The sequence below is a fragment of the Lygodium microphyllum genome, chromosome 25 (genome assembly GCF_053477565.2).
Source record: "Lygodium microphyllum isolate KBCC chromosome 25, Lygodium_microphyllum_v1.1.10, whole genome shotgun sequence".
In the NCBI taxonomy this organism is placed as follows: Eukaryota; Viridiplantae; Streptophyta; class Polypodiopsida; order Schizaeales; family Lygodiaceae; genus Lygodium; species Lygodium microphyllum.
The window spans coordinates 93,659,415-93,731,503 of record NC_141159.1 but is presented as its reverse complement, the minus strand read 5'-3'; positions in this window follow the sequence as shown (position 1 = coordinate 93,731,503).

Sequence of the window (72,089 nt, the reverse complement as noted above, 5' to 3'; positions counted from 1 at the left end):
CTACCAAGAGAAAACATGTATCCACTGGTAGATCTTCTATCTACCAGTCCAATCTGCATCTATGTATCCAAACACCTGTACATCTGTACCTACCTCATAGAAAAGTCCATAATGTAATGTGGACTTCACATATCTCAATATACATATGACTGCATCCAAATGTGGCTTTCTAGGTACTTGCATAAACAAACTCACAAGACCAACAGCGTAGCTCAAGTCTGGCCTTGTAATGGTCATGTAGATCAAACTCCCCACTATCCTCCTAAACATAGTAGGGTCTTCTATCTCATCCCCAACATCAGCACTCAACTTTACATTCTACTCCAACAACGTGACTGAAAGTGGTTTGCATGCTTTCATACCATACTTGGACAACATATCCAAGCCATACTGTCTTTGGGACAACCATATACCATCATCACATCTGATCACCTCAATGCCAAGGAAGTATCTTAGCTCACCTAAATCCTTCATCTCAAACTTCTTCTTCAAAAATTCCTTGACTTCAGCAATCCCACTATCACTATCACCTGTAATAATCAAGTCATCCACATAGATGACTATGATGACCAAACCTGCATCTCCCTTTCTCACATAAAGTGAGTGGTCAGCATTAAAAACATAAAAGCCAATATTGACAAGATACTCTCTGATCTTGTCAGACCATGCTCTAGGTGCTTGCTTGAGCCCATAGAGCGTCTTCTTCAACCTGCACACATACATGGGATGCTCTAAATCTTCATAACCTCCTGGCTGATCCATATACACATATTCCTACAAATCACCATGCAAGAAGGCATTCTTCACATCCATTTGCTACAACCTCCAACCTTTGGCTAGTGCCAAAGCAATCACACATTTGACAGTTGCCATCCTAGCAACTGGACTGAAGGTTTCTTCATAATCTATGCCATATGTTTGGGCAAAGCCTTTTGCAACCAGCCTAGCTTTGTACCTACTAATAGAACCATATGCATTGTGCTTAATTTTATAAACCCACTTACATCTAATAGCTTTCTTGCCCTTCAGCAACGATACTAGATCCCAAGTCTTATTGGCCTCTAATGCAGCCATCTCCTCATCCATTGTTGCATCCCAATGAGCATGACCAATAGCCTTCTCAAAACATGTGGGCTCAACATCCTCATTCACTTTCACCATATAAGCATAATGGTGAGCTACATAACTTTCAAAACCAAATCTGTTAACATGGTATCTCACCTTACTAGACCTGCGTACCACTAGATCACTCAATGGAGTCTTTGCATTGACGCGTGCTCTCTGCACACTTGGAGTCCTCATTGAAGAAATGCCAAGCTCATCATCAAAGCTCTCTGAGCCACTGGAGACTCCATCAAGAACTGCATCAATGCCATCTGATACTTTATTCTTTTCTTTGTCTTTACCTATAGTGCTACTAGATGCACCTGAAGATGTAGAGATACTCCTTAGTCTCCCAGACCAAGGACTACCAGATAATGTCTCTGGTCCACTAAGAATCCGTGATTCTTGCTTTTCAACCTGCACATGAGTGTGGCACACTATCTCTCTAATGAATGTGAGAGAGAGAGAGAGAGAGAGAGAAAGAGAGAGTCATAAGCTGAAAGTATAGCTCCAAAATGAAGGATGACACGCACCAACAGTAATCCTGGATCCAACAATAGAGCCACCAGCTAGGGCATTGCAATTAATACAACTACAACATTTGGTAAAGATAATTCATCTTCAAATACCCAGGTACTAATTGCCATCTCCTCTATTCATTAAGACATAGATAATGTCTCTTTGGCTTGCATATGAATCCATTTAAATGAGTAGCTTGAATTTATTTTTCAATGGTTAATGAGCTCGTTGGGGATCATAGGACAATTTATTCCACATCAGGTTCACCATAACCATAAATGACCTTGCATAGATTTATGCACATAGCGCATTGAGGTTCGCACAAATCCTTGTACCCAAATACAATCATTGCATCCCGGTGCTATGCAGCAAAATCATACGTAGCATGAAAAGCATATAAGGTTACCTTGATGGTTATATACATAGACAATACATGCATTGGAAAGATTATATGAAACATACATTGATGATACATGAGATGATCTTGCATTAAAAGTCCTACATCCATCCTATGAAGGTTTCGCATTAAATAACAGTTGAAGAGTTTAACTTGTGCTACCAAACCATGAATTGATTACAAGTTGCACAATAATTTGAGAATTATTTTACATTTCGAAGTCCCACACTATCGAGCATCTCCAGAAGTCTCGTCTGTCACGTCGAAAAATTATGAAATTTTCCCAAACATCGCTCGATGGGTCTTTAAAGCACTTTTGGGCATTGCCACTTAAAATCATATTGATTGCAGCTGCCGCCTTCGACAAAGTCTATTTTTCCCTAAAATTTAGATTTTTTGGCTATTTTTAAGCACTTTCTCGGCGTAAAAAATCATCTATCAATTATCATCATCTAATACATCACCAGCAGGTGTATACCAACTACTCATCTCATAAAAAATAACGTCCCTGCTCACTTTGAACTCACCTATGACAGGGTTATAAACAAGATACCCTTTTTGCTCTAAACAATATCCAATAAAAATACATTTTTAAGCCTTTGGATCAAGCTTCTTTCATAGCTCATCTGGCACATGAACATATGCAACGCAACCAAATACCTTTTTTAGCCTTTGGATTAAGCTTCTTTCATAGCTCATCTAGCACATGAACATATGCAACACAACCAAATACCTTCAAGTGTGATACATCAGGCTTCTTGCCAGTAAAGCATTCTTTGGGAGTCATTCCATGAGCTGCAGCTGTGGGGTTCTATTAATAATATAGACAGTAGTATGGACAACTTCAGACCAAAAATGTTTTGACATATTCTTTTCAGCCATTAATGCCAGTGCAACTTCTGCAATATTTTTTTTCTTTCTAAAACCCCATTTTGCTGTGGGGTATACATGCAAGTAAATTGTCTCTTTATCCCATGAGTCCTCAAGAAGAGACTAAACTCATTAGAGAGGTACTCTTCCCCTCCACCTAATCTCAAGCACTTCACTTTCAAGCCTACTTCTGTTTCAACAATTGCCTTGAAAGATTTGAAGAAAGATTTGAAGTGCTCAAATACATCACTCTTTTCCTTCTTGAAATATACCCATAGCTTCCTTGAACAGTTCAATAAATGTGACAAAGTATTTGCTACCACCAAGAGATACATTCTGTGTAGGCCCCCAAACATTTGTATGCACTACATCAAGTATATTTCTACTCACTTCTCTATCATGCGAGAAGGCTTGTCTCACCTGCTTACCAAAAATGGCATGCTTCACAGACTTTATGAAATTTTGCAACTCTAAAAGAAGGCAACCCTGTAACTAATCCTATGGACTGCATTAATTTCAACCTTTGTGCATTTGCATGTCCAATATGTTTATGCCATATTTCAATGTCTGCAAGTACTCCTTTTCCTTTAGCATACATAGCAGTATCCATTGCAGGAATTCCAACATCTAAAGTGAACATGCGGCCTTTTGCAACCAACCTACACTTATCATTAAAATCTTCTACAAAATAACTTTTGCATTGAATCAAACATGCAACCCTTGCTCTACCATTTGGCCAACAGACACTAGATTCTTTGTGATTGATGGCACATGTAATACATTTGTCAGACTCTTTGTCTAGCCATCATACAAGGACAAGGGAACCTTTCCAATGTGTGAAATTGGGTGGCATGAATCATCACCCATCTGCACATAACCTAGATTTTGTAAGTCTAGCATCTCTCCAAACCATTCAACATGACTGGTCATATGATTGGATGCACTTGAATTGACACACCATACATCATCATGTGTCCTCTTTCCTATAATTGCATTCATCATATGTTGCATAACAAACAGATACTCATTTTTACCTTCATTCTGTCGTGAAGATGATGCATAGTTTCTTGCTGCAATTTACCACTGCGAATATCATCCTTATTAGCATAACAATGGGCTGCAATATAACCTGTCTTGCCACAATAATGGCAAACAATAGCAAAATTTCCAGAACCTCTATTCTTCCATCCACCTCTTCCTCTAGAGCTCCCCCTGCCTCTAAAGTTTCCTCGGACTCTTGAAACCTACATTTCACCAAATTGTTGATTGAAGCTGTTTTGCTGGTTATCGCTAGCACATCCCATACCATGACCTCTCAAAGAGGATCTACCACATCCCCTTTCTAAACTTGAGTAAAATGCTTGGATCTGTTCAGCATTTTTTTCATATGAATCACCCACATATCGATCTCTTCAGTAATCGTGAGAGAGATCAGCTCATCAAAATCTGGAAATGGCTTCCGTACATATACTGAAGTAGCAAATGATTTCCATGCCTTCTCATTATTAAGGCCACTCAAAGTGAATGAAACAAAATCATCATCATCAAGCATTGCATCAATTGCTGCTAAAGCATCTGCAATGCTTCTCACCTTCAAAACATACTCATTTACAGACATTTTCTCTTTCTTCAAGGTATTCAACTCTTGCTTGAGTTGAATCTTCCGTGCCTTTGTATTTACTGAAAACATGTTCTTAAAATTTGTCCAAGATACATGTGAAGTTTCTACATTCCTAATATATCCCAACATCGTATTATCAATGACTATAGATAGCCAGTACATCACCTTTTTGCCTTTTGCATTCCATTCTTTCCATGCTTTTAATTCATCTGCAGTTGGAGGGATACCCAGCTCTGTCTCTTTTTCTTCACCTGAAATAAACTCATAAAGGCCCTTTCCAATGAGTAAGTTCGTCAGAAGGAACTTCCATGAATGGTAGTTGTTCTTGTCAAGCTTCTCAATAATGGGATTTCCCCTATTCTCTACCATTATCACAAAAAAGGATACAACATAGCAAGCTAGTCTTCTGCAGCCTTTCACAACAAGTGCACACCAATACACCAAGCAATCTTTTTCACTGATTGCTCAATAGTATATGTAATCTGCAACCTGTTTGTAGATGAACCTTATGTTTGATTCGTGGCAAACACCTCAAAATTTACAGATTCGAAATTTGTAACTTGTGCACCAACTTTCAGTCAATATAGCCAAAATCACAGTGTACCCTAAAATTGTTGTTTGCAACTTTGCAGCTCTAAAATGGGGCCTGAAATGGCCTCATATGCCAAAAAGAACTACAAGAAGGGCTTGTTTGCAGAATATACAATGCTCTACTTGCACATCAAATCTCACATCAATATGAGATTTTCACTCTACCTTGCTTCCAGTGCCTCCAAATGCATTATCCAAGAGAGAGTGTGGAAGAATGGGAGAGCTTCTTACCCGTTGCTTGCTTACTTAAACCTTGCTTCTTATCCTTCACTTTAGCCTTCAAAATCAAACTCTCTTAGTGGCACGACTCTGATACCATGTCAAGAATCGTGTTGTGGGGGGACTTGCTTGAGTTGCTATACCAAACACACACTGTATACACAAGAGGAAGCTCACTCAAGAACATAAGAAGAGAGATGGAGGCCAAAATATTTTCTTGCTTTTTTTTTCTTCTTCCACACACTACACAATGTACACAAAGTATAGATAAGATATAACATAAAGAAAAGTGGCCTACTAAGTCAAACAGTGCATAACAGACTACACTAATCAACTAGTGTTATATCTTTGCTAGTTGTAGGTGTTGAGATATCGAGCTCCACTCGTGATATGCCAGGGTGACCATTGTGCCTTTATGTCACCGACTTGTTAGTTGCAAATGCGGTTGGTACACCGCCTATGGATAATAGCTAGATGACAGCTATCCTTATCTACTCTAGTTCGTAGCTCAGTTAGTATGCCACCTTAGTTAGTTGAGTTTGGTTTGAGACCCATATATAGGGTTCTTCTATTTCTTTGTACAAGAGTTCTTTTTGGCTTACACAACTAAGAAGAGGAAAACTGTTTTCAGCCTCCACCTCTGTGTGTATTCCCCCATTGTGCAAGCAAGAAAGCTACAAGTGAGACTCCTTCCTTCTCTCCCACAATCTTGACATGGTATCAGAGCCTTGTTCGTGGTAAGGAGCTCAAGAAAGCAAGCCATGCTCGCGGTGTTCTGGTAAGAGGAGCAGTGTTGCTTTCATTTTCTGTTTTGGGAGCAGATCTCTGCAGGTAGCACAATTGGAAATTGCAAGAGTGCATTGTCTCAGGTTGAGACGCCCTTCGCGGTGAAGTAAGAGGGCAGTATATGCTGCGGGCAAGGGCTTTAGCCCTTGGCAACCCTGTTTTTTTTATTTGAGGCCATTTCGGGGCCTGTTTTGAAGGCGGAAGTTTTCTGCATGCACTCAGGAAAAGGCCCTGTTTTATGCTGTGCGACCACTGTTCTACAGGTCGGTGAAAAGTTACCACAGAGATTGCATCGTATGCTTGTGTGCAGAGACATTGGGAGTTACAAAATCATCCTTGGTTCCTATTTATGCAAAATCGTCACTAGGAAGTGACTATGTGGTCAAATACCACTTTCACCAGTTTTGCAGATTTGCCCTTGTGAGGGTGAAGCTGTGTTTTTTGCAGTGACATAATTTTTTGCAGTGTTCTATAATGGCGTCTGATTCTCTTTCACAGATTGTCACTGAAAAGCTTGACAAGAACAACTTCCAAGCATAGAAGTTTAGAATGACGAATTTCCTTATGGAAAAAGGATATTGGAAATTTGTTGCAGGAAATGAAGAAGAACCAGTTCTTCTTGATGTTCCCAATCAACAGCAAATGCAGGCATTTAAAGCATGGCATGAGAGAGCCAGGAAAGTTATGTATTGGTTGTCTATCAGCATTTCAGACTCTATGATTGTGCATATTCAGGATGCAAGTACGCCAAAGGAGGCATAGGATACTTTGTCAAAAATGTATAGCACAAATATGCAAGCCAGGAAAATGCAGCTCAAGCAAGAGTTTCATAATGTGCAAAGAGAAAGTATGAGCATCAATGACTACCACATGAAGGTGAAGAAGATTGCAGATGTACTTGCTTCCATTGGGTCGCCAGTGGAAGATGATGATTTAGTTTCTGTGACCTTGAATGGTCTAGGAAAGGATTATGCACAGTTTCGGACATCCATTTCAGTTCGTGAAAGATTTCCTGATTTTGAGGAGTTGATTGCTCTTCTCATTTCTGAGGAGCAAAGAAATATTGGTGCATCTTCTTCAGGAGGAACTTCAAAAGAAACTGTCTTCTACTCAAATGCTGGAAGAGGTAGAGGCAGAGGTAGAGGAGGCCGATTTGGAGGCCGTGGTAGAAATCAAAATATGCAGCAGACTCAAGAAAACCAGTCCTATGGAGGAGGATGTGGTAACTCTAGAGGCAGGGGGAGCCAAAGAGGTCGTGGTGGATGGCAAAGAGGCCAAAATGCAAACAGTAATGTTGAATGCTACTACTATGGTAAAATGGGTCATATGGCTAAAGACTGCTATAAAAAGCAGAATGACATCATGAATGGAAAACTGCAACAAGGGAATTATGCATCTTCTAGTAGACAGGGTGATGACAGAAATGAGCATTTGTTTATGGTGCAGCACATGAACAATTCTGTGACAAGTGCAGAAGAAAGTAACGATGTGTGGTATGTTGACTCAGGTGCATCAAACCACATGACAGGTCATGCAAAATGGATGGAGGATGCAAGGAAAATGGAAAAACCAGGATTTGTGGAGACTGGTGATGATACTGCACATCCTATTGTGCAGATTGGGAAAATTCCTTTGTCTATGCAGGATGGGAAAAAGAAATACCTGTCCGATGTATTTCACATCCCGAATATCACCAAGAATCTGGTTTCTGTTGGTCAAATGGTTGAGCAAGGCTTGCAGGTCAGATTTAATCCTCATGGATGCTTTGTTGAGGATATGAAAAATAAAGGTCGCTTGATAGCAAAAGGAAAAAAGAAGGGCAGAATGTTTACGTTGGATGCAGACATGTCTGAATTGAGTGCAGCAATGTTTGCACATGGGACCGGTGTAGTTGCAGATATTGATATCTGGCATAAACGCATTGGTCATGTTAATGTACAGCGACTTAAATCAATGTAGGCCCAAAATATTATTGCAGGATTGCCAAAAACAGGCAAGGAAACCATTTCCTAGAAATGTTCAAGAAAGTAAAAAGCCATTGGAATTAATCCACTCTGATGTGTGGACTACTAAAGCTGCATCTCTTGGACGCTGTCATTATTTTGTCACTTTTATTGATAACTATAGCAGAAAAGTTTGGGTGTATTTTATGAAAAAGAAAAGTGAAGTTTTTGGGCATTTCAAAACTCTTAAAGCTATGGTTGAAAAAGAAAAAGGCCTGCAAATAAAATGCCTAAGGTCAGATGGAGGGGGAGAGTACCTCTCAAATGAGTTTGCAAGGTTCCTGCAGGAGCATGGCATAGAGCAGCAATATTCATGCAGTCATATCCCACAACAAAATGGAATTGCAGAAAGGAAAAACAGGCATATTGGAGAGGTATCTCGTGCCATGCTCAATGAAAAAGATCTGCTAGATTTTTATTGGGCTGAAGCAATTGCTACAGCAGTCTACATAATGAATAGGACTCCCACTGCAGCAATACATGGAATGACTCCAGAGGAGAGGTATACTAGTAGGAAACCAGATATTTCTTATTTGAAAATTTTTGGTTGCATTGCCTATGTTCATGTGCCAAATGAGTTGAGATCCAAGTTGGATCCAAAAGCTGAGAAGTGCATCTTTATTGGTTACTCTTTGCAGTAGAAAGGGTATAGATGCTATAACCCTTCTACTCGTAAGTTTACAGTAAGCAGAGATGTTATTTTTTATGAGATGAGTAGCTGGTATAAACCAGTTAATGTGATTGATGATGTAGATGCACAAAATGGTAATGCTGCACAGAATTCACAGCAGCTGTCACAAAATATTAGTGGACCTGGAGCGTCCTCTAGCAGTGATTCACATTCTTCGCCATGGATAGGCAGATTGAGATCAGGAGAATCTTCTCAAAGCAATGTAGATAGTGGTATGCAAGTATCACGAAAAGGAAAAGAGAAGGTAGATCATCCCATGTTTGATGTGAATGCAGGTCACTCTTATGTGGATGGTGAATCCAATGGCTCAGAACAAAGCATTGATGATGAGCTGGGTATTCCTTCTATTGTTACACCTGGATTAAGGAAGACCAGGGATGTTTTGAGAGCACCTAGGAGTGAACCTACTTTGCGCAGGTCTACCAGAGCTAGGTATCCTGTGGATAGGCTGAAATATGATGGATTTACAGCCATTCACTATGCCTATATGGTCAAAGTGATACAGGAACCAGAACCCACTTCTTTTGAGCAAGCCATGGGAAAAGAAAAATGGAAGAAAGCCATGGATGAAGAAATGGATGCCTTGGAAGCAAATGCTACATGGGAATTGGTACCTTTGCCTAAAGGTAAGAATGCAATTGGCTGTAAGTGGGTTTATAAGGTAAAGTACAATGCAGATGGTTCTGTGAACAGATACAAGGCAAGATTAGTAGTAAAGGGGTATGCACAAACATATGGCATTGACTATGAAGAAACATTCAGTCCGGGTGCAAGGATGGCAACCGTAAGAGCAGTCATTGCTATGGCTACATCAAAGGGATGGTCTTTACATCAGATGGATGTAAAGAATGCCTTCTTGCATGGTGATTTGCAAGAAGAGGTCTATATGGAGCAACCACCAGGTTATGTGCATGCTGTTCATCCTGAGTTTGTTTGCAGGTTGAAGAAAGCCTTGTATGGCTTGAAGCAAGCACCTAGAGCATGGTCTGACAAGATAGGACAGTATCTTGTCACTATTGGCTTTCAGATTTCCAAGGCAGATTTCTCACTTTATGTGAGAAAAACAGAGAAAGGTATTATGCTACTTGTCATTTATGTTGATGATTTGATTATGACAGGTGACAGTGATGAAGATATCCTTCATGTGAAAATGCTATTGAAGCAGAAGTTTGAGATGAAGGATTTGGGAGAGCTGCGTTATTTCTTGGGCATTGAGGTGATTAGATCACCAAGTGGAATACAGCTCTTGCAGAGACAGTATGGATTGGACATGCTATCCAAATATGGGATGACAATCTGTAAGCCTATTTCAGTTCCTTTGGAGCAGAATGTGAAGCTGAGCGCAGATGCAGGTGAGCGTCTGGAAGACCCTACTATGTACAGACGCATAGTAGGAAGTTTGATTTATATGACTATTACCAGGCCAGATTTGAGCTATGCTGTTGGATTGGTAAGTCAGTTTATGTAGGCTCCAAGGAAACCACATTTGGATGCGGCTAGACGCATACTCAGATATGTGAAGTCCACATTGCAGTATGGGCTATTTTATGAGACTGGGGTTCAGATACAGTTGCATGGATACACTGATGCTGATTGGGTTGGTAGTATTTCTGATAAATGATCTACCAGTGGATATGTGTTCTCTTTTGGGAGTGCTGCGATCACTTGGAGGAGCAAGAAACGGCCTATAGTTGCCTTGTCGAGCACAGAGGCTGAGTACAGGGGTGCAGCAATGGCTGCATGTGAGGTAGCTTGGTTGCATAAGCTACTTTATGATATGCATCAGCCTACAGATGGGCCAGTTGTCATTTATTGTGACAACATGAGTAGTATACACTTGGCAAATAACCCATTCTATCATGCTAGAACAAAGCACATTGAGGTGCATTATCACTATGTGCGGGAGAGGGTTTTACTAGGTCTTATTGATCTAGTTTATGTCAGCACAGAGGATCAGGTAGCCGACATATTCATGAAGGCATTGGACGCAGAGAAGCTGCGCAAGTTCGAAGACCTGCTTGGTGTGCAGGAATTGGGATTGAGCTCGAGGGGGAGTGTTGAGATATCGAGCTCCACTCGTGATATGCCAGGGTGACCGTTGTGCATTTATGTCACCGACTTGTTAGTTGCAGATGCGGTTGGTACACCGCCTATGGATAATACCTAGATGACAGCTATCCTTATCTACTCTAGTTCTAGCTCAGTTAGTATGCCACCTTAGTTAGTTGAGTTTGGTTTGAGACCCATATATAGGGTTCTTCTATTTCTTTGTACAAGAGTTCTTTTTGGCTTACACAACTAAGAAGAGGAAAACTGTTTTCAGCCTCCACCTCTGTATGTATTCCCCCATTGTGCAAGCAAGAAAGCTACAAGTGAGACTCCTTCCTTCTCTCCCACAATCTTGATAGTAGGTAGGTGTAACAAACTAAGTATAATAAGTGATAAGTCAGTGGCCATGTGAGTATCATAATGACCACCAACGTGCTAAGTGTAGATGTGCAGACCCATCTAACCAAGCAGTCCATCAATGTCTCCACGTGTTGAGCTTGCCATCCCAATATATCACTAGTGCTTCCATAGCTACCTCTCGTGAAAGTGTTGCAAGCTCCAATGGGACTTGCTTGGCTTGAAGTCTTTTTACCAAGAGGCACACTATCACTACTCATAGGACTTCCATTTCTTACTTGGAGGTTTTAGCTACCAAGACTCCCTATAGAGGTTTTCTAGGTATCAGCAAATAAACTATCTCCTTGTAGAAATAGTTGGATACTAGGACGCACTTGCAATGAGCAGGGAAAACTCCAAAAGTTTTGCCAACATCTTTCAATATATTTATCATAGTCAATTGCATGCATCTTAGCCTCCGTTTTAACAACTTAGGATCTCGCATCCTCACTTGGATTTGTGTGTCAAGCAATAGACCACTCATAAAGAGCTCACATAGCACATCCTCTAGCAACATAGTGGTTTTTCTTGGCCAAAGCCTAAGAATAACAACAAAGGCTCTAGCATATTCTTTAGTAGATGTAGATGACTATTTTTTAATCTCCATAATTTGCCCTAAGACCTCAGTCATGGGCACCTTCTTTTCATATTCATCTAAGAATTTATCACATAGCTCCTTGAAGGATTTAATCGACCCTCTTGGGAGGGTCCAATACCATTTCCTAGCCTCTCCCTTCAAGGTTCTTGAGAATACAAGCATCCGATGTATATCACTAAACCCACTTGTAAGGCAAGTTAGGCCATATTATTTTAATTGCAACATTGGATCCTCCTTTACTAGCCCATGAAACATAGGGAGATCCCTATAAGGAGGAGGGCACTTAGTCCTCTCCTTCGGGATCATCACTGGGTCATTAAAATATTCATATTCATCATGACCTAGTTCCAGACTTTTAGGGTACCTGGCCTCTTCCATTTCCACCTTTTCTAGTGTAGGAAGGTTAATGTTATCCTTGTTTTCCCTTTCTATCAATTCAAAAAATGGTTTGGGGAGGCCTATGCTATGCAATAGGGAGTCTACCCCATCACCTAACTGATGATGTTTTAATAATGAGATTGAGAATGTGACTATGTATAGACAAATGGTTGATAGCTTGATTTATCTTACCATCAATATATCGGCTCTTAGTCATTCAGTTGGGTTGATCAACCAGTTCATGCAATAGACAAGGAAACCTCATTTAGATGCAATGAAAGGATTATGAGGCATGTGAAGGCTAATTACATTATGGGCTATTCTATGAGCATGGTAAGTCTCTTGAACAGACATGTTACAATGATACAAATTGGGTTGGATGTGCCTACGATAGAAGATCGACAAGTGGATATGCATTTGGTCTTGGCAACAACATGATTAGCTAGAGTAGTAAAAAGTAACCCACGGTGGCTCTCTTGATTATTGAAGCAGAATACAAAGGTGCAACCTTAGCTACATGCAAAGCTATATGGTTGGTTAAGATGTTGGATGACTTGAGCATATGTGTGGATAAACCAATCAAGCTATACTATGATAATATGAGTAGTGTGCTTCTCGCTCGTAATCCTCCATGAAAAATCAAAGCACATAGAAGTGCATTACTATTTCATTAGGGAAATGGTACTTGGAGGTAAGATAGATCTTATCCATGTGAAGTGACATCTTTACCAAATCACTTAGTTAGGATAAGTTTACTCACTTTAGATCGCTACTTAGAATACATGCTGTGACTTGAGCTTGAGGGGGAGTGTGAAGAATCAATCTTTGAGGATGTGCCAACTCTCTCCAGCTATAGGTTAGCTAGATGATAGGTGTGCCATAATAACATTAGGCAGAACTAGATGTACTAGGTAGTTAGTGACTAAGTCCCTTTACACTATTATGTAGACTTAGGTCTTACTTGATATTAGGTGTGTAAGTTAGTAGAAAGATGAATAATGAAAATGAAGAAGACTAAAGAGAGTGCTACACTCTATGTGCTCCTCATCTCTCTCTCTCTCTCTCTCTCTCTCTCTCTCTCTCTCTCTCTCTCTCTCTCTCTCTCTCTCTCTCTCTCTCTCTCTCTCTCTCTCTCTCTCTCTCTCTCTCTCTCTCTCTCTCTCTCTCTCTCTCTCTCTACATATTGAACATAGTCTATGGTAGTCGATATAGAGACGAAGGGATCCATCCTTCTTCTTTTGGAGTAGCATCGGGTCTCCCCATTGAATTACTTGGCCTAATGTATCCTTGGTCCAATATTTGTTTGTGTTTTTCTTTCAACTCAATGGCTTCTAGAATAGACATATGATAGGGTTTCTTTGCTATTGGAGCAGCTCCTAGTGTTAGCTTAATCTCATAATCAACTTCTATTAGAGGGGGAAGTTCTGTCAACTCTTTTGAAAACACATATATGTATTTCTATAACTAGGAGGATTCTTCTTCAGCTTCCTTTCCTTGCTCAATCCTATTAAGTTTGATTAGGTAGATTGACAACCCTTTTCTTAGCCCCTTCACAATTCAAGAAGCTTCTACTAGTCAAATTTTAGGGTTTTTGGCTTCTCCCTGAGTGTTACTAACTCTCATTTTAAATCTTGGAACATGTTTTGGCCCTTCCCACAATGAATATAAGTGTCATTGGGGATTAGCCAATCCATCCCTAGTAAGCACTCGTAAGCTCCTAGATTCATAACTCTCAACCCTATGTTGGAAAGATTGCCTCCCAAGTTAAATTCCACTCTTCTATTATGTTGAGCAAAAATTGTATCCTTCCCATTTGCTAAATCTATTAACAAGTTAGATACAAGTGCAATGTCTATTCCTAGTCTTTTTGCGCACTTCAATAAGATAAATGAGTGGGCGCTTCCATAGTCAATCAAAATCTTAAAGGCTTTACCTTGATATATTGTGTGGTTCTGGATCATTAAGAATTGGAAATTAGGGCCGCTCTTATTGAGAGTACTACATCCTATTGCTCTTTTCATGTCCGCTTCTAAAGTGGGGTTTTCACCTTCATTTATTCCTTTGTCTCTTTCCTTGAAGGTTAATCCAGTAACCTTTTAGTTGTTAAAAGTGCTCAATTTTGTCCATGAAATTATCTTTGGTAGATTGATTGGCCTAACTTTGGGTATTATCTTTTGAAATCACTGGGTTCATTTCAATAAAAATACCTTGGTACCTCATTGTTGTCAACCGTAGGTATAAAGTTTCCTACTACACCTATCTTGACTCCTTCACTTGATTGATCTTGTATTGGCCTTGGATCCTTTTAGCATATCTACTTGGTCCTTTGTATGGATAGTCATGCCCTCAAAATTTACCATTCTTGGATATTATCTATAGCTCATGGATAATGGGTCTTGCTTGAATTAATACATCTTGTAAGTTAGATGGGTATATTTCTTCAAGACAAGTATTCAATGGAGGGTTTAGTTCGTGGCAAAACTTTAACACTGAAGCCTACTATTCTAGATTTGTATCCCTTTTGAACTATGACCCGCCATGGATATCACCTACTTCAAACTAAAGAATTCATTCATCTTTAAGGTTGCGATATGCCAGTGGGAAGTATCGCCCATATATAACTTCCTTCATCTTTTCCCAAGTAATGGTTGCTTCCAAAGCCCCTTGGTCCTTGCACCATTGCTTCCACCAAAGTTGAGCTTCACCTGTCAACTTTACCTTAGATATCATTGCTTGATTAGGAGGAGTTGTGCCTATAGAAGCAAACTAATCCTCCATATCTCATAAAGAATTTGATACTGTTTTATTATTCATGGTTGCAATAGCATGAGCCAGATTTCTTTATCACATCAAGTAGCAAAAATTGAGATCAAGAGGAAATTGTTTTGTTATAATTGTTCTAATTGTGAAATTCATATACATAAATAATTTTGTAGATTAGAGGCTTATCAAATATATTTAGTACTTTGTATTTTTGTGGGGAAAAACCATCTTTACAATAATTATTACGGCATAAGCACCCTAAAATGGCAATACACTTAGCTAGAAGAATGCAAAGCACTTGATCATAAAGATAATAGTTTTGGTGAATCTGTTCTCTGCTTATGTTGATAATGGGATCTAGGTGAGACTCTTGAAAGATGAATAGCTTGACCAACTTAAGGTCTTCCATCCACTTGATTCTTTTGAGGTTGTTTTGACGATAGGAAAGTCAATCAACATTGATGAATAAGTAGACTCTGCTTCCCGTCCACCAATGCTCTCGATAGAGTGATGAAGGGTTATATATATACTCCAAGATTCTCGTGAAGTGATCCTATTGATCAAAATCAAGGGAATGCATTGCGGATAATAAATATTACTCAAAATAACAACAATTTTTTCCAATCTTTATTATTCTAAAAGAGATTCCATGATCGTTAGAGGATGATTCATATTTGTAGTAAACTTTTCCTTGAACAAGGTTGCAAACAAATCTTTCTATGCATTAATTCAATTTTCACTTTGATACCATATGTGACATGCCCACTCTGAGACATCCTCAATGGCATGATTTAGTGGTCCATCAATGTGATTCTAGGAGATGTCACTTGGTACTCTTTTGAATAGCATGAGATTTGATGCCTAAACTCTCTTGAGTCCATTTTGTAATGGAAGGTCTTGGTCATCCCCATGAAAAGCGATCTAGATTTCAAGTTCTAAGTAAATGAGAGCGGATTTTAAAGACCCTTGTTCAAGCAAAAAAAAGAGCCTAAGAGGCCGTAAAAGACCAATTTTTCATGCAAAATGAAACGGTTGCAGATCAATGAGCTGGAATTTTCCTAGATGGAGTTCAATGCCAGGAACCTCATGCAAGTCTCAGCTCGTCGATCGGAGTCCATTTGACCCCCCATGTAATCCTTGCAAGGTTTAGCGCTATAAAGCAGCTATGTGATTTGAGAGCCAAAAATTACGCGACGGGGCCTAGATTTATAGATTTCAACATCATCAATCATCTGGCCGAACAAATCTCAAATTCGAGCTCGTTTACCCCTCCAAAAGTGAAAAACCACTTCCGTTTACAATGTGAAAACAAAGAGATGAACTAGATAATTTAAACATTAAAACCTTAACCTTAATTAATGAAAGAAAACCCAAAAAAAGTGATCATGAGGAGAGAGGGGGTGCAAAATTTTTTGAGCCCCATTTTTCTTGAGAATTGTGCCTCTCCGATGTTGGGCATCATCAAGAACCGAATGCACATTCCTGATCTACTCTTTGAGGGCTTCGTTTTGATCATAAGTATACTGATTTTCATGAAGGGAATCAAAATTCTGATTTTTAGTATTTCTCTCTCCTCTCTCCTCTTGCTACCTCTTCACATATGTGATTCTATGAGAGAAGGGGACGGGGTTTAATGGATGTTTTTGATGGATTAATGGTATCGAAGCGGAGGTGATCGTAGATCAGAGTTGGAGAGAGAGTCAATGGCAGAAAATAAGCGTCAATGGCCTCCCAATCATTAATTACGCACCTCCAAAACCGGGTTATTCATTTTATGAAAGATGTTTGATGAAATTGTTTGTAAATGGGTTCCTTTGATTGGAAATGCTAAACTTTATCAAAAATCGTGAAGAAAAAAAGAAAATTGGGTTGTTTAATAATTTAAAACATAACACACAAAACTCGCAATTAAGCAATTTTCATGAAAATGACAAAATTTAGGGGTTTTGTTGTGATTTTGGGATTCCTATGGGGTGAAAATGAATATAAAATCAATGCTTGATAATTGTGATTAGTCCCAACTCATAAATCAAAAATATCATAATTTTTATTTAAATAAATAAAGAAAAATAGTGAAAATTGGAAAATTTTAGATTTTTACGCTTAAAAATAGAGAAAAATATACTTTATGTTCGTGAACATATAACAAGGCTAGAGCATGGGGGATTGGCCTTGTTTCTATGTTAGAGTATTGGTTTTATCGATTTTTACATGAAAAACTACACAAAAATGAACGATACACTTATCCAACAAATACAAAACCTAAACGATAGAAGGAAAGAGGGATTGTAAAAGTAAGTGTTCGTTGGAAATGTTTTAAATTCTAATTTTTTTGATTATGCATAGCATACAAGCCGATCACCATTTAAATTTAAGAGAGACTAGTAGCATGAGGAAACTCGGTGCTAGTCTCTAGCAACACCGCAATTACGAGTAGCTTGAAAATGATTAAAGGATTGTCTTTGCACCTCACATTGCTAGTTTTTTATCACAAAATATTTGAGCACGAGGTGTGTCATGCACAATTTCATTGTGCATATCACATGGTAACTCCTAGATGCATTACAATTGGTTTGTGATATACTTGACCCACGCTGAGCAGTGAGGAAACCCAAGCTGTAGGCTAGATGGATCAAATCTCTGGGGTTGAGATTGGTAAGGGACACAAAATATCCTAGAACGTTTGAAATATATAAGAGTGGAGTGTGTTTGTATGTGCTTTATGTTACAGCAGCACATCTTGGGGCCAATCCCCGAGGTGTAGGTGGGTTGCAGTCTTAGCGAAGTTATTATATGTATATCCTCTACATCACATGCATTCAAGGCCTATTTATAAATATATTTATCTGTGAATTTTTCCTAAATAAAACATAACTCTTTTCTCTTCAATATGGAAATAACCCTTTTATATTACACCCTTGTGTATATAAAAAATGTATTAAAATGGTATTTTAAAAATACCTTATTTTGAACCCACATGATGCATACATATATTTATGAGTAACTTACCTAAGGCTGTAGTGTGGCCACGACATTTAGCCAGAGGGGCACCCCCTTTATATTTGTATCACATTGGTGTACTACACTAAGATGTGTGGGATCTCCCTCTGAGGAGTAAGGAAGGGCAATCATTGGACTACATTCCACTACAAATGCAATATCTACATTAGCAATTAGGGCAGTGTGTCCCTTGGACGCTCTTGGCCGCGAGGCCATGTGGGGTTGTCTTGTGAGTGTTAGAGGCCTGGCTAGTGCCTATAGCCAGTATCAAGCCCATTTTAGGTCCCAATAGGTGGTGTGTTTGCTAGGAGCTACCTACAAGTGGCGGTTTTTGAAGCTTGGTCATATAAGGGACCTATTAGCATTATTCTATAATTGAGAGCCGCTTTGAAGTGGTGGATGTTAAAATGGGTTGATTACAATTACGGTAATTAGCATGACGACCAATCCAAGGAATCCTCGTAACCCAAAAATACTTTGTCCATTCTAAATGGTTTGGAAGCACCCATGGAGTGACCTTGAGTAATAATCCATAGGAGTTAGAGGAAAGATTAGGGAGCAAAAGTGAGGCTAGGAAGGCACAATCATCTATGATCCTCAATAATGGTAAGTTTTTAGAGGAAAATATTGTGATGCCATTGGTTGGAGCAATACATGTCGATGAGTGAGATATACTAAAGTGCAATTTCACTAATCCATATATCATTGGATGATATCTATATATGTGGGAAACCCTTGTCAGAGAGGAAGGTTCTGTTGGGACCTATCTTTGATTCTAAGAAAATGGTAATGCCAAGAAAGCTCCAACCACTTGTTGACATCCTGTAGATGAAGTGGGAATTTATCACTATGGATTTTGTAGTTGGCTTACCTTGTGTCCAAGGAGGATACACTTCAATCTTGGTGATTGTGGACATGCTAACTAAGGTTTCTCATCTTATACTAGTTAAAACCAACTACAAGGCTTCAAATATTGCAAAAATCTTTGTGAAGGAGATCTTTAGACTCTACAGATTTCCTAAAAGGATCATCAGCAATTGTGATTCTCTTTTCAATTCTCACTTCTGGAAAAGCTTATTTGGGGCCATTAGTATCAAACTTTGTTTTAGTACCACCTATCATCCACAAATTGATGGGCATGTTGAATAGGTCAACCAAGTCATTGAAGACATACTTAGAGCTTACTGCGATAAGGAACCCATATGGTGGATACAATACCTACCTTGGTGGAGTTTTCCCACATTGCATCCTATCATCAAAGCATCTAGATGACCCCATTCCAAGCTTTGTATGCACAAGAATGCCTAACTCCACTAAACTTCTTTGACTGTGTCCTAAAGATAAGATCTTCCAAGAAGATATTGCAAGAGATGGATGAACACTTAAGGCTATCAAACAAGATATCCATGCTATGAAGGATTGATAGAAAGCATATGCTAATCTAGGAAGACAAGAATTGATCTTCAAGGAAGGAGACATGTTCTTTGTTTGTATCTGTGTCCTAAGAAGAGTTCTTTATACTTGGGGCAATTCAAGAAGCTAAGCCCAAGATATTGTGGAACATATAAGATTCTCAAGTGTTTGGGACTCAATGCTTACAAGTTATAGTTTCCTATACACTTGAAAGTTTATGATGTATTTCATGTTAGCCTACTAAAAAGTTATGTACCCAATCTTGATCATGTTCTTAATTATCAACAAGCTATAATGCCAGGCCACCAAGGAGTCCTTGAGCTTCAACATGATAGAATCATTAATGTAAGGGAACACATCCTTAGAAGAAGAACTATTAATGATTATCTCATCCAATTGAAAGATATCCTGAAGAGGATGCCATTTGGATGGATAAAGATATCTAATGTAAGAAACATCCCCAATTTCTTTCATGATGAAGGACAAGAATCCATTAAGAATCTTTGAGGATGATTATAAGTCCTAAAAAACTCTTCATGAGATGTAATAAGATTTACACTTGTAATGATCTCTTGTTATTGCTATAATAGTTGCATTATGATACATTGTAGTCAATTTTTCTTTGATTTTATTAATTTATCTTGGAGTTTGGGTACTCACGTATGATCAGAGTATTGCCACCAATTGCCTCATCATTATCTTTACCAAATTTGTTTGATAGCAATCATCCTTGACATCATTTATATACTCTACAATGCCATCAAAAGCACCATAGCATCTTGTAGTCCAACCATGAGTCTTAAGGCTAAACAAATAATAACCACAAGATGCTATGGTGCCATCAAAGGTACCATACTATCTCATAGTACAATGAATGATAATCATGAGTCTTAAGGCTAAACAAATGATAACCATGAGTCTTAAGGCTAGTTGGCTTTAAGATTAAGGCTATAAAGCCTTAGCCAAGGCACATACATAGGTTGATTTTTTTATTTGGTAGCTAGCTCTACTAACAAATTGAGAGAGAGAGAGAGAGAGAGAGAGAGAGAGAGAGAGAGAGAGAGAGAGAGAGAGAGAGAGAGAGAGAGAGAGAGAGAGAGAGAGAGAGAGAGAGAAGAAGAAGAAGAGAAGAGCAGAGAAGAGAAGAGAAGAATATTTGAGTGTGAGGAAGAAGAAGAGCAAGCAGAAGGTAGGAGGAAAGAGAAGAGGAAGGAGAAAGTAGGAGGAAAGGGGAGTGAGAGGAAGAGAAGAAAAAGGAGAAGGTAGGAGGGTAGAAGAAGAAGTATAAGGAAGGAGAATAGAAAAAAAAAAGAGAAGAAGGAGGAGGTAGAAAGGAAGAGAAAAGGGGGGGGGGGGAGAGGAAGAGAAGAATAATTGAGGGAAGAGAGTAGGAGAAGAAGGGAGATGGAAGAGAAAGAGAGGGAGTGTAAGGAAAGAGAAGAGTAAGAAGAGACCATCATCATTGACAACCACCGGGTGTAGAATTAGAAGCACCACTTATAGCTTGTATAAACTTTGTCCACCCTCTTGTCCTTGACATTTGTGGAATGGCTCCTTTTCCTCTTTACCAGGTCCCCATTTTGCAAGGAAACCACCTAGCTACTCAAGTATTCCAATCATATTTTCAAGTCTGAGAAAGCTTGAAAGGTTAGCGTACAAGGATCTTATTCGGATGGTCCCAAAGAGATGATACTCTAGAGTGGGGAGCACGGGAGTTAAAAATATAGTTGAGAACGTGGACAACATACCATCTAATGCAAGACAATCCCATGTTCCTTTCATTTATTAACTTATCGAATGTTATTCAAAATCAAAATGAAAATTTTAGGCAAATTAAAAGTTTTGACAATAAAAAAATGTTAGATTAAAATAGAAACTATTATCTTAAAAGGTAGGATAAATTGCATGACATCACAATGCATTGAATTAAATCTTACCTTAGCTCCATAGTTTATCTTGACTAGAATGAGATGTGCAACCTTGGTGAGCATATCTACTATAACCATAATTGAATTGTATCATCCTTGAACTGAAGCTAATCCAACAACAAAGTCCATGCTGATAAATTCCCACTTCATTTGGGGAATGTCAAGAGGTTGCACCTTCCCAGGCATCTTGACATGCTCTGCCTTAATGCACTTGCAAGACAAACATTCTGTGACATATTTGTGTACATCTCCCTTAAGCCTTTCCAATGGTAGCTCTTCATAACTATGTTGAGGGTCTTGACATATCCAAGATGGCCTGAAAATGGGGAGTCATGTACTTCCCAGAGTACTCTTTGTTTGAGTTTCTTGCTTGAGGGTATGCATAATCTTGTTCTAAAATAGGCAAGTCCCCCATTGATAGAAAATTCTTGATACTTGACCTTAAGTATGGGGTTTTGGTCCTTTTCCAAAATCTCCTTTATCATCTTTAGATATTCTAAGTTATGGCTAGCTTCCTCCTTAGCTAATTTAAGGATAGGGTTGCTAGGCATTGACACCATAGTTGCTAATGATTCCACCATTGAGGGTTCCTCCATAATAAGACAGTTGAGGAATGCCTTGCGACTTAAGGCATCAGTGACCACATTCTCTTTACCAGGTCAATATCTATCTCAAAGTCATATTCCTACAGAACTTTAATTCAATGACGTTGCCTAATATTGAGGTCGGCGATTTGGGTGAAGATTCATTTGAGGATCTTATGGTCTATGACCAAAGAGAACTTGTTACCAAGAAAATAGTGTCGCCAAAGTTTGAGAGTATGGATAATTGCTAGTAGCTCCAGGTCATGAGTAGCATAATTCCTTTCATGGGTTTTTAGCTTTCTCGAAGAATATGCTATAGGATGGCTTTCTTGCATTAGTACACAACCTAGTGTAAGTGAGCTAGCATCCATGACAACTTTGAATTCCTTGTTCAAGTTAGGGAGTTTTAGAATTGGTGCTGTCACTAAGCTATTCTTGAGTTGATCAAAACTCGATTGTTCGGTGGGCGTCCACACTATGGCAACCTGCTCTTTTAGTAGATTTGTGAGGGGTGATGCGATTGAGACATAGTCCCTAATGAAGATCCTGTACCAACATATTAATCCAAGAAGGCTACATGCTTCTTTGGCAATAGTTGGTGGAGGCCACTCTTAGACATCCTTAACCTTTGCAGGGTCTACAGACATTCCCTCATTTGACACAATAAATCCAAGGTATTCGATCTGCCTCTTGATGCAGGCACACTTTTTCTTATTAATATAGAGCTTATGTGTTCTCATAGTTTCAAGAACAATGCAAACTTGGGGTTCATGATCCTTCTCTTCCTGGGAATAAACCAAGGTGTCATCAAAGAACAAAAGTACAAAATCATCAAGATATGGTCTAAAAATGTCATGCATTAGCCTATTAAATGTGGTAGGGGCATTATTCAATCCAAAGGACATTATTGTGAATTCAAAATGACCATATCTAGTATTGAATGCTGTCTTAGGAATATCCTCATCCTTGACGCGGATTTGGTATTGACCTCAAATCAATCATGGAGAAGATTTTTGCTCCCTACAATCGATCAAGTAACTCGTCTATCCTTGGGATAGGATATTTATTCTTGATGGTTACTTGGTTCAAGCCTCTATAATCAATGCAAAGGCGAAGTGTACCATCCTTCTTCTTTTGGAACAAGACTAGAGCCCCCCAAGGAAAACTATTAGGGCGTATGTACCATTGGTCCAATAGTATTTTGAGTTGTTCTTTTAAGATAATAACTTTAGGAATGGATATCTTGTAACCTCGGATGCACTTTTTATGACATACGTGCTTTTGATACATCTCAAACCCTTACATTCCTTGAACATATATGCAAAATTGCAATTGGTATGAACCAACATAGATGTACATTCTTTGGGCCAGTGCTTGGCTTTATAGAGTTCAATATGTCTACCAAAATTTTTGTGCTACACATGTGCAAAATGTCGTTACTACACAATGGCCATTCTGCGCTATGGAGATTTGGTATGTGTATAGACTCAAGGATTCCATATTCTTGACCCCCCTCGGGCAATATGTACTTGGAGTCAGAAAAAAACAAGGTCCATCCGGGGACAAGATTATGGCTCTGCGTTTAGGGTTGTATATGGTTTTCAATTTAAACCTTCGTGTTAAGATTGCATTTGCACATTATCTCTTCACAACTTATCTCAATGCACGTATTATTTTTCATCAATACTATGTAACAAATCAAATAAACATAAAATTCTTATTTATCCATAAAGAAGCATAAATCTCAAGTACAATTATTCGGGGATAGATAGAGATTGGCTTCTGGGATGATTTTCTTTTCAAGAGATACATCAACTCCATGTTAATAATTCCCTATTAGATTCAGCTACAGGGGTAGAATAGTAATATGGATTTGGGGAATGGATTCTCAAGAAGCGGTAAGTCATGCAAAGTTCAAGAAATCCCCGTTTTTGATAGCCATGATGTTCGTTTCACCCCATTACTTTAATTCTGTCTACTGGCAAGACCCACCTCCTCGTAGATGTAGCAAGTTTGTTCTACTTGTTGGCATCTGACGTGTAGGATCAAGTTCACATGTGCCTCATGGAAGATGAATAACTTGATGATTTTGAAGTCATCCAACCATTTTAGCCACTTCAAATTGTTTTGAAGATAGGCGAGTCAATTGGCATCTATGTAGCAATAATCTATGATCCAAGTCCAATGCCTTTTCACATACAGCGATGAAGGGTTGTAGAGTCGATCTAGGATCCCCACCATGTCGAATCGTGTGTGATAACTTGAAGAGTTCATAGCCATCTTGAACATGATATGAAATATGAGGAACCTACTCCATGCCTCATAGATCTGGAAGCGACAACAATCTACAAGTGAGTATAAGAGAAAAAAATGTTTCCTAGTGAAAATATCACTTCACTCTTCTTAATTTATTCACATCTTGATTTTTTTATTCATTGGTTTTCTCTAATATCAACTGTAACGTGCCTACCTATCAACTGTCGAGGCATGTTTTTAGTGGTTAGAATCTAAATGATGTTGCCCGACACTCCCATGGAATGTTACAGGGTTTTGTCACCTAGGGTTTCTTGAGTTTTCGTCATAATGGAATGTTCGTGGCTCAACCCACTGGGATCAACCTAAAACTTGGGTCCCTCGTAGTCAAGGTCTCCTAACACCATTCTAGCGTCGGCTCTTGGGCATCCTACTTTACGTAGAGATACCCAAGCCGAAGCTAACCCATGTCGAACTTGGTTCAAAGAAAATGGAAAGTGAGAAGGACGCGTCGCTCAACCTCTCTACCCATACGGTATAGTCCCATTCCGATCCCCTAATACGACATCAATCGGGTTCTAACCTAACAATACCTAAAGGTCGTATGACAATAGTATCTGATGAGAAGCCTTTGTAATATTTCCATAATGAAATATTAAACGACCCTAGACCCCGCGCACCCCGTGCAAAAAGTGGTTCAAAATAATCTCCCATATCGATAAATGTTGGTGGCTAAGTGCTCCCTCCACATGCATTAATAAACTCCAACTCCGTGTCGTGTATGGAAGACCATGGCTGAAAACCTGTAAGGCTACGCGAGAACACCCCTTCAAGGGGGGGAAAAGGGATAATGGGTAAATATTGACAAATTTTTTTATAATAACCCCCTCCCCTTCAGCCGATGCATGGCGGGGAGAGGGAGTGTGAGAAGAGCTTGAGTAGGCTTTGGAGAAGCATGAGGGAGGGGAGCATGCAGCTAGCCATGTGTGTGGCTATCTCCTCCCCCCCCCCCCCCCCCCCCTTTGTTCTATATGACCCCCCCCTCTCAAGCTTGAGAGGGAGGAGGAGAGAGGACCCTGCCGTGTTGTCACTTTATCGAAGCCTCTCCAGCTACCATCACACCACCAACAGCTACCGTCACGCCACGCTGCTGCCACCTCCATCCTCATCGCCATCATCATCACCCTCTTCATCTCCTTTATCATCATCCTCATCATCTCCCTCATCAACATTCACTCTCCACGTCTTTTTAAATTGCACACGAAGTTGGTTACATTTTAGATTGGGTTAAGTGCTAAAGGAAGAAATTAATTTAATGATGGACTCATAGTATTGGCTCATGCATGAAGTCCTTTTATCAAAGTTTGATTGCATCTTCATTAAAAATACTAAGGCTTGATTTCGTTGCATCAACGTAGGGTTATAAGAGTTAGCTCCAAATTGTCAATCATTATAGTTTAGGCAAGGAAAAGTAACGATCATTGTCGATCTTATAGCTACATAGAAGAAAAAGTCTATGGTCATGAAATTTGCATGGAATGTTATATCTTGCAGTTATTTGCATCTTCTAGGGAAAGGTACTTGCTAATTTAGAAGGAAGTAATTGCATCTTTAAAAAGGATGATCGTCTCTAATTGTGGGTTAGTTAATCAACTAAGTAATTTGCGTATAGTTAAGTAGCTCACATGAAAATCATAAAGGTACGATTAGATTGTATATGACAATCACCTCCATGTGCTAGGTAGGATTAAGCCATGATAAAATTCTGCCTAGTATCGCACTCCGGTTTTGCGGACGTAATATTTCTGATCCCAAAGATCCTACCCACATTCACGCAATGTCAGGGTTAACTAAACACCCATGCAAGAATGATCTAGGGTTCTTACCCTAGTGATCAGATGACCAAATGCTAGACTTCCACGAGGAAACTAGGAGCCCTAGGGCCAAAGCGTTGTCGACTTAGTAGGGTTAAGGTTGGGTTGGGTCAAGAGGACTTCCAAACCCATTATCTTGATCAAAAGTATTCTTGACCAAGGAATACCGTGTGATGGGAGAAATAAGCCCACAAGTTAGGTGCGACACTTATCTCGTGTAACAAGTTGCAATGTCGCATGGTTTTGTGTCTAGATCACAAAATGGTATTTCCACTCCTCAGAACAAGGTTGGCAAGTTCTAAGTACAAGTCTAATTTTCTAGAGGATAAGTAGTCATCCTACTACATAACCCTTCCTTGAGGCTGATTGCCAAGATTAGGGGAGTTACAAAATTGCCAGGAAAGTAGTTAACCAACCAAGTTAGGGCGACGAGGTTGCCCAGGATGTATTGACCATAATATATGGAAACCTAAATTATTGATAATTTGGGTTAGCCAGGTATAAACCCTAACCCAAGGATAAAGGGTAAACAAGCAACTTAGCTTACGAAACCCTTGGGATCTTGCCAACTCGAAATTGATCCTGGATCGAATGCTGGATGTATTCATAGAGAAGGAATTATACCTTAGCAATTGGATGTATAAATGACCACTATAGTGCTTGTGTTTGTATACTTAGGAGCACAGTTTGTTCTTCTTTGCTCAAGGAACTAATGCTGGAAAATAACTAATGCTTCATGTTGAAAGCCTGGAGGGAGAGGCAGCATCAGTTACCCCCGATTTCCTGCCTGACCCTATCCAAGGGGGTTGTTAGCCGCGTCGGGTAAGTGGACCGAACCTGCCACCGCAAGAGGTCTCTCCGTGGGTGCTACTTGGAGGAGGAGGACACTTGGGTGCCAGAGGGGCTCTGGCCGTAAATCCCTTGCCTCCGGGTCCTGCACAAGAGGCCGACGTGACTCGAGATTGGATCTCGAGGTCCCCCATACTAGTCTATGGGCGAAAACTTGGAATAGCTATCCCTGAGGATTACTGGAATAACCTTCAGGAGGATTATGGAATTGCCTTCGGGCGGATTATGGAATATCCTTCAGGCTGGATTATATGATGTATACCAAAGACTGATAAATAAAGATCAAATGTTGAAAAGGAACTTGTTTGACATTGTTTTTCTATGTCAGTGCCTAAGTTACATGAAGGAACCGGTGATTAATTGGCTAATTAAGGAAGCTATTTTTGCTTGTCAAACTAAATGTGGTAGGTAATTAGATAACTAAAGCAACTTGAGGAAAGTGCAGCGGATGTGACCCTGGGTCCGTCCTACAGAAGAGTGGTCCCGGTTGGCCGGGAACTTTTCTCAAAGGAATTGACAGCAAGGAAAACGATGACCTAAATTCTTTAGAGCTAGAGTCCCGATTTGTGCTGTTTTAGGGGAACAGAATGGGACTATGCCTTACGGGCAGAGAGGTCGAGCTTTGTATCCCTCTCATTTCCCATTCTCCTTGAACCAAGTGCAGCATGAATCCGCTTCGACCCTGATGTTTCTGCATAAAGTAGTTCGCGACGCTAGCTACCATTCTAGAAACTTGACCATTAGGAAAACCCTGATTCAGGTCGGTCCTAAGTGGGAATGGATGGAATGCTTCTGCTTTGTGGCAGACTTGGGAAGACCTAGATCACAAACCCCGTGACATTCCATGGGAGTTCCGGGCAGTGCTTGTGAAAGATGCGGGATCTAGAGCATGGCAAAGGCGGAAGCTATGGAGGATGGAAGATGAAGATACTACTCATGTTGACATTGACAAAGAAGACAACTTTCACACAAGTGAATTAGGTTTCAAGATTGAGACTTGAACTCATAAACACAATCTTGTGTAGGACTGACAATGACACATACACTTGACAGAAAGAGACAAGTACTATTGCATTATCATCATATGAAAGTGATAGTCAAGTACATCATTATATAGGATTGCTTGGTAGCACACTACATCCACTGTGCCTATGGGATCTGTCTCTCTTCCTAAAATGAACTGCATCTCCCTAGCCTACCTGTTCCATACAAAGGAGCATACATAGGGTGTGATTGGCAGATTCTCAACACCCCTCCTCAATCACAACCTGAAAGTACAAAGTGTGTAGAGGCTTTAGTGAGAGCAACACCTGCAAAGTGTGGGCATACCACAAACATGGCAAAACACTAGAGGCTGTCGCAAAAAAGGCTAAGTGTGGGTACCATAAACATGGTGGACATCCAGAGGCTGTAACAAGGGCCTCACAAAGTGTACAGAGACTGTAGTACAAGGCTACATGAGGAGTTTTTACAAGCTTATGAAAGGAACATTAAGGCAGGTACAATGCTTTTAAAACAGAAAATGAGAGACAGGGACCAATAGGCCCTTGTGGTCTTTTTCATCATATGCTTTCTCTTTGTTAGCATGGAAAATCTTCTTGTCTTTCGTCTTTGGTTCTTCAGCTTTGAATGATGTGGTCTTTTGGTCTTCATGGGAGATCTTCTTCTTGTCCTTCTTCTCTTCTTCATGGTCTTTTTGGTCTGCTTCTTCTTTGACTTTGCTTGCAGCTTTAGTCTTCATGTCCATGTCCCCCTCAAGCAAAGGTATCATCTTTGAGGTAGTGGAAATGTCTTCAAAATATTCTGATGGATTCATTGATTGAACTTTGATGTAGACAACTCCATGACTTTCTGCAAGTAAGATAGCCAAGTCTTGCATGCAATGTAAATGGGAAACAAGAGTAATGTTACTCTTTATGACAGGTAACCACCCAAGAAACTTCATGCTTGGCATTTCCATGATGGAATTAGCTTAAAATTTTTGAAACTTTCCAACACAGAGTTGAAATCTTAATGTGTCAAAAGACACAAGTGAAGGTAGTGTTAATCAACACTCTTAAGTACCAAGAGATACTATCTTGAATAATTGATACTAGATGTTGATGCTAATGATGATTCTTTTATGCTTCCCCTCCTTGATGATTTGAGTGGTGAATCTTGCTGTGAATTTTAGTAACACACTAGATCAGAGTGGCAAAGGCTTGGGTTGAGTGTCAGGAGTGTGAAAAATGAAGTAGAATGAGCTTGGGAGATTTTGGCTATGGTGGAATTAGGGTTTCTGAGACAAGGGCCTGGTTTTTTTCAGATTGCAGGAGCTGTACTTGATAATTTTCAAAACTTTTTTTATAGAAAGTTAGCTTACTTCATGGGCTATCAAAGCCCCATAGCAATCGACTAGATTGCAGGCAGTACGGTGCGCGCAGAGCAGGAAGACATAGGCAGGCACAATTTTGGACAGGAGGCGATGATTTCTGCAATGCCGACGTCAGGGTGCAACAATGTGATCAATTGATGTGCTAGCCTGGAACGCATTGAGTAGGAGAACAATCCCCTAGAAGGAAGCAGGAGCTGAAGTGGCCTGGTTGAGGAGTTATGGAAGCTCCAAGTGAGGTAGGTCTTGTCTGGCTATGGCAGACACAGGGCAGAGATTGAGAATTTTCACAATGCTGAAGCTATGCTTGCCCAAAGTGAGTGATTGATGTGTCAAGAAGACGCTCTGGAAGCAGGGGAACATTTTCCAGAAGGAAGCTCTAGGAGGTTTGACCTGTGGAGTGAGATATAACAGCTTCAAGCTGACAGGGTAATGCTGGCTATGGCTGCCATGGAAGCTCAAGTGAAGATAGAATTGAGAGATGAAGTCATGGACTGGAACTATGGTGACCAAAGTTGAAGAGGAACTGAGAGAGAGCATAGAAGATCTAAGCCATGCTCAACTGCGCTCTGATACCATGTGAAAGATGCGGGATCTAGAGCATGGCAGAGGCGGAAGCTATGGAGGATAGAAGATGAAGATACTACTCATGTTGACATTGACAAAGAAGACAATTGTTACACAAGTGAATTAGGTTTCAAGATTGAGACCTGAACTCATAAACACAATCTTGTGTAGGACTAACAATGGCATAGACACTTGACAGAAATAGACAAGTACTATTGCATTATCATCATATGAAAGTGATGGTGAAGTACATCATTATATAGGATTGCTTGGTAGCACACTACATCCACTGTGCCTATGGGATCTGTCTCTCTTCCTAGAATGAACTGCATCTCCCTAGCCTAGATGTTCCATACAAAGGGGCATACGTAGGGTGTCATTGGTAGATTCTCAACATCGCTTTCTGGACTCTCTTCCCGATGGGCTACTAAAACATGTCCTGGAAGTGGTAAGGGGGACACATTACAGCCTCCTAGTTCTCTAGGACCATCTTGCCATAGGGCATGCCTGTCAGGATTCTGCCCACACCTGCTTTCCTCAATAGGCATTCTTTAGTTATCTAATTAGGTCCTATCACATTTATGGTGGCATTTAAAAACAACTTCCTTAACTAAGCCTTTTAGGGAATAGGGTTTTTCGTGTAACTTGTGGCACTAACATGAAAACATCTCAAACAAGTTCCTTGGAATTAAACTTTGTGTTAATATTTCAGCTAAGGTACAAGTTTCATCCATAGGACGTTTCCCGCGATCCGTAATAAGGATGTGTCTTATTTTCTTCCAAGTTCCACCCTTGCACTAGTAACAAGGCCTCAAGAATCCATCTCGGGTCACATAGATCATTTGAGTACGACCCGGAGGGAGGGAATTTATAGCCAGAGCCCCCCCTTGCATCCAAGTGTCCTCCTATGTTCAAATTAATCCACACAAAGACCTCTCATGGCAGGTTTGGTCCATGTTCCTATCGCAGTTATTTAGAACCCCCTTGGATAGTATTTCCGGCTAGTTGGGAGTGGTTTGGCGCGCCCTCCATGAATTTAACATGATTCATTATTCCAATTTCTTTTGTGAGCTTGGGTCATACAATCCTTTCACAGACAGTGATTCTAGATTTACAAGCACAAACAATAATGCAGGTGAGTGCTCAAAACATCTACTACAGTGGACTTCCTATATTTTGAACACTTAGCATTCACCCTTTTGGATTTACCTTGCCTTGGTGTCAACTACAATGGCCTTCTGAGGGGGAAGGGAATATCCTCATTCCGATCCTCATTCCTATGTGATAGGAGTGGCCAATTATGCCATTGGATTTATATCCAATAGTTCCTAGATGGAAGTTGCCCTAATTATAGACCACCGGGGTTCTTAGATGATTCAATCTAGAATTCAAATTGGTAGCCATTTTCCTCCTTAGAACTTTATCGAGGTTTCTAAGTTTGCCCTAGGGTTTCACTCCCTCAAGATTTCATATTAGAAACTTTTGCTCATTCCTCCCACCAACCAAGAGTAAACTAAGTCCTTTGCAATCCTAGAGTAGTTGCGAGCATCAAATGTCATGTAACGAATGGTCATTCTTTCTTGCGGATACGACATTCGAGTTTTCTTGTATTGACATCGAGTTGCATCATGGCTTAAAATGATACCTCTAAGAGTGTTATTGGGCTTATCGCTGCTAGTTGCTAGGATAGAGACCTATGAGTGTATTTACTTGATTCTAAGTTAATCTATGATCATAGCATTAATTTGACTTATTTACAATTGAACCCTAGCCTTACTTATCATATAGGGTTTCATTTACCAAATTCCCTCTTGCAACTAAGTTTAACAACTAACATGCGTATCTTAAATCTATCGTTTAAGATGAATCTCTATCATGCAGTGCAATCAAAACTATCCACGATGCCACACAAATCTAGATGGAAGTCTTCTGTGAGTTGATGATACAATGCGGAGCTTTTATTCTTGAAAGTTCATTTCAATGAATTTATGCAAATCATAAATTGTGACTCATGTTTTTAAGTGTGAGGTATAGGAATTCGTCACGCTTCATGTAAGTGCAAGCTAACTCTCTTCAATGGTTTATACAATCCTTTGCACATGCATACAAATCAGTATTCTAGGATGCATTTGCAAAATTTGTGCTTACTAATCTGCTTAGCATTGCAAACACCCCTAAATGTTAATTGACTTGTAGTTATCGTGATCATTGTAAATTAGATTCAAACCTATGCATCTACCCTTCAAATTACACAAACTATATGATGCAAAAACATGATTCACTTCCATGTTAATTACGTTTTACTGTTCCACTCATAGGCCAAGACATCGTAGTGTACCTAATTTTGGAGTGATGAGTTGGTATTTATACCCGATAGCCCATTCATGTTAGTGGTGGTGTTTCTATCCGATCCTCCCTCCGCGGTTGCGGCCTTTTTGGCTACTTGGGAGAGTTTGCACTTTGGAGCCATTTCAGAGCTTGGAATGTGGCATTCTCTTTTCTCAATGTACTCCCTTTTGCCGGAGTCTCCTACATGCCACTTGTGTATGGACACTTCTTGTGGAAATAGCAAGGGAAGGAAGGTGTTTGTGGCCCCTCCCCAAGAGGAGGGAAGGGACTTCTTGAGCCTTCCTCTCTCTCTCTCTCTCTCTCTCTCTCTCTCTCTCTCTCTCTCTCTCTCTCTCTCTCTCTCTCTCTCTCTCTCTCTCTCTCTCTCTCTCTCTCTCTCTCTCTCTCTCTCTCTCTCTCTCTCTCTCTCTCTCTCTCTCCCCCCTTTATAGGTCGACAGTGGGGGGGTGTGACACAAGGCCCCCTCCATTTGCTTCCACCTATGCAGACAATATGACCCCCCCCACCATTTAGTCGGCCTCCTAGGGGAGAAGATATGGGGGGGTTGAAGGTGGCACACGTGTGCCCCTCCTCCCCATCATTGTTTTCATCATCGTCCTCATCTTCATTGACATCCTCGTCATCCCCGTCAACCTCGCTGTTATCGCCTCGAGTTCCTCGTCATCTCATACTTTACCAACATCCACGGTCACTACAGCTCCGCCAACTCGTGGTGCCCATAGGGGGGGAATTTTTTTTAATGATTAAATTTAATTATTAAGGGGGGTTTTTATGGGTCACGGGGATATTATAGGTCCACCCAAGGAAAATGGAGAAGTTTCATTACCAACAAGTAGTTGAGACATACAAGACATGGTAGTGGTACACAAAGGTAGACAACTTATTAAAATATTTTCAATGATTTTTTGGATTAATTTAGCACGGAACAAGGTCAAAATGAGCAAAGAGAATGTGCCAAAACTCGAACATAGCTCTTCAGTTACAAATATCGAAATAAAAGAGACAATAAGCATACAACAACTCCTATGCAAATGAAAAGTATTTACAATGTCTAGCCTCTAGTGAGAGACTAGGCCAAAGAGATGGGGCTCAAGGAGCACATAATCAAAGCCTTTATTTCTCGTGCTGCATGGTCTCTAAGGAGATACTTTCAATATTCTTTGCCAATACTTTATCGTCATCATTATCCTCTTCCTCTGTGGGCAATTACATAAGTGGCATTAACACCATTAGAGTAGTGAGTCCAAAGTAACCTTGTCTTTTATCTGTTATAAAAAATCTCTTTTTGAGTATGGGTGAAAATTGTGCACGTCCTTCATCCCCACCACTACAATTTTTGAGATGGCAAGCTCAATACGTGTGGATATTGATGATGAAACGCCTGGTTAGAGATGGGTCTGCACGTCTAGAGTTATTACATCGGTAGTCATTACGATCCTCACATGGCCACTAACTTATCACTTATTATATTTGGTTATTACAGCTATCTACATTTAGCATAGTTATAACACCAATCAATTATATATTGTTTGACTTAGTATACCATTTTTTAAATATTTTATCTTATCTATATTTTGGGTATATTGTATTGTGTAAAAGAAGAAGAAGAAATTACCAAGAAAATATTTTGGTCTCCATCTCTCTTCTTGTGTCCTTGAGTGAGCTTCCTCTTGTGTGTATGGTGTGTATTTGGCATAACAGCTCAAGCAAGTCTCCCCACCACATGATTTATGACATGGTACCAGAGTAGTGCCACTAAGAGAGGCTGGTTCTGAAGGTTGAAGTGAAGGAGAAGAAGCAAGGATTCAAGCAAGTAAGCAATGGATAAGAAGCTCTTCTGTTCGTCCACTCTTTCCCTTATATAAGGCCTATTGAGGCACCAGAAGTAGAATAGAGCAAAAATCTAAGATTGTGTGAGATTTGGTATACAAGCAGAGCATTGCATATCCTCCAAGTTGGTCCTTTCGGGTTTTCTTGCTACTTTTTTAGCCATTTGAGACTATTTTGGGCCTCATTTTAGACCCACAAGGTTATGAACAATTGTTTGAGGGTATATTGTAATTTCTATTGTGTTGACCAAAAGTTGGTACACGTGTTATAGATTTTGAATGTGTAATTTTTGAGTTATTTTCCAAGAAGCAAACACAAGTTTTATCTAAAAACACATTGTAGATTACATGTATTGTTGAGTAATCACTGAAAAGAACTATGACCGGCCACTTTTAATTGGGTTACCAAGCCAACTCCTAAGGGTTGTTGCACTAGATAGGTGATAAGTGTCATTAATTTAAATAGCTCCGTATTACTTTTCAAGTATCTATTATATTATTTTATCATAGTTTTCCAACTAATACTATTCAATACCTATGAAGTAAGCAAATCTACACAATTCTCTTGTTTCTCTTTTCACTAATCACTTCACAGGTAAATCTCTAGATTGGGCACTGGTTTCCATCAGTTAGCCCTCCACTTTTTATTTCCTCGAGCACCTATGCAATATTTATATAAATAAAATGTAAGGTTTCAACATAGATATTGAAGCTTTCTCTCGCACCATCGTGTTAACAAACTATTCATTTTGGTGTTGTTGATGAATTTTTATGATTGTAGTTATTTTCTATTAATTATTATTTAATAAATTATAAAAAATTACCAACTTTAACAACAATCGAGAATACTCCTATGCCCCTCTCATACCCATATAACATAAATCAATGAAATTCGTACACTCTTAGTTTGCATAAAATTAGAAATACCATATTTTATATAAATATTTCTTTTTTTAAAATAACATTAAGTTGTTTTTCTTTCTCTAGACCTTAAAAATTTTCACTAAAACATCATAAATTATACTCTGAGCTTCTCCATGAGATATCATAATTTTCTATTGATATAAACCATAATTTTCTATTGATAAAAGTTATAATTTTCACTCAAAGTAATCATTTTTGAATTTTAAAGCATATTAAATCTTCTCTAAAAATTCTTTAAAATTTTCAAGAGAGTTTTGGTAGTATAAAATTTATGAGAACAATATTAAATCAAACAAATAATCACCCAAAAATTTTATAGAATTTTATATATGTAGTTTTAGATCTATTTTTAAGTATTTTTTATTTTTTTAAATAAAATAAATTATAAATAAATACTAACAACCATATAGAGTAGAAAAATAGGCTTTAATGCACTAGATAAAAATTCTAAACCAAGAAAAATATAATATCACACTACTTATTTTTATTAAACGGAACAAGCGCTTACTTGAAAACACGCAAGTCATAATCATGTCCTTGGAAGCATATCCGGTAGTCCAACTAGGGAGTGAGGTCCAGCCTGTCATCTCGAATACAAATCTTCACTTTGATCTCTATTTTTGAGAACTACCCGCTTGAGAATTACTTTGTTGCAATGGGAATGGTCTTTATATGAGCTTAAAGCTTAAGCTTTAATTAAAAGCTTAAAGGCTATGGCTTCTTCTCATCAAACATGGCGATAAATGAAGGGGGAGGAGACTAATTTGATATCTTGATAGTTTTTCCACCAAACTACGCTCAAAGTAAAGCGATTTGAAGCTGGAAAATTCTTCTATATGCTTGCAATCTCAGTTCACCCAAGTACATTGAAGCTCTAGATTGATGATTAGAGAAATATCATGGCGATGGAGGAGAAGAAGAGAAAGTGGTATCATTTTGGAGATCAATTGAATGGAATTGTCTTCTTTCTGCTGTCGTGAGTACTTCATTTCTACCCAATTATCAATCAATCAATTGTCTTCTTTCTCTCCTTTGAAAATGTTGCCTTGAGAAGATGGCGCCTTTCATCTCTCTCTCTCTCCTTTCCTTTGATTCTGATGATGGAGGCCAGCTTGCTTGTTTGCTTCATCTACTCTCGCCATGGCTATGATTTGCACTGGCCTTTGCGCCTCTCTCTCTCTCTCAGACTCACGGGGCCGTAATCATACGAGATGGCGCCCAATAAAAATCGTTTCTCTCTCTCTCTCTCGACGAGATTCTGGTCGCCCTCTCTCATCACCCTCGTCATCAATTGTTTTTTTTTTTCATTCTTCTTCTCACATACGTGTCAATCAAGAGTCTTTAAGAAGAGCTCATGCATGAGTAGATGTGGGAAGAGATGGTTACAACGTCCCATATCCTCTCATCACACGACTCCCCACATTTCTTTTTCTTTACTTAAATTTGTAAAGGTATACATAAATTGCAACCTTAGGCATAGGATTTTTATGTAAATGCATGGACTATGGCTTCACTTTCCAAAACAAGAGAGAGATTTTATGCTTTGCCTTACAATTGCGAACCCACTAAAGTTGCCAAAAGTATTTACAAAGAGACCATATTTCTTGCAAAATTACAATATACAAGAGATATTTTTCACTGACATAAGATGAGAACCCACTATAGCCTTCCAAGAAACCAAAAATCTCAATGTCCACTAGGTAAGGGAAGGCTCTAGGTCCTTTCTTTATAAAAGTACAAATGAAATTTTCAAGTATAAAAAATAGAGGCATGTCACCTATCCATGTACGGAATATATCTCCTCAATGTCATCTTTACAACAAATATGCCTTTACTCATGATAATTGTTGTAATTTCCTTAATTCTACTTGATGGATAGAACTTGCACTAAGAGTTCTTACGGCCGGACTTTTTATGCCCACTTGAGATCATTCTTTAAACATCTGTATCACCTCCCTAAATGCACCCGTCCTTAGAAGAGCTCTAATCTCTCTTCCCACCTCTAACTTGCCTTACAACTTATAATCTCTACAAAAATTAGCAATAACCCCTTGTTCTCTACTACAAATCCTAGAGCACTACACTCGATGTAACATCCTTCTTTTCCCTCTTGCTAGACTACTAGACCGTCCTCCGAAGATAATAACTATGACCATCACATTTGCATTAAATCAATGTAAAAATATGGTAATAATATCTTAGATGTATATAATTTTGGTAAAAATTTTGATAAGTGTTCATATGTTTCTAGGTGTTGTCATTTCTCCCCCACTTAATTGCGAAGCGTCCTCGCAAGCATAGCTGCAGCAACTGAACCATGAACATCGTGCATCATAGCTACCACAAGCACCGCTACGCATCGTCAAAGAAAAATATGCTCTCCCCCATTTAAATGCAAAGTGTCCTCACTAGCATAGCTACAAAAACTGTAAAATAGCACATAGAAAATGGTGTGCAAATCGGATGTTGTATATGCATATGTAGCGAGCACCAAAAGGTCTCCAAGAACAAAGAACTCTACTTTAAGCTCAAAAATCAAGAGAGTAGACTTGCACAACATGAGGCAAAAAGACCAATTGGGTACAATCTCCCCCCATGCCTCGTGTGAGCGCTCCACAAAGCATGTATTTATAAATTTATTCATCTCAAAGCTCAAAAATAGCCCAATTTTACAATTAGCATGCTTTACTTTTGTGTTTGCTTTTGTCCAAATAAAGAATAAAGCAGTTGGACGGCCCAAGAGCCGAGCAGTGCTGGCCAAATACAATGTCCAATAATGAATATTTAAACCATCCGCCCATGCACATAAAAAATAATAGATATATGTCAAGCACTTCAATAAATAAACGCGCCTGAATAAATATTAGCGCCACACCTTTAATGATAAGATGCGCATCCATCAAAAATAATAATTTCTTCTAAGTAACTTGAATACACGTTATCGCCCAGTGCTTCCCAACGTCAACACTGCCTGCTCTACACATCAACTAAAGCATTCACAATTGTTAGATAATAATAAAATTAAAACCGACAAAAGTGAATACCTAGCAGTCTTCAGCTACAAAATAATTAAATAGGTTGAAACCCTTTGCTAACCTTAATTTAATACGAGTGCGTACTCTAAACTCATAAACGTTCATTAATTTAAATATGTATTTTGTGGAATCACCCACTATGGAATCATCCACTTGCACATTAAATTAACGTGACGCTCGAAAAGGATAGGTGTCCCTGTCAACTTTTTGCACAAGGAATCCACCTTGTGTACAAGCCCTAGAAAATAAATATAGTTTTATGGAATCCACCGCAAAACCTCATGGAATCCATCATGGTCTCACGTAATCCACCGTGGAATATGCCTCCTGGCATCATACCCATGGGATGGGATAGCAATTGTCCTCAATTGCTATTAGCTCAATGTGGAGCAATCAGTGAGGGGTAAGCACTTAGGTCATGAGCGTGCATCCATTGGGCCTCTTCAACATGATGATTTTTAAACTTTACCAAATATCTAGAATATCTACGGCCAGTTCTAGTGGTCATATAATCAGTGTCTAGAATATTTTCGAGTTCAAGAATTTCAATTTCTTCTTCTAACAAAGGAGGGTTTTCGTAGATAGGGTGGATAGGTAATTGACCTTCAAAAGGTCATAACAAACTGATATGAAAAGTATTGTGGATTTTCTAGTGTTGGGGTGATTCTAATTTAAATGCATTGTCATTGATTTTGTGAATGATTTTTAAAGGTCCATAAAATCTAGGATCTAACTTTACAATAGGGTGTTTCTCAACACTTTGTAATCTTCCCTTTTCAATGCCCAACCAAACATAATCATCAACGGTGAAACTCATAGCTTTTCTTTTCTTGTTAGCTTGTTTTGTGTATGATTGCTAGGCTTTCGCGATCATGTCTTTAACTTTAGCCAAAATAGTAGCATGCATATTGGCAATATCATCAGCAGCTTTAACTTTGTTTGATAATGAGGTAATAGGTGTAGGCAATCTATATCCATAAATGATTTCAAAATGTGCTTTCCATGTAGCTATATGTGGTGTGTTATTGTATGTAAACTAAAGTAAATGCAAGTGTGTATCCCATGTTTGTGGTTTTGAAATTGTATATGCACGCAAAAGATCCAAAATTGTATTATTTGTAGCTTCTATTTGCCCATTTTTTTCAAAATGAAATGCAGATAAAAAATCAATATTTGTACCTAAATTAGCAAACAAATTAGTCCAAAAATTATTACAAAATCTAAAATCACGATAAAAAATAATAACTCTTGGCAAAGCATGGTTAGTGAAAATAGTTTTCAAAAACAATTGAGCAACTTGAGATGTAGTTAACAATTTCTTGCATGGAATGAAATATGCTTGTTTGCTAAATCGATCTATAATAATCCAAATCATATCATGATTAGCTTGGGTGTTAGGTGTTGAGATGACAAGCTCAACACATGCAGACATTGATGATGGACCGCCTGGTTAGATGGGTCCACACGTCTACACTTAGCACGTCGGTGGTCATTATGACTCTCACATGGCCACTAACTCATTACTTATTATATTCAGGTTGTTACACCTATTTATAGCTGGCATAGTTATAGTGCCAGTTGACTAGTGTAGTCGGTTATGCATTGTTTGACTTAGTAGGCTACTTTCCTTTATGTTGTATCTTATCTATACTTTGTGTACATTGTAAAGTGTGTGGAAGAAGAAGAAGAAATCAGCAAGAAAACGTTTTTGGCCTCCATCTCTCTTCTTGTCTCTTGAGTGAGCTTCTCCTTGTGCATTCTGTGTGTGTTCGCCGTAGCATCTTGAGCAAGTCCCCCCATCACGCGATTCTTGACATGGTATCACAGCCGCGCCACTGAGAGAGGCTAATTTCGAAGGCTGAAGTGAAGGAGAAGAAGCAAGTTTCAAGCAAGCAAGCCACGGGTAAGAAGCTCTCCCATCCTTCCACTCTTTCTCTTGGATAGTGCCTGTGGAGGCACCGAAAGCAGGGCAGAGCAAAAATCTCAGATTGCAGTGAGATTTGGTGTGCGCGAAGAGCGCTGTGTATTCTGCAGATGATCCCTTTAAGGTTTTTCCACTGTTGTTTTGGGCATTTGAGACCGTTTCAGGCCCCGTTTTAGAGCCGCAAGGTTGCGGACAACAGTTTCAAGGTACACTGTGATTTCGGTTGTTTTAACCGAAAGTGGGTGCGCAGGTTACAGATTGCGAATTTGTAATTCTTGAGGTGTTTGCAGGAAGCAAACATAAGGTTTATCTGCAAACAAGTTGCAGATTGCATGTATTGTTGAGCAGACAGTGAAAAAGGCTGTCTGGTGTATTGCTGTGCACTACAAGTCGAGGGTTGCAGAAGATTTGCTTGTTGTTTGGTATTAGTTTTGTGATAATGGCAGAGAACAGTGGAAGCCCCATCATTGAGAAGCTCAACAAGAATAACTACCCTTCATGGAAGTTCCGTGTCATGAACTTCCTTATTGGAAAAGGCCTCTACGAGTTTGTTTCAGGTGAAGAAAAGGAGCCGGAGGTGAGTGATCCTCCAACTGCAGAAGAGACAAAGGCACGGAAGGAATGGAATGCAAAAGATAAAAAGGTCATGTATTGGTTGTCTGCAGTAATTGACAATAATATGCTGGGATATATTAGAAATGCAGAGAATTCATATGCAGCTTGGACCATACTTGAAAGTATGTTTTCTGTAAATACAAAGGCATAAAAGATTCAACTCAAGCAAGAGTTGAATACATTGAAGAAAGGGAAGATGTCTATCAATGAGTATGCACTGAAGGTAAGGAGCATTGCAGATGCCTTGGCAGCAATTGATGCAATGCCCGATGATGATGATTTGGTGTCGTCTACCTTGGGTGGACTTAACAATGAAAAGGCTTGGAAGTCTTTTGTAACTTCCGTATATGTTAGAAAGCCATTTCCAGATTTCGATGAGTTGGTCTCCCTTATGATCACTGAAGAGATCAACATGCAGAGCCATCCGAAAAAAGTGATGAACAGGTCCAAGCTTTCTAATCCAGTTCAGGAAGGGGACATGGCAGATTCTCTTCAAGAGGCCGTGGTACAAGACGTGGTAGTGACAACTAGCAAAACAAATTGAATAAGCAATTTGGCGATATGCAAGTTTCACGAGTTCGTGGTAACTTTAGAGGCATGGGGAGCTTTAGAGGAAGAGGTAGATGGCAGAATAGAGGTTCTAACAACTCTGGTATTATGTGTCACTACTGTGGAAAAACAGGTCATATTGCAGCCCAATGTTATGCTAAGAAAGATGATATTCGCAGTGGTAAGTTGCAGCAAGGAAACTATGCATCGTCTTCACGACATAATGAAAACAAAAAAGAACATCTGTTTGTTATGCAGCATATGCTGAATGCTGTTACAGGAAAGGGAACACATGATGATGTTTGGTATGCTGATTCAGGTGCATCCAATCATATGACCAGCCATGCAGAATGGTTTGGAGAGATGCGGGATTTGCAAAATATAGGTTATGTGCAGACGGGTGATGATTCATGCCACCCAATTTCACACATTGGAAAAGTTCCCTTATCCTTGCATGATGGTAAGACAAAGAGTCTTTCAGATGTATTGCATGTGCCATCTATTACAAAGATCTTGGTGTCAGTTGGTCACATGGTAGGGCAAGGGCTGCAAGTCAGATTTAATGCAAAGGGCTGCTTTGTAGAAGACTTCAATGACAAGTGCAAGTTGGTAGCAAAGGGAAGTAGAGTTGGATGTATGTTTACTCTGGATGCTGGAATTCCTACTATGAATGCTGCTATGTATGCCAAAGGAAAAGGTGTTGTTGCAGATATTGAAATTTGGCACAAACGCATTGGACATGCAAATGTATCTAGACTGCCTCTTAGGCCGTGATGGTGGCTGATTATTTTGGCATTTAGGATCACGTTTGGGTGGTCTACCCGGATGTGGTCTTTGCCATTTTGGCACCCATATAAGCTTGGACTTCTTGACCTTGTGAGCACTCTTGGTGGGTTTGGGCCTAGGGTCAAGAGCCTGGCATGAGGCCGTAGTTTTCTTCTATTTAGACTCGGGCTGGAGCGTGATCGCAGGGGTTTCTACTGGTGGCTTCGTAATGGTGGAGGAATCAGGACAGCCCTTGCTGAAAGTCGTCACTATACGCACATTGCCTATAGCAAGATGAATGCGGTTTAGGTTGTAATCCACATTACAGTTAGTTTGCTTCTTGAAAGTACGACCTAATAGTGACACATTATCGGCTCCTTTAGTGTCAGGCAACACATGGAAGAAAGCTAGTAAACTTTCAGACTTGATAGAAACGACTACCTTGCACTTCCTTAGGAGTGAATAAGCAGTTCCCCCAAATGGGGTGAGTTTGGCATTAGTGGGCTGTAGTTTCGGTTGACCAATGCGTGTCCAATGGTCATGCGTCAAGATGTTGTAGTCGGCACCTTCATCGATCAAGGCATCAAAAGAATATGTCGCTCCTTCTATGACTGTGATTCGTAGATACGCCGGTGCCACTGCTTCTTCGTCCTGATCTGTAAGGTTGGTTATAGTAGCCATGCAGACGTTCATTGGGGGTTCTAGCATGGGTGGCTCATGTAATGGATGGGAAGGAGGATAGTACTTCTTTATGCGGCTACCATTAAAAAAGCCTATTCCTTCGCCTTCAACTGTCTCTAACTCAACATTCCCTGTTCTACCAATCATGCGTACTCTGAAAGGCCCTAGCCCCCGAAACTTCATCTTCTGTTTATGTCCTTTTACAGAGTATAGTAGAACAAGGTCCCCTTGTTCAAAGTTTCGTTGTTTGACATGCTTGTCAAACCACATCTTTTGTCGAGCCTTCTCACAAATCAGAGAGAGTGGCGAGGAGTCGGGTCTCCGTTAGGCGCTCTAGCTCCACTAAGCGATTGGTCCAAGCCTCTCTTCCCTCCCAATTCTCCTGGACTGCTATCCTTAAGCTAGGGATAAAGATTTTATTCGTGGATTCGGCTTGGCCATTAGCCTGAGGGTAATAGGGAGAGAACTTCTAATGAATTATTAGGAAGGTGGAGAGCAAGTGGAAAATCACCTCATTAATGAAGTGTGTGCCTTGGTCGCTTACAAGTTCGATTGGACAGCCAAACCGTGAAATGACCTGCTCCCACAAGAACTTTGCAGTGGTTCTAGCATCATTCTTCCTCATGGCTCTTGCCTCTGCCCACTTCGTTAGATAATCGGTTGCCACTATGATGTAGCGAGCTTGGGAATATTGTGCCGCAGGACTGATAGGTCCAATAAAATCGATGCCCCATTTTTCAAAGGGTTGTCGGGCTATGACAGGGGTCAACTCCATCTTGTCGTTCGGCACAGGCACTTTGGTCCTTTGGCACTCATCGCAGTGCTTTACGAATTTAGCTGCATCGTGGAAAAGGGTGGGCCACCATAGTTGGGATTGTAGCACCTTTCGGGCTGTTGTGTCCCCGCTAAAGTGTCCTCCAGCGATTACGCCATGTGCTTCTTTCAATGCATCGTGCATCTTGTGCTCACATACGCATCTGTGCAATAAACCGTCTTGTTCCAACCTGTAGAGTTGGCTGGCTATCAATTGGTATGGCTGAATTTTCAGGATAAGTCTTCTCAGCCTGGCCTTCTCAATGGGTCGCTCAGGTAGTCCGCTCTCTAGTACTTGCACTATGTCATCAACCTAATACGGCGTCAGATCAGCTCTTAACAATTCTCTCTCGCTAGATAGGTTAAAGAGATGAGCATCCCGTAAATCGTCAGGTATGCCTTATCCAGTGGCTTCTCCTGTGGGTATGCGGGACATGTGGTCAGCCATGTAATGATGCTTTCCTTTGCGTACAACCACAGAGAAGTCAAACTCCAGTAGAATGAGTAACCTACACCTTTCAAAGACAACTCTCAATTTCTCTAAATGTTTGGCCCAACAAGAGTGTAAGCATAAGTCATCTACAAACACTTCCAGTTGGCGCCTAAGCATGTCCTTAAAGATAGTGCACATTAGGCGTTGAAAAGTCACAGGTGCATTCATTAGCCCAAAGGGCATGACAATGTAGGCGAATACACCCCATTCCGTGGCAAAGGTAGTGTTGTGCCTATCGTCGAGGTGCACTTGCACTTGATTATAGCCCAAGAAACCATCCAGAAAGTTGTAGGCTTCTTTACATACTACCCTCTCAAGCATGTGCTCGGTGTAAGGTAAAGGATAGTTATCCCTCTTTGTAGCGGCATTCACTTTCTTGTAGTTCACGCACACTCAGATTTTTTCATTTTTCTTCATGACAATCACGATAGGTGATACCCAGTCCGTGTGCTCGATCTCATATATGAATCTTGCCCTCATGAGTTTATCAATCTCCTCTTTTTCTGCATGGGCATGTTTGGCATTCATGGGGTAAGGTCATTGTTTCGTTGGCACTGCATCAGTGACCATTGGGATATTATGAGTCACAACCCTAGGGTCAACTCCCTTAAGTTCATCCAATGTCCAGGAAAATACGTCAATGTACTCTTGCAAGAGTGCAACAAGTTGGGTCTCCTCATCCTTCGTCAAGTCATCAGCAATGAATAGAGGTCTTGGCTTTTCACCTTCCCCAGCCAAGTTAACTTCCTTGACTTTGGCGGGTCCCTCGATTGGTTCATTAGTTTGGCCATGTCTTTTCGCTCCTAGCAAAATCACCACTCTGTCACCCTTTTTGAATTTTGTAAACCGTTTGGGTAGATCCTACAGTTTCTTTTTCTGCTTCTGAGTCCTTTGCTTGCTTCCTGGCCTCCTCCTTTAGTCTCCTGTGCCTTAGGTGGACTGGCAAGTCTCCCTTAGTGCGTTTGACTTTAGAAGGTTGTGGTATCTCGAGATCACTCTCAGTGCTAACTTCCGACTCTGAGTTAAACTCGCACCCTCACTTGAGGAAGGTGTTTCCCCAGGGGGTCGTAGTTCAGTAGAGGTGCATCCATCTTGAGCACTCGGATTACCCATGGTCGTGCCATTCCGGCTTGCTCATAATCCATGGCTCCTATGCATTCTATCCAAGATCTGTCACACTCCATTCGCATGATTCCCTTTTCGTTCTGACTAGTCCTTCCTCTCTTAGGCCTCGAGTCTGCCCCAATTTGTTCTATCTCTTTTCCTTCTGTGTCGTACTCTATTGTATCTATCTCTTCTTCACTCTCCTCTCCCGTAGAGTGACAGTCCTCATACTCCTCATCATCAGAGTCCTGTCCTTCTGACTGCTCATCATCACCTAAGCTTTCCTCTCCAGTCTCCGTGTCATCAGTAAACTAAAGCCCAGTTATATAACAAATTCAGGTCGTGGACCTTGGTCCATTTCCATTCTGGCTTAGCTAATAGATCACGCAGAGGTTTTAAGTTAGCAGCCAAGTTGCCTTTTAGTTTATTGGTCAGATACTCTACGATTTCCTGAAGGTCTAGTTTGTTGTTGGGGATATGGAATGAGGCTCGTTTTCCTGGGTTGAGTGAGCTTCCTGCCATCATGCAGAGTGGCACAAGTGGCTCCTCAATTGGCATGGTTGCGGCTTTAGCAGCCTGCCGATATAATTCTTCCTCATCCGAGAATGGTAGGTCAATGGTTTCCAAAACGTGCATCCAATCCCTCTCATCCTCAGGGCAAGGAATATATTTAGTGAGTGATCCATAGGGTTTGGTCGGTTGAGTATTGCCTTTCAGCATAGTTGAGATGGCATCTAGGTCAATAGGGGTCGTCTTCCAAGTGTCCATCTCTACCCTTACTGCACTAGTTCTGTTTCCTAGGAAAATCAAGCCATTGCCCCAGTCCTCAATGACACGCGCATTCCTCATCCAAGGTCGGCCTAATAGTATGTCGTAATCCACTCCCTTCATGACAATGAAGTTTACTGAAAATTGCACACCGGCAATCTTTATTGGCCAATTCTTTAAGACCCCGAATGGTCTTACCTTTATTCCATTTGCTAACGTGACGTTAAACCTAGCAATCTCTACAGGAGGGTTTCCCCATGCCTCTAAGACTGCATGGTTTAGTACGCTAACACCTGCACATGTGTCTACAATTCCTTTTCGCGTCATATCTCCTAAGGCTAGGACGGGTAAAAGTGTGTGCATTTCAGTGCCTTCCCAAAAAGCATTGATGTGCAAAGATTTAGGATTTGAGTGTAGAGTTAGACTTGGGATCTGTGTAAATGCATCATGATCTTGCGGATCAGCACCTACAAGTCCTGTGTGTCCCTCCATCGAGTCTTTTAACTCCTGCCACAAGGAATGATTTTGCCTAAGCAGATCTTCCAAGATTAGAGTTACTAGAGTAGACAACAAGATTGTGAGGAGGCTACTGGGCTCTCATCTTCCCCTGAGGCTAGCATTTATAGGCCATGTGTTATGTCTGCCCTGGTAAGTTTCCCCTTGGCCTTGCTACTGAGTTGCTCCCAGTGGTGCCGGTATGCTCGTAGCTTATGGTTTTGAAGGTGAGACTAGTGTGCTCACGCTAGAGAAGTTGTCAATGGGATCTTCTAATATGGGTTCAGCATCCCTGAGGTGCTTTTGGGCGTCCTTGACCCACTCCTTGACCTTAGCTATAGCCTCAAGCTGCCATTTGGGGTGGGGATACTCCCCTACCTTGGCACTCCCTAGCTCGGTTGTCTTAGGAGCTAAGGTCTCCGCCTCTTCGTCTGTGACCTTCTTTCCTGTTACTAACGTAGTCGCTTCCTCGGTTTTGAGAGTTATCTTTGCATTGGTTCTCTTTTTTCGTCTCCTCCAGCTTTTCTTTTCTATTGAGGTTGCGTCAAGGTTACTTGGCCATGGCAAGGAGATGCCTGCCTGTTTTTTTTGAGCTCGCGTCATAGCATGTAGTGGGATGGGCATATCCTCACTACCAAAGGTTTCCACTCCAAAGAGCCCCAAAGGCACCGATGGCATGCTGGCAGAGCTGGTTGATGGCTTCTGCCTAGGACAGTCAGGAAACATATGTGTGATTCCATACTCTGTGCATCGGAGATCTGCTTTGTCCTTGTTAGCTTGTTCTCGTTCTGGGCAGCGTGATGAAATGTGGCCTGGGTGGCCGCAAGTCCAGCATGTGACTGGATCCTAGCTGGGCCCTCCAAAGCCTCTGTCTCTTCCTCTTTCTAAAGCCATCACCGACATTGGTCGATAGTCCATCAGGACTGGGTTGCCCTCCTCGTCATAGGATATGTACGGGTTGACATATGTTTCTTCCTCATTAGTCTCCCCCACAAAGTGAACAGGAGCATCGCTAGATGGGTGGGTTACAAAAGGCCCTGGTGGTCTGGGTATACCAGTTGGGTTCATCTCCAGCCTAGGCACGGCAGGTCTTGAGTCAGCCGGTGCTAGAAGAGCTAACTGGGCTCCCCTCCCAAAGAAATTAGGTGGCCTATTACCTAAGTATGGAGGGTTGTACTGCTACGCATATGGGAATCTCCTCGGCATTCTGCAATGCACTGCATCATGCCAGAATCTACCGCAATTTGAGCATGGCCGAGATCTAGGATCTTGGCACTCAACTGAGAGGTGATTGCCGCCGCAGTATATACATTGTACATGTGATCTTACAGGTTTCCTCACAAGCTCTTGCAACCATGCAATCTCCATTCTCATCTCTGCCATCCCCTAGTCGTGGTCTACACTCTTTTTCTTATCCTGCACACCACTAGTTGCTTTTTCCCCCGAAGTGGTTGATCTCTCAGGGTCCCTCTGGCTTGCACTTTCTCGGTTAGTAGTCCTCATGCTGCGTTCTCTGAGTTGATCATCTACGCGTATTGCCTCTTCAAAAACTCTAGCTAGCACGTCTCGTTGCAAGGTGGAGTTACTGGCCAAAGTCTTGTAGAGCTCCTCACTCCTGTTAGAAATCAAGCTCACCGTTAGTGTGTCTTCATCTATGACAGACATCTATGACAGCTAGTGTGTACAGTTGTCTACATATGACTACATTAAATAAGTCGGGTTAGTAGTCAGTTAGTGACCTGACTAGAGTTAGTCTATCTAGTCTACATTTACACTAGGTCACTTTATCTTGTTGAGTGTGTGCTTTTCAGTTCAGAGTGTGGAACATGAAGGAATGAGCTTGAAAGCCTGAAGGCTCATGGATATGGTGTTTTCCCTGTCTCTCTCTCATCTTTGAACATGATATCAGAGCTGTGGGAGCTTTCTCTCAACCGCCAAGACCCACGGACCGCTTGTTGTTTCAAGCATTCCAAGCGAGCTCTCATGGCTATCTCTCACCTAGCCGACGCACCGTCGATCCTACAAATGTAGTGAACTTACCTTGATGCTCGATCGAGTACCCTCCTCTCTCTCACACTCCGGTAGCTCCACGATTCTCGATGCTAGCTCAAGCATCCTCAAGCCTCCTCCATCTCCAAGCTCCATCCTCCATAGCCATGCGCGCAAGAGAAGAGAAGAGAAGAGAAGAGAAGAGAAGTAGAGGAGAGGAGATGGTGAAGAGCTTCACCCTCTTGATCCCTCACTCTCACATACACTCACTCCCTCACACTCTCACACTCCCTCTCTCAAGAGCATACACAAGCAAGAAGGAGAGAAGAAGAGAGGAAGAAGAAGACTAGTTTTGCCACACCAAAGAATGAGCTCTTCATTCACTTTTCAACCTTATATACAAAACCCTACTTCCCTTTTGGGCGGTCATCCCCTTTTCCCTTTTTTACATGGCCGGTCATAGCCCAGGCCCTGTTTTCCATTGTCCTTTTATCTTCCTTGTTTCCTTTTCACTACCCTTCTATATTTACAAATTGCACGAGTGAGAGCCCGGCACTCTTTTACAAGATTTTAGGGTGCGCATTTTATGCGCCTTTCCCTTTTCGTGTTTGCCTTGGCCTTTTAAGGTTGTCCTTGTGCTTTTGGCCTTTTCTCCTTTTTTTCTTTCAGTCGGGCTACCTTTTTTCCGCCTTTGCCCTGCATCTTTTCCACTTTCTTTCGCTCTCTTCGTGTTGGGGTTAACATTACCCCCTCCTAGACGAGTGCCAATCCCATGGCACTCATTGGCGTAGGTAGCAGGTGGTAGCATGCACTGAAGACTCAGGGGACAGGGGCGCCTGGGGCATGTACTGGTGACCGGTTCGCGTGGGGGTTTTTTCGGGATGCTGCGTAGGACGATCTTTCCGGCTTGTCGGATGCTGGGTGGGTAATTAGCATTGGGCATTGATGAAGAACAAATGCCACTTGTGTTGTGGTCGTCAATACCTGCCAACTGAAAACCTCTCAGGTGGTCTCTCCCTAAGGGTAGTGCTAGTCTTCTGTATTGTGCACAAGACATTTTTTAGTAGTTTGGGAGACAGGTCGAACTCTAAGCAAGCTGAGAGTATTGTCCTGCACTTGAGGACCCAAACTGTGAATTAGTTCTGTGTAAGTATTATGTGAGTGCGGTGCTTGTGCATACTTAGATATTACTTAACTAGAAGACTGGTCGACGTGGGGCCTTGTAGAGAAAGGAACTAGGTTGGTGAAAAAAATGTGTTAATGAGAAGATGAAGTACACCTTTGACGCCTGCTTGGAGACGTCGTTAGGGGTTTGCCATTGTCGTCAAAGCTTTGCATTCTTTCTTTCTTTCTTTCTTTCTTTCTTTCTTTCTTTTCTTTTTTTTTTCTTTTTTTTCTTTTTTTTTGGGTTGAGGTGGGTACATGGAGTCAGAGGTACAAGGGATAACGAGAGTTCCACTCCTCATCATCCGAATGGTGGGTAAGGGTGGGCGGAGGGCGGGGGGCGGGGGGGGCCTTGTTAAGGAATTTTCAGCTTAGCAAGTAGCCCTTAATGTGGAGGCAGGTTTTGAGGGTGGTGGTGGAGAGAAAGGGGTGGTTGCACTATGTGAATTTGTTGTCATTCATATCTTCCAGCAGCGCACCACAGAAGGATGGCAAAAGAGCAGCACGCATCATGAGACGAGTCATGGTGGTGTTGTCTATGGCATTGGGGTCAAAATAGAGGGGTGGAAGGTGGCATTCTTGGGGTGCGGGTTCCTGGTGTACTAGGATTCTAATTAACCTAAGGTAGTTACAGGTGGTGATGAATGCTGGGTCGGGGCAAGAGGTGAATTCGTTAAGGAATTTATCTATAGAGCTGTACAAGTCGGGAAGGGTGAAGAGAAGAGCGTTCCTATGGGAAGTGGTATTGGCATTATAAATGACGGGGAAGTCGAACGTGCCGTGGATGGACGGGTTAAAGTCCACTCCTACCCTTCAAGGATACGGCATAAAGGTGGGGTCGTTCCTCTCTGAAGGGAGGGTGTTGCAAAACGCCATCCACGCTTCCAGGTTAACGTCAAAAATGCGCCGCCTCCAGGTGGGTTGGCAATTATAGCCTTCCACTATGCGAGGTACCTAGAGGACTTTGTCTTGCCAAAACTCGTGGTCCTCGGCTCCCCAAGCAGTTGGATGGGCCTCACGCTCTGCTAACCATTTGGCCTTGAGCCTGGCCCCCATGGCGATGACATCCTCCACCAACTGAATGGGCAGCACCCTATTCAAGGCGGTGGGAAACTCGAAGCATAGATCGAAGGGGTCTCGGCTATACTCCTGCTGTTCCCAGATAATCATTTCAGCGCGGTATTTAGCGGGGGAGTCTTGGGTGCACAGCGGGAAAGGGACAGGCTGTTTCTGGGTAGGTCTGGCCTTCAGCTTTCTTCTTGCCTTCTCCACCATCTCCTTCCTTCGGGTGGTGTGGGCCGCTCTTCACTCGGCAGATGTGTCATGGGGTGGCACTTTGGTTTGTTGTGGTTGAGGGGGTGGTGGGACATATTCCTCTCCTTGAGGCCCTAGGTCAAGCACTGGCTCACCCCCTTCCGCTTGCTCATCCTCCTGTGTTTTCTCCTCAGTGAACCCAAGGTCGTCCATCTCCTATGTTGTCAGTCCTACTTGTGCCAGATATTTTCTTTGTTCTTCTAGGCTCTGTGGCGGGCCTTCTAGCTACAGTGGTACGTGCAGGCCTGGCGTGAGGGCCCTGCGCGCAATGGTTAGCTTTCTCTGCAGCAGCTGATCATTGGCCTCATCTGTTTCTGATTAGGTGGTGTGGAGCAGCGTGTTGATAAAAGTGCACTGCTAAGCTATCATAGCGAGCTAGGCTGCCTCTGCCTGGTTTTCAGCCATCACCCTGTCTCCCTCGGCCTTGGCCAGCCGGCGTGCTAAGTCCTGCACTCTCTACTCGTTATGATTGGACCATTCCTTTGCCCATCTCTCCATATCTTCTAGGCTTTCCCCCTGTTGGAGGGTCATTGCCATAAATTGTTGTTGCTGGGCTTCAAGCTCATGGCGCAAGCAAGACTGCTCTCGGTGCTCCTCTGCGATCTGCTCGTTGAGTTGATCCAGCCTTGCCTACAACCTGCGCACCTGTTCTGCCCTTAACTGATCCAGCTCTGCAACCTCTTGTCTAATTTTCTCAAGCTGACTCTGCGCCTCCAAGTTGGCTACAGATAACTGGTCATTCTTGCGCTGAAGGTGGGCAGTTGTCTCCCTCTCCCTGGTGAGACTCTCCATTAGGATTTTCCTTCTTCCCTCCCAGGCAACGTCGCACTCCTTCAGGGCTTTTAGCTCCTCCGCCTCCTTGGTGCTGGCCTCCTCCCTAAGCACAGTGATTTCCTTTTGATATTCTGTTATCTGTCTCACTCTGTCTAGATTGGTCATTATGCGGCATCCCTCAACTGCCCATTTCAATCGAAGAGCATACCATTGCTTCAAGAAGGGTGATTCCATGTCCGCCAGGTGGGACAACCTTGCTGTTTCTTGGCTAGTGAGGTCGAACATCGTGCGTGGGTCAAATGATGGGATGAGGCGTTGCTTAATGGCTTGCTCTTTGGAGACCTCGCGAGCGAGCAGCTTAGCGGCGGCAGAGTGAGAAGCTTGTGCAAAGGCGAATTCAAAGGTCTCCCAAGAGCAAGGCATAGTGCGCACGTCAGTTGCAAGGGGTTCTGCTAATAGTCCCAAGTCCAGGAGGTCATAGCTGAGGGCCAGTGCAACAAAGGTGGCATCGAGCTGTTTGATGCAGTCCACGACATCATCCCCCGTGTCCTCTGTGAGGTCAGCGGCCAGCATTAGGAATGACTTCCGTTCATAGGAAGGCTTAAGGCCGGCGGGTGGTTGGGGTTTGCTGGAGCTGGAGGTTCTGACAGTACAGAGCTGCAGTGGGGGGCTTGTTTGAGTCAGCAACCCGGGCATTGGTTGGATGGATGGGTCGGGTTTGATCTTAGGGGCTATGCTACTGCGGTCAGTGGGGTTGCTGAGCTGCGGATTGGGTTGGTTGGGTAATGCCTCCTGTGGTGATGGCCGTTGCTTGGGTCGTTGGGCATGTGTGATGCCCGTGGGTTGACTCGCAGAGGAGTCGGATGACTGGGGTGGACCCTGCGATTTGTGGTCTTGAGGTGTCGGGGGACAAGGCCTTGAGGTTGACATAGAACCAGGGCCCGTGACAGTTGGGATTTTGGGGATCCACAGCGAGGCATTCCCCTCATAGTAGCCTTGTGCACGCAGGAGGACTTTAGGGACCCATATTTGTTTAATCATGCGACACTTGTGATGATGGCGTCTTGGTTTCCTAGGTTTAGGTTTGTAGGTGTTCCGTGGACACGTGCGTCTGGTTCTAGGCCGGTCTCGAGGCTTCTTAGGCACCCATTGCAAGCAAGTCTGTTGGGGTTTTGCTTTGGGTGCGGCGTGCCGCGGTGCGTGGGGATCTGGGTGTGGTAGATATGTAAGGCCCTCCTCCTTAGTCCTAGGTGCGGCTATTTCTATCGGTGGCCCCGTGAGCGGTGCTGGGGTTGCAAGGCCCTTGCTGAAAGTCGTGACAATAGGCACCCTCCCGATTGTTAGGTGGATGCGTTGCGACTCATAATCAACATTGCAACGGGTCTGCTTTTTAAAAGTTCGCCCGAGCAATGACTCTATGCTTGCATTCCTGGCATTGGGTAAGACATAAAACAACATGGGAATAGTTTCAGTCTCGATAGAAACAACAACTCTGCACGTGCCGAGGATCGGGTAGGATTGGGCCCGGTATGGGTTCAATCTGGCTGTTGTGGGATGAAGCGTTGGTGCGCCAAGTTGGGTCCAATGCTCATGCGTCAAAATGTTAAAATCCGCCCACTCGTCAATCAAGGTGTTGAAGGAGCACGTCTGCTTGGCCGTGACCGTGATGCGGAGGTAGGCGGGTTCTACAGGCTCCTCCTCATTCTCGCAGATTTTCGTAAGTGTGGCTACTCGTATTTTAACGGGTGTTTCCACCATTGGTTGTTCATGCAGCGGATGAGTGGGCGGATAGTACTTCTTGATTCGACTGCCGTTGAAGAAGCCCATTCCCTCACCATCCAGTGTTTCCAGCTCGACATTACCAGTTCGACTAATTGTGTGGACTTTAAAGGGTCCGAGACCTCTGAATTTCATCTTTTGCTTGTGTCCTTTAACTGAGTAGAGGAGCACTAGGTCACCCGGCTCAAACTCTCGTTGCTTGACATGTTTGTCAAACCAGCTTTTGCGTCTGGCTTTCTCATAGATAAGCGCGTGGGTGGCTAGGAGACGAACCTCTGACAGGCATTCTAGCTCAACCAAGCGTTGCGTCCATGCTTCCCTCCCTTCCCATCGTTCTTGGAGTGCTATCCGCAGGCTAGGGACGAAGAATTCTAATGGGAGAATAGCTTCAGTCCCATAGGTTAGCCTAAAAGGCGTTTGTCTGACGGCCATCTTATAAGCTGTTCGGTAGGCCCACAAGGCTGCCATCAACTTGTTATCCCAATCACTTCGTGAGGCTGAGACTACTTTGGTTAGGACAGTGATGAGAATTTTGTTGGTTGATTCAGCCTGGCCATTAGCCTGAGGGTAGTATGGTGAGGATTTGCGTTGGATGATGAGGAAGGTGGATAGGAGATGGGCTATCACTTCGTTGATGAAGTGCGTTCCCTGGTCACTAACCAGTTCGATGGGGCAACCAAAACGCGAGATTACTTGCTCCCATAAAAACTTGGCAGTCGTCCTAGCGTTGTTTTTCCGTGTGGCCCTCGCCTCCGCCCATTTGGTGAGGTAATCCGTGGCCACCACGATGTATCTAGCTTGTGAATATTATGCCGCGGGGCTGATGGGTCCTATGAAGTCAATCCCCCATTTTTTGAAAGGTTGGCGAGCGATAACTGGGGTTAACTCCATCTGATCTTTACGGACCAGGACCTTTGTCCGTTGGCACTCGTCGCAATGTTTGACAAATTGTGAGGCATCGCGGAAGAGTGTGGGCCACCATAGCTGGGACTGCAACACCTTTCGTGCTGTAGTGTCCCCGCTAAAGTGTCCTCCTGCAATACCGTTGTGCGCCTTTGAGAGCACATCGTGCATCTCATGCTCACATACGCATCTACGTAGCAGATCGTCTTGCCCCAGCCTATAGAGCTGGCCTACAATCAACTGGTAGGGCTGGATTTTTAGGATTAAGCGCCTAAGCCATGCCTGTTCTATTGGTCGTTCAGGCAGTCCATGCTCGAGCACTTGGACTATGTCGTCTGCCCAGTATGGTGTCAGATCGGCCCTGAATAGGTCTCTTTCGCTGGATACGTGGAATAAGTGGCTGCCGGGTAACTCGTCCACGATGCCTTGTCCAGCAGCTTCTCCTGTGGGTATACGGGACAGATGGTCAGCCATGTAATGTTGTTTTCCCTTCCGTACCACCACTGAGAAGTCGAACTCTAGGAGCAGGAGAAGCCATCGGGCTATACGTCCTGTAGCGCAAGGTTTGTTGACTAGATAGAGCAAGGTTTGATGGTCTACGAAGAAGGTGAAGGGGGTGGCCAGTAGGTAATGCCGGAACTTCTTCACGGCGAATACCATGGCTAATCCCTCCCTTTTCGTTGTCGAATAATTCATCTCTGTCTCAGTGAGCTGCCTGCTAGCAAAACTCACTAGGTAGTCTAAGTTATGCTTACCAGGTTGGCACAGCACTGCCCCCACGGCAAACTTAGAGGCGTCGATGTGTACGTGAAAAGTCATAGTCCAATCTGGGGATCGTAGGATAGGTGCTGTTGTTAGGGCTTTTTTCAGTTCCTCGTAGGCTCATTGGCATGCTTCAGTCCACTCGAAGACAATTAGCAGTTTGTACAATGGCCTAGCGATCAGCGCGTAGTTTAGTACAAACCGCCGATAGTATCCTGTGTGACCTAAGAAGCATTGAACTCCCCTGTAATTACTTGGGGGTGGAAGGTCCACGATGACCTTGACCTTCGAGAAATCTGTGGCAATGCCATTCTTGGACATCACGTGTCCCAAGATGCATCCGTGCTTCACCCAAAACTGACATTTCAGGGGGTTGAGGGAGAGATGGTATAAGCGACACCGTTCAAAGACCACGCGGAGTTTTTTGAGATGTTGGGTGTCCCGGCCGAATGGACACACAGGTCATCGACGAAGACCTATAACTCTTTGAGAAGCATGTCCTTGAATATGGTGCACATGAGGCATTGAAAGGTGGCGAGGGCATTGGTTAGCCCGAATGGCATGACTACGTATGCAAAGATGCCCCACTCAGTGGCAAAGGCGGTCTTGTGCCTATCTGCAGGATGCACTTGCACCTGATTGTACCCCAAGAAGCCATCCAGGAAACTGTAGGCTTCCTTACCTGCCACCCTCTCAAGCATGTGCTCGGTGTATGATAAGGGGTAGTTGTCTCTCTTTGTCGCGGCGTTTACTTTCTTGTAATTGACGCACACTCGAATCTTGCCATTTTTCTTCATCACAATGACTATGGGTGACACCCAGTCTGTGTGCTCAATTTCGTAAATGAATCCGACTCTCATCAGCTTGTCAATTTCCTCCTTGACAGCATGAGCATGCTTTGGATTCATGGGGTATGGTCGCTGCTTGACCGGCGTTGCATCCGTTGTCATGGGTATGTTGTGAGTCACAACACTCGGATCTACCCCTTAAAGACCAAGCAAATACGTCCCGGTACTCCCGTAGAAGAGTGACAAGGCTGGACTCTTCTTCCGTGGTCAAGTCCTCAGCAATGAACGCTGGTCGGGGTACTTCCCTTTCCAGGGCTAGGTTTACCTCCTTGACCTTGGCTGGCCCTTCGATTGGTTCGCGGGTTTGCCCTTGGCGCTTGGCACTTAGCAGAACCACCACCCTGTCCCCTCTTTTGAATTTCAAAAAGTGCTTAGGGAGGTCTTGTGGCTTCCTTTGTTCCTCTGATCGCGCATCAATGGGACGCTTAGCTTCATTCTACCGTAACCGTCTGCGCCTCAGGTGGACACGTAAGTCTCCCTTGGTGCGTCTGGTCATGGGTGGCCTAGGGATTTATGGGTCATCATATGAAGTAACTTCAAATTCAGAGTCAAATTCCCCATTTTCACTAGAGGAGGTGGTCTCCCCTGGCAGCCGCAGTTCGGATGGCGATTCGGTTCTAAGCATTGTTGTCATTCCTGGTTGGGCCAGGCCGGCTTGCTTAAAATCCATAGCTCCCATCTGTTCCAACCAAGCACGATCGCATTTCGCACACATGACTCCTTGGTCCACACTAAGGGCTGGTCTCGTCTGCGGCTTAGCATCTGCCCGGATTTGCTCAATCTCTCGCCCTTCGGTGTCATATTCTACGGTGTCCATCTCAATCTCACTTCCTTCATCGAAGTGTTGGCAATCTTCGTATTTGTCACAGGAATCTGCCTCGCTAGACTGCTCATCATCCCCTAAGGCCTGCTCTGCCTCGTCTTGTTGGTCGGGGACCAACACCCAGTTGTACCTGAGGTTCAGTTCATGTACCCTGGTCCACTTCCACTCGGGTTCTTCCAAGAGGTCTTGGAGAGGCTTGAGATTGGCGGCTACGTTGCGTGCCAGTCGGTCCGTTAAGTGCCCCATTATTCCCTGGAGTTCTCTCCTGTTGGTAGGCACTTGGAAAGCGACAGGCTTAGGCCCTTCATGGAGGCTTGCTGCCATCATGTAGACAGGTGTAGGCAATGTTTCTTTTGGCTTGCCAATTGTTTTGACAGCCTGCTCGTACGCCTCATGATCTGAGAATGGCAGGTCGAGTGTAGCGAGAACGTGCATCCAATCCCGCTCGTCCTCTGGCCATGGGATATACTTAGTTAAGGACCCATAGGGTTCCTTGTCCTGGGTGTTTTCCTTGAGTAGAGTAGAGATGGCGTCTAGGTCGACTAGCGAGGTCTTCCAAGTGTCCATCTCTATTCTCACAGTGTTAGTTTGGTTGCCCAGGAAGATCAAGCTGTTACCCCAGTCTTCGATAACTCTAGCATTGCGCATCCAGGGTCGACCCAATAAGATATCATAGTCCACTCCCTTCATGACGATAAAGTCGACAGAGAACTGGACTCCTGCAATCTTCACTGGCCAATTCTTCAAGACCCCGAATGGTTTCACTCGCATATCGTTTGCTAGCGTGACATTAAACCGAGCTGCTTCGACAAGCGGGTTTCCCCACTTCTGTAACACTGCGTGGCTAAGCACACTAACCCCAGCTCCTGTGTCTACAATCCCCTTTCTCATTGCGTCTCCCAAGGCTAGGACTAACAAGACTGTGTGCATCTCCGAGCCCTCCCAGAAGGCGTTGACATGCAAGGATTTAGGACCGGAGTGTAGCGTCAAACTTGGTAAGTGTGTTTCCGCATCCTGGTCTTGAGTATCTGTCGGAGCTTGATCGTGTGGTCTCTCGACCCAATGCTTGAGGTCCTGCCATAGGGCAGAGTGCTGCCTGAGTAGCTCTCCCAGGCCAACCGTTACAGGGGTGGTCACTAGTGTGGTTAGGAGATTGCTAAACACTCGTCCTTCCCTTCATTCAGACTGTCCGAGCCAATGGCCGCGGCTGTCCTGCGGGTCTGTTACGTCTAGGCTTGGCCTTGACGGCACTGCCTGTGGCGTAGCAGCCTCGACAGACTTAGGTTGGGGTAGTCATAGCGGCGCACTCATGCTGGAGAGATCATCAATCTCGTCCTCTGTGATGGGTTCGACATCCTTGAGGTGCTGTTGAGCCTCCCTCACCCATTCCTTCACCTTTTCTATGGCTTCAAATTGCCGCTTGGGGTGTGGGTATTCCCCTACCTTAGCGCTTTCCTTTTGGGTTTTTTAGGGGCTGAAGTCTCTGCCTCTGCGTCTGAGACTTTCTTTCCCTGGGGTAAGGTCGTAACGCTGTCGGTTTTTAGTGCGACATTAGCCTCTGATCTCTTCTTTTTCCACCTACGGCTCTTCTTTCCTACTGAGGTCGCGTCGAGATTGCTAGGTCCTGGCAGAGAGACGCAGGCCTGCTTCGTTTGTGCTTGGGTCATCACTCGTAGGGGGATAGGTGTGGCCTCCCCATCGGGGTTTTCAGCACCAAACAGTCCCAGCTGGACGGACGGCAAATTAGCTGAACCGGAAGGCAGCTTCTGTTTTGGGCAGTCTATGAAAAGATGGGTGATTCCGCACTCCGCGCACCTTTGGTCAACTTTGTCCCTACTTTGCTGTTCTCTTTCTGGGCAGCGTGATGAGACGTGACCGGGATGTCCACACGTCCAACAAGTGACCGGATCCTATGGCTGCCCTCCCAGGCCTCTACCCCGTCCTCGTCCTAATGCCATCACCGGCACCGGTCGGTAATCCATGAGGATTGCATTGCCCTTGTCGTCATGCGAGACGTAAGGGTATATGTAGGTTTCTTCATCACTGGGCTCCTCTACGTAGTGCATGGGAGCATCGCTCGGTGGGTGGGTCACATAGGGACCAGGCGGTCTAGGAATACCGATAGGATTTATGTCCAGCCTAGCGGGGCTCCCCTTCCGAAGAATGGCTATGGCCTATTAGCCGGGTAAAGCTGGCCGTAGGGTTGCGTATATGATAGTCTTCATGGTAGTCTATAGTGTGCAGCATCGTGGCCGAACCTTCCACAGTTAGCGCAAGGTCTTGACCTGGGGTCCTGACATTCTGCTGGCAGGTGTTTTCCTCCACAGTACACGCACTGAACGCGCGGATGCGTCGGTCGCCTCAACATGTCTTGTATTTTGGCCAGCTCTGTCTTGACCTCTGTCTTGACCTCAGCCAACTGTGGTCTGTCTCGGTGGCCTTCCCCTTATCTTGGGATGATGCGTTTGATCGCTCGCTAGAGGTTGGTGTTCGCTCTAAACTCCGTGGGTTGATTTATTTTAGGTTTGAGCTCTTGGACCTCCGCTCTTTCAGCTGGTCATCAACCCTAATGGATTCCTCAAAAACCCTAGCCACCACGTCTCGTTGCAAGCTCGAGTTGCCTACTAGTGCCTTGTAGAATTCTTCATCCCGAATCCCGTTGATGAATATGTTTGACACTGCCCTGTCAGTCGGTCTTTCGCCTAAGGGGATTCTCTTAAGGAGGCTTCTCACGTGGGTCACATAGTCGCGGATGCCCTCCCTCTCCTTTTGCTTGACATTCATCAGACGCACTAGCAGGTTGTCAGAGTATCCGGGTTCGGCAAACCTCTTGACGAAAAGGTCCTTGAGGTTATTGAAGTTGGCTCATTCTATAGCATCTAGGCTCGTATACCACGTCCTACCCTTATCGCTTAAGCAAAGTCCGAATGCTTGCAAACATTGGGCCTGGTCATTGAGGCCATTGGCTTCACAGACTTGCTCAAACTGCTCGACAAAGCTGTACGGGTCGTCCGGTGGCTGGTACTTGTCGAGTTGCTTGGCGATAATAGGTATTTTGGCTTGGCTCTTTGAGCCCTGGTTTGCCCCTAGCCCTGCAAGTAGCGAGGTTGCTAGCGCAGTGGCATTCTGTTCCACCGCGGTGTTATCGAGCAGCCGTTTCATGAGGAGCTCGCCCAACGTCAGGTGTTCCTCTAGTGCTCTTTCCTGGTCTGTCTGGTTTTGGCCAGCCAAGTTCAGCACTCGCTGCACCTCATGCAGCTCCATGCTCTACCTTAGGCTCCTGGCTTGTTGGTCCCTGTTGTACTCGGCTATGCCCTACAATGCCTTGCGGGCTAGCCTCCTCTCCTCCTCTAGGTCCGCAATGATTGCCTCTGCCGTCCTGCCACGGTGTTCGTACCTGGCATGCACATCGTAATTGCTCACCATTTGTTGTATGGCTTCTGGAAATGCGCTAACATCTAGCTCCCCTGTAAACCGATGATCTGAGCCTCCCTCTGTCATGGTTGGATTCTTGCGCCTGGTCATAAGTCAGATCCTTGTCGTTGTCGCTCCTTGCTTGATCCTACCTTGTGCTCCGCACATTTGCATACACCTTGGGTCTTCTCCTATTGGTGGGTTTTTTGGGCGATTTATCTGAGTGAGTTCTTTTTAATTTTTGAATGCATCGCTCAACTTATGGTCACTTGTGAGTGTGTTTTCCTCGTGCACTTGTGCTCAATCAGGCTTTCGGCTTTCCTAAGTGTTCTTCAAGTGCGGAAATTCAACCCTAGTGCTGTGAGTGATTCCCCAGCGTCTCACTCACTCTTGCTCGTTTTGGGCTTGAGAGGCTTTGCTACTCTAGTCCTGGCCGCTCTACGAGTCCCAGGGTCATATGCTGCTTCCTGTCGCTCACGTGGGGGTGGGTCGCTGGGGGAGTGCCTCAGTGTGTCCTTGGATGGGTCAGGTTTTGTTTTGGTTTGACTCTGGGAATCGGACGTCCGATTTACCAGTGGTCCGATTGTGGGAATCGGACTAGGTATATCAGGGCTGAGTGGTAATCTTAAGGTCCGCGTGTCCGATTCTCAAGAATCGGATGGGCAGGTGTTCGAGGAATCGGTCAAGAGGGTCCGATGGTCCGATTCTGGGTGGTCCGATTGGACTGGGTGATCTGATTCCTAGTGGTCCGATTATGGATGGGTCCGATTCTGGGAATCGAACCGGACAGGTGGTCCGACTGGTGACGTGTATTACTTCGTCCGATCGGACAGGGTGGGTCAGAGTCAGAGCGTCCGAGTGGTCCGAGTGTTTGAGTCGGCCAAGTTGGTCCGAGCGTCCGATTCAAAAAATCGGACGGTTGGTCTGAGTGCCACGTGGCACGTCCGATCGGACTAGTTGGTCCGAGCCTAGTGATCGGACGGATCGTTTCAATCGGACGGTTGTCCGAGTGTCCGATTCTGGGAATCAGACACTGGGTCGGACGTCCGATTCCGCTGGTCCGATGAGTTGCGCACACAGATTTGCTCGATTTTCACTAGATGTTTTATCCTATTGATCATGCGATTAACCAGCGACGGAGTTGAAGTGTGCGGAGGAGATCGATTACCTGGGAGTTGCCAAATGCGATGTCCTCCTTGCTCTGGTCGATCGGACGGCTGCCCAGCTCGCTCACTCTCTATCTCTCTCGCTCTCCGTTGGTTGGAAATGGGGTTCTCTTGCCCTCCCAGAGTTTATACCCTGCTAGTTTTGCCCTACACACTACAGATTCCTTCCCTGGCGTTTCCTATGCGGTTACCTTTGCATTTACTCCATTTTTTCCTTTCGTTTCCTGTGGTTTTCCCCCTGTTTCACAGCAGCAGCCCTCTGCCTCTTCGTGTGTGATTTCCTACTGCTCATCTATCCTAAACACATCCTAAATCGAAAGCAAAACACTGAACTAATTTCTCCATGTTTTCCACTCATTAATAACCAGATTATTCCAAAATACTTACCTGTTCTGAAGATCAAAAACACCCGACTTCCTACCTATCTCAAGCTCTGTTTCGGGGTGAATACCCTACTTTGATGCTCGATATGAGGCACGCGAGTGCTCGAGCTTGAATCCGTAGTCCCGGCAACGGAACCAAAATGTGGGAGCTTTCGCTCAACCGCCAAGACCCACGGACCGCTTATTGTTTCAAGCGTTCCAAGCGAGCTCTCATGGCTATCTCTCACCTAGCCGACGCGTCGTCGATCCTACAAATGTAGTGAACTTACCTTGATGCTCGATCGAGTACCCTCCTCTCTCTCACACTCCGATAGCTCCACGATTCTCGATGCTAGCTCAAGCATCCTCAAGCCTCCTCCATCTCCAAGCTCCATCCTCCATAGCCGCGCGCGCAAGAGAAGAGAAGAGAAGAGAAGAGAAGTAGAGGAGAGGAGATGGTGAAGAGCTTCATCCTCTTGATCCCTCACTCTCACACACACTCACTCCCTCACACTCTCACACTCCCTCTCTCAAGAGCATACACAAGCAAGAAGGAGAGAAGAAGAGAGGAAGAAGAAGACTAGTTTTGCCACACCAAAGAATGAGCTCTTCATTCACTTTTCAACCTTATGTACAAAACCCTACTTCCCTTTTGGGCGGTCATCCCCTTTTCCCTTTTTTACATGGCCGGTAATAGCCCAGGCGCTGTTTTCCATTGTCCTTTTATCTTCCTTGTTTCCTTTTCACTACCCTTCTATATTTACAAATTGCACGGGTGAGAGCCCGGCACTCTTTTACAAGATTTTAGGGTGCGCATTTTATGCGCCTTTCCCTTTTCGTGTTTGCCTTGGCCTTTTAAGGTTGTCCTTGCGCTTTTGGCCTTTTCTCCTTTTTTTCTTTCAGTCGGGCTACCTTTTTTCCGCCTTTGCCCTGCGTCTTTTCCACTTTCTTTCTCTCTCTTCGTGTTGGGGTTAACAAGAGCATTGCCAGGTTGAGCTCTCTGGAGCAGGAGGGAGTCAAGAAGACTTAAAGAAGCTAAAGAACAAGGTCTTTTAAAAACAAGAACAGGCTACCATTACTCTGTCAAGGTATGCATTTGCTCATCTTGGACTCCATGCTTTATCACAATGGTTGAGGTCCTTCTGGGAGCCTTGGTGGACATCCTTGAGCATCTGTAAGTGGTCATTGAGCCTCATGATGAGGAGGACCAGCTGACAACAAGGCCTAGAATTCTGCGTGATCTGCGCCTGTTGATCTGGGTGGACTGCAACCTGTCAATCTTCAGTGGCGCACCTGGACAAGACTCATAGAGCATGTATGCTCACTATTGAAGGTATCTAAAGTGTACAAGAAGTAAATGCTTGTGTGGGAGCTCTATTATAAGCTGGAGTAACAGACACAGACTTGTAATCAGTTGTGAACTGTTGTAAACATGAATGGACAGCATGCATTCAGTCATTACTGACATACAGGAGCCTTGTAATACACTCAGAAGGCATCTTTGGAGCACAAGAATGTGTCAAAGCATGTATACATTGGATCAAATGTCTTGGAGCTGCGATTTCTTGCTCAGAATACTCAGATCTGAAAATCATTAACAGGCTGAAAACTATCATACACAGTCAATGACAAGTATTGTGCATTACTGAAGCAATATAGATCATCTTGGGGGTTCCATCATCTATATGAACTGACCTATACATGCTGAATGTATGGAGGATTGAAGCAAGCAATGAGCATCATTGAAAACTGAATTCTGAAGGCTGAAATAAATGAAGTTACACTGTCTTGGTTAATTACAAACAGCTCATGAAGTTTATGCCATCGGTCAATGAAGACAGGTTGTCTATGCCTACTCAGATGCTCACGTATTGAACTTGACACTACAAAGTAAATGTATGACATGGTCAGAAGACATTTTGGAGCTGCTTGGAGCTTGGTATGCTGAATTTTGGTTGACTGCAACTTGCAACTAAATTTGTTGACACTTGTATGTGCTGATTATGCACTGTTCTGTGCCTCTATGCTCATGTCTTGACTGCCAAATGTACTAGCAGCTACCTGGGAGATTTTGGAACATGTATGACATGATTACCACTCAGTTTTGGATTTGAAATTGCTGCTGGTTACTCACAGTTTACAGTTTTTAGACTGCATGTATGTACCCTGGCAGTGAGGTTACAGAAGCTTAAGCTAAAACAAACACATAGCTTATGTATTGACAGTTATATCCGTAGTTGAGATCACTTGTTTGTGGGTTGTTTTGGGGTGTCAGTGGGCTGAAATACCCTAGTTTTTTTCTGCAATTTAGTGCAGAAAACTGTCATAAACTATTACAAACTGAACTTAGTCAGTCATGCTTATTGGTCTGCAAGGAGTCATGCACTTGATAAACAGTCTATTGCATCATGGCTAATGCACATGGGACTGACAATATCACTCAGATAGTTGGAGAGAAGTTGGATAATAAGAACTTTACATTATGGAAATTCAGAATGAAAAACTTTCTTGTTGGCAGAGGTTATTGGGATCTATGTACAGGAGATGAAGTTGCTCCTGAGTTGCTTGCACACAATCCAACAAATGAACAGAAAAGAGCCTACATGCTATGGAATGAAAGAGCATGCAAGGTGCTGCATTGGTTTTTGATGCTATGGTAATTCAAATCACTAGATGTGAGACTCTGAAGGATGCTTGGGACATACTGATGAAAAATTATGGAACCATGACACATGCAAGGAAGATCCAGTTGAAACAGCAGTTCAACAACATGTCTAGGAATGGCAAGAGCATCCAGGCATATACCACAGAGATTAAGACCATAGCTGATCAACTTGCTACTATTGGCTCAAGTGTAACAGAAGATGATATGATTGCTATTGCTTTGAATGGCTTAGGCAAAGAGTACAAAGCTTTTGACACTTCGATTTCTATCAGAGAAGAGCCCCCTAGCTGGGAAGAGCTAGTTGCCTTGTTGCTGCATGAGGAAGTCAAACTTGGTTTGAATACAGGTTCCAATGCATCTCAGAGTAGAGACACTGTGTTATACTCTAGCCAACATGGCAGAGGATCTAGAGATCGTGGTTCATTTCGAGGTCCTGGTGACACTCCTAATGCTTATGGACAGCAGTAGCAGCAGAGTAATTGGCATGGTGCAAATACACAAGGCCAGCATGGATCTGGTGGGTTTAGAGGCAAGGGGAGATCAACCCGAGGTAGAGTGGTGGATCTGGTTCATGGCAGTCATCTGATCAGTCCAACAGAGACAAGGACTGCCATTATTGTGGCCGGTATGGGCATATTGCAAAGGATTGTTACAAAAAGTAGGGAGATATGAAGGCAAAGGGTAGACAACATGGGCACTATGCATCTTCCAGTGGTGCTCATGATGAGCCAGTTGATAGACTCTTTGCCATGCAGCATGTATCTAAAAATGCATCGAGACATGATAGAGATGACAGATGTACATTGACTCTGGAGCGTCAAGCCACATGGCCTCTCATGGAGAGTGGTTTGATGAGATGGTTGTAGGTACACATGGTCATGTATGTACTGGGGATGACACCCAACATGATATAAAGCATAAAGGGATTGTTCCTCTTATGATGCCTGATGGCAAGAAGAAAGGCCTGCATGATGTATTACATGTACCGACCATAACAAAGAATCTGTTGTCTGTGGGTCAAATGGCAGAACTGAATTTGCAAGTGAGGTTCAACTAAGATGGGTGTTTCATTGAGGAGTATGGAAATGGCTGCAAGTTAATTGCCAAGGGCAAAAGGGATGGCAGGATGTTTACATTGGATGCGACCATTCCGGGACTCAAGGCAGCCATATTTGCTCATGATGAGAATGCCATTCGGGATGTAGAGATTTGGCACAAGCGGATTGGACATGTCAATGTACAAAAGCTGAAATCTATGTAGCAGAAAGAAGTAGTACTTGGATTACCTAAATTCAAGTATAATGATTTTGGTCATGTATGCTCTGCATGTCAGTTTGGGAAGCAGGCACGGTTTCCTTTCATGAGACATGTAAAAAACAACACTAGACCTTTACAGTTGGTGCACTCTGATGTCTGGGGTCCTTCACATAATGCTTCTTTTGGCGGTGCACGGTATTATGTCTCATTTATTGATGATTTCAACAGGTACAATTGGCTTTATATTTTGAAGCATAAGGATGATGTGTTTGATGCATTCAAAGACTTCAAGAAACATGCTGAAAATGAATTGGGCTGTTACATATCATGCTTGAGATCAGATGGAGGAGGTGAATATGTCTCAAACTACTTTGACAGGTATCTAGCTAAACATGGGATCAGAAGACAGCTCACATGTAGTTATACACCGCAGCAAAACGGTGTTGCAGAGAGGAAAAATAGGGTTTTGATGGAGTCAGCTAGAGCTATGCTGAATGAAAAATGTCTGCCAAATGGTTATTGGGCTGAAGCAGTGGTGATTGCTGTCTATGTGCTGAATCGAACCCCTACAGCAGGGATTCATGATGTCACTCCGTATGAACGGTTGTATGGTCATAAACCTGTTATGTACCTTCTACGCATGAGACACTCATAAGCAAAGATGTGGTATTTCATGAGTTAGCATCCTGGTATGGGAATCCTGTGGCAGTGCCTACTGATGGCTCACCCATTATAAGTCATTCTGAAAATACTCCTGCAGAGAGTACTTCCATGAGTGGTCAGACAGGTGATGTATCATCTACAGTGAGTCCTTGGACAGGACGATTACGGAGTCGCACTACTACATCCACTGACACGGATATGTCAGTGAGGGGGAGAACAGATAAGGGAAAAGAAAAGGTTTTTGAAGATGTAATAGGTCCACTCACTGCAGGTTATGATTCATCTAGCAGTGACAGCTTAAACAGTGAATTGGGGATTCCGTCTGTTATGATGCCAGGTGCTAGGCAGAGCCGTTATGTGCCGCCTCATGAGAGGCAAGCTCACAGTGAGCCACAGCTCAGGAGATCAGAGAGGGTCAGACGACCTATTGACAGGTATACTTACACTGGATATTCAGCCCGTCATTATGCTTATATGACGAAAGTAACAGGTTTTAGAGAACCAAGTAAGTTTGATGAGGCAGTTGCAGATGAGAATTGGCGTGCTGCTATGGATGAGGAATATTCAGCTTTGGCTGAAAATGGTATATGGGATTTGGTATAGTTGCCTGAGGGCAAAACACCTATTGGATGCAAGTGGATGTATAAGGTAAAATGTAAATCACATGGATCATTGGAAAGATATAAGGCCAGGCTGGTTGCAAAAGGGTATGCGCAGCAGTATGGTCTTGATTATGAGGAGACTTTCAGCCCTATAGCAAAGATGGCTACAATTAGAACTGTGATTGCTTTCGCAGTAGCTAGAGGCTGGAAACTATGGCAGATGGATGTAAAGAATGTATTTGTCAATGGAGAATTACAGGAAGAGGTTTACATGGAACAGCCTAAAGGCTATGTAAATCCAGAATTTCGACCACATGTATGTCGGCTGAAAAAGGCATTATATGGGCTGAAACAGGCACCCAGAGCATGGAATGCTTGCATTAGCAGTTATTTACAGCAACATGGTTTTCGATTGGGAGATGCTGATCATAGTCTGTTTGTGAAGAAGACAGATAGTGGCTATGTTTTCCTAGTTGTCTATGTTGATGACTTAATCATTACAGGAGATGATGAAAATGGGATTGAAGAAATAAAGACATGTTTACAGGCTGAGTTTAAGGTCAAGGATCTTGGAGAGCTGAAATATTTTTTGGGGATTGAGGTTGTCTCTACACCTCAAGGCATATGGCTGCTACAGAAGCAGTATGCTCATGACATGTTATAGAAATATGGTATGGCTGATTGCAAGCCTATGGATACGCCTTTGGAGCAGAATGTCAAGTTGCAGATTGATGTTGGGACAGAGATTGAGAATGTTACTATGTACAGACAGATGGTAGAATGCTTGATCTATCTCACGATCACTAGACCTGACTTGAGTTATGTTGTGGGGCTGATCAGTCAGTTCATGCAGAAGCCTCTCAAACCACACTTGGATGCAGTCAGAAGAATTCTGAGGTATGTAAAGAGTACCACAGATCATGGGTTGTTTTATGCATATGGGAAACCCCTTAACTTGATGGGGTATACTGATGCTGACTGGGCTGGTTGCACGTATGACAGGAGGTCAACCAGCGGCTATGCATTTGGATTGGGTAGTAGCATGATCAGTTGGCAGAGTAAGAAACAGCCTATAGTTGCATTATCTAGTACGGAAGCAGAGTATCGTGGTGCGGCCTTAGCGGCCTATGAAGCTAAGTGGTTACAGAAGTTGCTGAATGACTTGGGAGTACACTTGGACAGCAAAGTCAAGTTGTACTGTGACAATTTGAGCAATGTTATGTTAGCAAGCAATCCTGTTTATCATGGAAGATCAAAACACATTGAGGTTCACTACCATTTCATCAGGGAAATGGTTTTAGCAGATCATATTGACTTGGAGCATGTGAAGACTGAAGACCAGGTAGCAGACATCTTTACCAAATCACTTGGTAAAGATAAGTTCATTCACTTTAGACAGCTACTTGGAGTGATGCAGATGATTTGATTTTTGTTTTTGAGCTTGAGGGGGAGTGTTAGAAATCAAGCTCACCGTCAGTGTGTCTTCATCTATGACCGACATCTATGACAGCTAGTGTGTACAGCTGTCTACATGTGACTACGTTAAATAAGTCGGGTTAGTAGTCAGTTAGTGACATGACTAGAGTTAGTCTGTCTAGTCTACATTTACACTAGGTCACTTTATCTTGTTGAGTGTGTGCTTTTCAGTTCAGAGTGTGGAACATGAAGGAATGAGCTTGAGAGCCTGAAGGCTCATGGATATGGTGTTTTCCCTGTCTCTCTCTCATCTTTGAACAACTCCGAATCCCGTTCATGAACACTGTAGACACTGCTCATTGGCAGGATCCTCTTGTAGAGGCTACGCACCTGAGTGACGTAATCCCTAACGTCCTCCTTCTCCCTTTGACTGATATTCATCAACCTAATGATGAGGTTATCCGAATACCCTGCCTTCGAAAAACCTCTTGATGAAGAGGCCCTTAAGGCGAACAAAGTTCATATGTTCTGTGTCATCTAGACTAGAATACCAGGTCCTCCCCTTATCGCCTAAGCACAGGCCAAAAGCTTGAGCTCGCTACGCAGGGTCAGTAAGACCGTTTGCCTCACATACTTGCTCGAACTGCTCCATGAAGCTGTACGGGTCACTACTAGGTTCGTATCTAGCTAGTTGTCTTGCCACGATGGGGATTCTAGCCTGCCCTTTAGCCCCTTGCGTGACTCCCAATCCCGATAGTAGCGCGGTGGCTAGGGCAGTAGCGCTCTATTCAATGGACGTGTTGTCCAAGAGTCGCTTTGCTACCAGTTCACTCAATGTCATATCAGCCTCTGCTGCCCATTCCCTCTCTACATTCGGTCCGGATTTGGCTGCTCCAGCTAGGTCTACTAGCACTCATCTAGCCTCGTACATATCTACGTCTTGCTGTAGCCTTCTAGCCCTTTGCTCATGGTTGTAGGCAATTATGCCTTCTAGTGCTCTCTTGATCGCTCTTCTCCCTTCTTCCAGGTTTGCTACTACTTCCTCTACAGGTCTGCCCTGGATCACGGTCCTAGTGAGTAGATCGTAGTTGTGGACCAGTTCCTGGACTGAGGTTGGAAATTCTCATAAGTCTAATTGGTCCTCTCCTCGTTTGCCTCTTGATTCCGACATTGTTTCTACTTCCAGCTTCACAAGGTTGTCAATAAATCCAAGCAGCTCCAATAGTGTCCAATCTTCTATCTTGTTGCTTTCCGTGTCTTCGTGTCTTCTCCGGGTCCTACTAGTAGGGCACTCAGGCACCTGTCTAAGTCTTGGGGTCTTCTCCTACTAGTGGGTTCCTTAAGCGATTTATCTGAGTGAGTTCCTTTGATTATTGAATACAAACCTCAATTTATGGTCACTCGGTGAGTGTGTTGTTTCTCGTGCACTTGTGCCCAATCAAGCTTTCAGCTTTCTTAAGTGTACTTCAAGTGCGGAAATTCAATGTGAGTGCCGCAAGCAATTCCTCGGCGTCTTACTCACTCTCGCTCGTTTCGGGCCTGGTAGGCTTGTAGGTCCATTTTTCGGCCGTTTAGTCAAGATTTAGGGTTTCCTTGTATGTTTCCTTGTTCGCTTCCGGTCGATCAGGTTTTACGGTTCAGCGGCTCACGTCCAAGTCCTTGGGTCCCTCAACTGTCTACTGTTTCTCTTATCACGTGTGCCACAATCAAGTTCTGAGCTCCCGAAGGGTTTCGACAAGTTGCGCTAATGCGTATTTTCTAGGTCGAGTTAAAATTTCTGACAGATTTGACAAAAAGTTACACTCGGACCAACTCGTCCGAATTGCAGGGTCCGAGTCGGTCACTTGGACGGGCCGAGGCACGGGGTCGAGGGCCGAATTTTCGGATTTAACTCGGATGATTTTTATTCAGACGGCCAAATGGCAGGTTCGGACAGGGTAATTTGGACGGGCCGAACGGCGCTTGGCCGAGGGCTGAATCCCGGGTGTGGTCGAGTGCCGAATTCGAGACTCGGACGGGTCGCTCAGACGGGCCGAGGGCCGGATGTGCCACGTGGCAAAGAGCTTTGACTCGGACGGCCGAGTGGGTTGACTAGGATAGTTGCCTCGGACGGTCCGAGGGCCGACTAGGGTTTTGGCCAAGTGGGCCGAGTGACAAGGGCCGAGGGCTGATTCTGGGACCCGGCCCAGGGGAGGCCACTCGGACGGCGGGCCGAACACGGCGCACGTAACCCACTGTAGACCGGCGCCATGGTCATGCACTTCCAGATCCTATCTAGGGAAGTAGAGGGAGAGGTTTGTATACCGAATCGTTTTACCCACTGTAGACCGGCGCCATGGTCATGCACTTCCAGATCCTATCTAAGGAAGTAGAGGGAGAGGTTTGTATACCTGAACGGGTCGGTAAGTGTGTCGGTGATGTGATCGAATCACACGGGCTGGGGCACTCTAGCTCTCTCTCTCTCTCTCTCTCTCTCTCTCTCTCTCTCTCAAATGGCAACGCCACGCAACGCTCTCTTGTCGATCTTAGTCCCCATTAGCGAGCATTTTGCGCATTTTGCACGATTTTTTCCCTATTTTTCCATGTTTTGAAACAGTAAACCCTACCCTTTTCTAGTTCGATCTCCTAACTCTAACCTACGCTAAATGCAACGAAGATCGAAGGCAAAAAACTGAAATAGATCCTCCATGCTTTCCAATCATCAAACAACCAAAATATCCCAAAGTACTTACTTGTTTTGAAGATTAAAAACACCCAACTTCCTATCTATCTCAAGCTCTATTTCGGGGATGAGTACCCTACTTCGATGCTCGATATGAGGCACGCAAGTGCTCAAGCTTGAATCCGTTGGTCCCCGCAACGGAACCAAAATGTGGGAGCTTTCACTCAACTGCCAAGACCCTCGGACCGCTTATTCTTTCAAGCGTTTCAAGCGAGCTCTAATGGCTATCTCTCACCTAGCCGATGCGTCGTCAATCCTACGAGTGTAATGAGCTTACTTTGATGCTCAATCGAGTGGCCCTCCTCTCTCTTGCACTCCGGTAGCTCCACAATTCTTGATGCTAGCTCAAGCATCCTCAAACCTCCTCCATCTCCAAGCTCCATCCTCCATAGCCGCGCGCGCAAGAGAAAAGAAGATAAGAGAAGAGAAGAAGAGAAGAGGAGATGGTGAAGAGCTTCACCCTCTTGATCCCTCACTCTCACACACACTCACTCCCTCACACTCTCACACTCCCTGTCTCAAGAGCACACACAAGCAAGAAGGAGAGAAGAAGAGAGGAAGAAGAAGACTCTTTTTGCCACACACCAAAGAATGAGCTTCTCATTCACTTTTCAACTTTATATACAAAGCCCTAAATCCTTTTTGGGCGGTCATCCCCTTTTCCCTCTTTTACATGGCCGGTCGTAGCCTAGGCCCTTTTTCCCATTTTCCACCATTCTAATTTATCCTATTCCCAACTAATACGTACACTTTGCACAGGAGCGAGCCTGGCACTCTTTTATAAAGATTCGGGGGGCGCTTCCGCATTTTAATTCTTTTGTTGCCTCGGCCGACACCGAAGCTTCCTGAGGGTCGTGCCCGAACATTTGAATTTTATAGGGACTGGCTCCTGGTCAAGGCGCCTTTTTCTGCTTTTATCCTGCGCCTTTTTTGCTATTTCCATTTTTTCCATTTTTCGCTCCTCTGTGCTGCAGAAACACAGTGTAACATTCATGGAGACCATAGATATAGCTCTTGGTGTGAGTTTATGCTGTATGGATTCATTTATAAATACTTCCAATATGCATGATGTATTCTTGAATTCCTTCTTTGTCCTTTTGGCTCACATTCATGAGCTTGATGAGTAGATTATTTATGTATTCCACCTCTAAAAAATGTTTGATAAACAAGTTACTTAGCATGTCAAAATCCTTCTTCTTAGCATTGTCTAAGCTAGTGAACCAAGTTTGGCCTTTTTCACCTAGAGACAGCCTGAAAGATTGTGCTCTTTTGTCAATGTCCATGAGGTTTTTTGCCTT